The sequence below is a fragment of the Chionomys nivalis genome, chromosome 15 (assembly GCF_950005125.1).
Source record: "Chionomys nivalis chromosome 15, mChiNiv1.1, whole genome shotgun sequence".
In the NCBI taxonomy this organism is placed as follows: Eukaryota; Metazoa; Chordata; class Mammalia; order Rodentia; family Cricetidae; genus Chionomys; species Chionomys nivalis.
Genome location: NC_080100.1, coordinates 52,974,836 through 53,033,404, shown reverse-complemented (window position 1 = coordinate 53,033,404; position 58,569 = coordinate 52,974,836). Strand labels below are relative to the sequence as shown.

Here is a 58,569-nt window from a genome sequence, read left to right as displayed (position 1 = left end):
CTACAACTTACCTGTATAAGCATGGGAATAAAGTTGAATTTTGTTTCTACAGATGCAAAAAAAAAAAAAAAATACTTGCCCAAAGGCATTCATATGAAATAGAATATTAAGAACACAATTTTAAACTACCAAAAATCCTGGAGTGAAAAAAGTAAGAGAGAGTAATGGGGATAAATATTACCAAAGTACTTAATATGCATCCATGAAAATGTCACAACGAAATCTATTCTTTTTCTGGGTCTGGCCAAACACACCTGTAATTCCAGCACTTGGGAGGCTGAGATGGAGGGCAGCCTAAGCCACACAGCTAGACCTTGTCCTAAAAAGAAGCCAACCATTAATTTTTACAGTCAATATACATTAACAAAAATGTGGAAGACTAATGTATCAATTAAGTGGAAAAAGATAAATTAGATGGTAAGGCTTAGTGCCCAGCAAAAAAAAAATTCAAATAAAAATCTGCATGCAGGTGTGTAATAAAATTGTTATGATGAGAATACTAAGAACACAGACTAGATTTCTAAAGGATTTTTTGTTCCGTTCTGCAATTAAGATGTATTTAACGAGTCACTGAGTAAAAAGTGTTCTGACAGAAGCAACGAAGCCTTTACGGCCCTAGGTATAAAGCTACATAGCCCAGGGAACTGAGGTGCGAAAACTTAAAATGTGCTACATTTTATGTAAGAAAAGTCACTATGAAAAATGGTGTGCACAGCTCTGGTAAATTAAAAACTATGAGTCACTAATCTACTACTGGGCGTGTGTGTAAAGGAAGTGCCTGTCAAACAAGCAGCTGGACTGTGTGCTCACTGCAGTTTTATTAACAAAAACAAGACACAAAACCAACGTAAGGTCCACCAAGGGATGAATATGTGGCGTAGGCACACAATGAAGTCAGGTCCATACAGGAGATACCATCATTTTAACAAGGGTGAACTGACAGATGACAGGCAAAGACAGACCGGCACAGGACGACCAATGCTGCATGATTTCACTTCTGTGTGGAACGGAAGAATGCCGGACGCAGACAAAAAGCACAGATGGTGAGTGCTGGGGCTGAAGAGGCAGAGTCGGCAGAGGAAAGGAAGATGCTGGGGAGATGTTGGTCAGGACACAAAATTTCAGGTAGGTAAAATAAATTCAAGTGTTCTCTTGTACAACCACAATAACTACAAAAATTCCAATATATCGTGCACTTGAAGAAATAGAAAATAAGGCCATTAATGTTATGACTTCTGCGCCTTGGAATGGTACACAAGAAAAAATGACTGTCTGTTGAGAGGATGTGGTGGAAGAATGGGGAAATGTGCAGGTGGGAGGCAAGGTTAACACTTAAGTTTCATGTTTCTTTTTGCTGAGTTGTGCATATTGTATATATTGTCAAACATTATGAAGTCACTCAACAAAATATATAAAACCTAGAATGAGTCAGAAGTTTCTGTTTTATTCCAAGACAGTCTTTTGGAACTTGAATCACACTGTCAAAATTATTCTTCCTATTAAAAAACTTCTGTGCTTTATTTTATGAAACAATGCAGAAAGCTAAGCTGTCAGGAACCTACACAACCTCTGAGTAAGACTTATTATCAATTATAAGGTGCAATATTCAGTCTCTCTACAGCAATCTGGATGCTTCCGACTTCTAGCTCAAACACCCAGTATGCTGCAAGCTCCTCTTGAGGTAGACATGGCATCCTCCAGTCTGCTCCCTGCACCCACCCAAGAGTCATTTCTTCACTGCAGCAATGAAAACCTTCCTACATGTTAATTACCTGTTCCATATGTCTAGTTCCAAAAAAGAAATAACTTATTTTTCAAATGATGAAACCCGATATGGTATATTTTTATATGCAGCACACACAGGCACACAGCTTGTTCAAAAGATGCATAAAGCAAGATATTTTACTTCATGTTTCAAAATGCAGAGAGACTGAGTTGCAGTAAGTCTTAAGACCATAAAAAAATGCTATGGACTGACTACAAGGAGCCATCTGACTTAAGTGCCAATGTGAAGACTATGACCAAGAAGGTGGCAAATGCATTTAGAAAAATCCATCTCCAAATGCTGTAAAATGTGCCCCTAACATTTAGGTTAGAATTCCTATTTTCTCTAGTTGTAGACAGTTTGAAAACAAATTCAAAGTTACTTCAGCATAGAAGAGCTTTCCACTATTTGGTAAATTCAATATTCATAAATTGTGCAGTTACACTGCAAAGTAAATATATAATATACCGAAAATAAATGTATTATGTAAAGAAAACAAGATGAGCTTGACAAGCAGTCACTTTTATATTATCTTTATATCACATCATTTTAATAACTGTAGAGAGTTTTATGTTGACATTTTATTTACTACTTGTCACACGTCACATCATTTGTGGATATAATCCTCAAATGTCTTTGGCTGCTCCAAGTGTGATTCAGATGAAAGCTCTGGTCCTAAGACCTTCGCTCCTGAGTTACAGACATGACTGGATCTCTAGGTTGCAAAGCTTTATAAATATCCTTCTTAAAACAGGGTTATTTAGTGTGGTTTCTTTTTCTTTATATATACAGTGAGTGTTTTTGATACAAAAAATATATTCCACATAATAAAAAAGCATCAAAACAATGATTACATTTTATATAAGTTAAACGACACACTTTTCTTTCTCCTATTTGAATTAAACAGGAAAGCTCTATCACAACCTTTAACTTTATGTTAAATATCCCATTATAAAAATAACTGCCATAGAAAGAATTAAAAATATGCAAAAGTAACAAGTTTGTTAAAATTTATACTTCATACATTGGGGCCAATCAAGAAATACTCAAGGATTAACATGAAATAATAGAAACCTGTTTGAGGCTTCAGTTGTTGCTACACAATGACTACCTCATGGGTCATCTGGCCTGCTGTCCTCTGAAGAGTGTCAAATACAGTGGTGTGATTTTGTAAAGAAGGAGAAAGCGAAAGCACTGTGATACAAAAATATTATCTATGTATATTAGCAAAGATTTATAAAACACATTTCAAATCATATGTTGCTATGGAAACAACTGACTTAAATAGAGAAGCACAAAGTCCTGAAGCACCCACAATTATTTTAATCAGGAAAAATTATATATATATAATTTATGTGTGTATGTATATATATAATAATTTGGGAAGAAATAAAGGCAAAATTCTAGTTTAATCAGTTTATCTAACCATTCCATTTATACAAATAAGTTATCGGTTTTATTCAAAGAACTAGAAGTCTAGAGTCTTACTGGTCTTCACTACTGAAATACATTTAAAGACTCCAAACCATGTTCTCACTAGTGTACACACAAACCAGGTGTCCCTTCACAAATCATCCTTGGCAGAAAGAGGTATAACTAAGTGCAGATACTTTGGCTTAACATTTAAGTCACACAGTAAATACTATAAATTTTAAGTCAGAAGATCTATTTTTCTTCTTAGTTCTTAATTTAAACATAAAGCTATAAAAATGATGGATTCCTTAAATTTTTAGACATTTAAATATTGTGCTAATGATTTTGAAAAATCATTCCTGCCTAAAAAGCAAAATTATATATTTCAATCATCAAACATTTAGTGTTTGTAGCATTTAGTTTTAGTGCTGGGATTCATTTTAACAGGTCAGTTCGCAACACATAACACAGCACATCTTTCACTCGACAAGGTTCTCTAAAATGAAAAATGCCAGCTCTATCTCTACGGGCACACTAGAGTTGGAGGTCCCACCGTGGATCACAGGTATCAGTGCACTATCGAGCTCGTTCAGGTAGTGCTGAGGCAGAAGCTGGCCTTCACAGCCTGCCTGAAATTCAACCTGGAAAAAAGAAATCTTGATAAGGTAATCCTAGAAAATTAGCCCTCTTGTGTTGCTCAGTAGATGAATATACAGAATATTTGAGCATTCAGCTTAATGATGTTAATAAAATAATGTTAGTTTCAAAAGTATATTCTCCCATTTCTTTCATCTCTTTACTAAATAAATAACATGTATTAAATATTGTCACTGCTTTATACTTTAGATTCTTTCAATTGAATAAATAAGTAAAAAAAGTATGAAGCTTTTTTAATAATTAGCAATGTAACTTAAATTAAAAATTAACTGAAAAATCAATTTACCATGTTTCAAGCTGTTGTAATACTATGTTTTGTGTGAGATGTATGTGCACTGTGTCTGTGCGTACATGGGTGTGTACGCAGCTGTGCAGCTGCATTCATCTGTGTGTGTACAAGTCAAGTTCAGAGGTTGACTTGGGTATCTTCCACGACGGCTCTCCCCTTACTTATGCAGGGTCTCTCATTGTCTCAGCTAGACTGACTGAACAGCAAGCCCCAGGATCTTCTTGTTTCTGTCCCCATAGCACTAGGGTTATAGGCCTGTGCCATCAGACCCAGCTTTGATGCAGGTGCTGGGGGTCCAAACTCAGGTTGTCATGTTTGTACGGCATGTACTTTACCCATTGAGTCATCTCTCAGGCCCTGCAATATGACTTAAGATTTAATATTATTGATGAAATTTTTGTTATTTATATATATATATTTTTTTTTTTTAAATTTTTTTTTTATTTTTGAGACAGGGTTTCTCTGTAGCTTTTGGTTCCTGTCCTGGAACTAGCTCTTGTAGACCAGGTTGGCCTCGAACTCACAGAGATCCGCCTGCCTCTGCCTCCCGAGTGCTGGGATTAAAGGTGTGAGCCACCACCGCCTGGCTTGTTTTATATATTTAACTATAAAAGAAAACAGTGCTTGTTCACCCAGTACTCATCAGGAGCTTCCTTGAAAAGGGATCTTCCTATAAAGTAATGAAAACAAAACTACCCTTCCCACTAGGAAGCATGAGAAACACATCTTGCTGGAGAAGCAAACTAACCTATGAATGCTGTTTAGAAAGCCAGATTCTAGTGAAGAATCTGCCTTGAAATACTCTACTGAATGTTTTGGCAAGAGTTACAAAATAAATATACCCAACAGATATACACTAGTCACTCTGGGAAAACAAATGGCTTTTCCCATGTAAGAAGAGCACTAGTCACTGTCAGTAAAGATGTACACAGAGGCAACTCCGGGTCATACTGCACCTATCAAACTGTCAAAGTTCAAATGTCCAACTGGGCTTGAGGTACGGCAGACTAGCAGAGCACTTGCCTAGCATGTACAGCCTGGATTTGATCACACACTAAGTACAACGGTGTGAATAATAAACTGTCTCAGAATTGGCAGACAGTAGCGAGGCCTGGTGGAAACAGGCCTGTAATCCAGCTACTCGCGGAGACAAGAGGATCATAAGGGCTACAGGGTGAGGTCAAGGTCAGACTCTGCCTTCAAATAGAAAATGATGGGCTAGAAAAAGACAGCTCTAAGACGGAATATCTGCCTTGCATATATGGGACCTGGGTTCACCTTCTCAGTGCATATTTGGGGCAATATGTTGATATCATTGAATGTGTGCTTGGATATAGCCACTACATCTAGGAACTCATTTTAGATATATTTATGCAAATACAAAATACTGTCAAACTAAATTTCTATCAAAATATACCAAATAATATCTAATTAATCGTCATCCACTTATCTAATCAAATATGACTAATATACAACAATTAAAAAGAATATGTACTAGGGCTAAAGAGATGACTTAGTGGTTAAGAGCACTGGCTGCTCTTCCAGGGATCCTGAGTTCAATTCCTAGCAACCACATGGTGGCTCACAACCATCTCTACTGGGATCTGACGCCCTCTTCTGTCATAAAGACATAAATGTAGATAGAGCACTCATATGCAAAATAAAATAAGTCTTAAAAAGAATATGTACTAATATATAACAATCTCTATTAAAAAAGCATGTCAAAACATTTTGAAGAGGAGTGATTTTTTAAATTTTTGAGTCATGTAAATCTAATTAGACGAAATTTCAAAGCCTATCACATGGGACAATTAGAGATCAGCAGACTCTGGTCTGCAGGCCAGCATGTTCGCTGGATCAGAGCCACCCTCATTCAGTCACACTCGCAGCTTCGCACTGTGACAGGTGAAGTGTGGGAGGAACCCTACAGACTGCAGTGCCCAAAGCAGCCACCCTCTGACCTTTTACACAGAAGCCTGACTTCAGCTAGAGCTTATCAGAGGTGCTGCAGGTGAGGTGTGCAGCAGTTTCTGGCTCAGGGCTGGGAGGCGAGCTCAGTGGTAGAATGCTTGTCTAGTGGTGAGGCCTTGGGCTCCATTACCAGCACTAAAAACCAACAACAACAGCAACAAAAAAGTAACAACAAAAACAGAAGATTTTCTCAAAGGGCTAGATAAAAATCTTGGTATTTTAAGTATAAATTCTATCAATTTCAGGAGCAGCAAGTTGGCTCAAGGTGAGTAGAAGTGCTTGTGGACAAGCCTGAAATCTGAGCTTAGTCCCAAGGCCTCACATGCTAGGAGAGAGAACTGACTCCCAGGAGTTCCTTTTTTTTTTTTTTTTTTTTTTTTTTTTTCTTTTTTTTTTTGGTTTTTCGAGACAGGGTTTCTCTGTGGTTTTGGAGCCTGTCCTGGAACTGGCTCTTGTAGACCAGGCTGGCCTCGAACTCACAGAGATCCGCCTGCCTCTGCCTCCCGAGTGCTGGGATTAAAGGCGTGCGCCACCACCGCCCGGCCCAGGAGTTCTTTTTAACTTCTACATATGCACCCTGGCACACATGCCCCAAATATAGATATCTTTATATTCAGATAAATTCCAAAAGTATATCACAAAGATGTGTCTCACCATGTCAGTGTCGACGGAAACTCGGAGTCCAATTTTGTTCATCCTCTTACTCTTCAGCGTCCTCAGGTGAGGGCACAGGGTGGCACTACAAGCTGTGGCTATTTCTTTTGCAAACTGATAACTAGTTGATAAAACAGATATATCTTGGTTCTTTAGGAAGTAGAACACCTGAAAAATAAATTAAATTAAAAAGAAATCATGATTATGATTACAAAGGCAACAATTACTGCTTTCAAATCAACTTTAATAAAATTCCAACATTAGATCTTTGAAATCACTGGCGGAGAGCATTCTGTATCGATAGCCTAACCAAAGATCAGATTATGGGAATGGCTCAGCTATTTTTGCACTAAGTCGACTTGTATCAGTGAATTCCTTGTTAACTCAGTTCAGAGCCCATACTACAGAACCATCTGTATGGAATTAGCTCAGACAAAGAACAGTGCTCTGTGGTTGCTACATCCTCTACAATCTACTCATCTGCACAAGTGAGACCACCAAGATGACAGAGAACTTCCTGACTGACTGAAAAGAGGACATGGACTGCTGGGCTGGGACGCTGTGGCTCTGTAGCTTCACAGTTTCTTATTTTTAAAAGCGTAGATGTGCAAAATGGTTTTCACATGGGTGATGATTATAAGCTGGTGTTAATAAACTCTTTTATTGTAACATAAAATATAGTAAAATAATAGCATAAAAGGGTAATCTTTCAAAATGTAACTATTAGCTGTCAGGAAGTACTATCAAGATGAGGGCTTAAAATAAGTATATGCAAATTCAAATCTGGGGTGTGAGAGATTCTGAATGGGAATCTGTTTCAGTGTGGAAAGTGGAAGGCATAGTAAGTATACCTAAATATTCATAAGCTAAGTATGTAGTATTACCAAGTACACACACACAAAGACTATCCAAACACAGCATGTTAAGGAAAAAGACCTTTCTCCATACCTCGGTGCACTTCAAGGTCTGCTCTTCAGTTTCAAAGTCTGCTTCCAGTTTTATTTTTTCACTTGGAAATTCTTCTAATGATATTCCATCTACTGAACTGATAACACTATGCAATAAAGTAGAATACAATACGTTAGTATCACAGTGCTTTCTATGATTACTGAATTTGGAAAATGAGATGAGAAAACTCAAAGTTTTACATTTAAAGCAGCAACAAATATCATTTGTATATAAATAATCATTTATCACGATTCCTTCATTGTGCAACAAACTTTTGTTTAATAAATTATATCTCCTTTTTCATATATTCAATTTAGACACATGTTTCAAATACTTTAGTTTCTTAACAGAAAAGTTTATCACAAATTAAAAGAACCATTTTCTGGGGTTGGGGATGTAACTCACTTGATGGAAAGCCTGCCTTGCCTACAGGCGGCTCTGAGTCTGATCCCTAGCACTACACAGGCCTTTAACCCTAGCACTCAGGAAGCCAAAACAGGAGGATTTCAAGTCTAAAGCCATCCTGGGTCACATACTAAGTTCAAGTCCAGCCTGGTCTATATGGCAAGACCTTATTTCAAAAGTCTATTTTGGAATCCTTTCCTTTCTTTCTTCTAGACTGCTTAACCCATCCCCAGAAAAGAGAGGGGATGGACAAGTGACAAGTATGGCTAGCAGTGGTAACTGGTGGGGCCTCTAACATATACATCATTAAGTTTAGCTTATACTAACAGGGAATTAATAGAATTCAATAATCAAGAGGAAACCCTTATTTACTTAACAAAAATGTATACCAAAAATCAGAAAAGGCATTTTGCCCTTCCTTCCTTCCTTCCTTCCTTCCTTCCTTCCTTCCTTCCTTCCTTCCTTCCTTCCTTCCTTCCTTCCTTCCTTCCCAGCTGACTATTCATTATAGCTTCTTGCTCAAGGAAAACTTACAGTCTGGTTAGTTATATGTTTGAGAAAAATACTGTATTAATTAGGATAGAAACATTTAAATTAATGGCATAATTCTATATTCATTCAAAAATATTTCATTGTATTAAAGAGATGTTTTATACTCCCACTCCCCACCATCAAATCAAATGCATTTTAGTAACAAGAAATACCTACCCTTTATTCTTCTTTTCTTCTGAGTCCACCCAGCAGATGTCCACATACTCTCTCAGGTCTACTGCATCAGCTTTCCCACAAGGGATTTTAAAGTCCTTTTGCTCTCGTAAAGCCAGCCGTAAGCCATCCATGGTCTCTGGAGTTATTTGTACCATTAACCCATCTAGAAATCAGAGTTATACTTCATATTGAGTTTGCCAAATTTCAGTATGTGTGCCAAGTAACAGAATTTATTATTAAAGATACAAGTTTTAAATATTCTCCTGTTAATCATTTAAATGTTTAGTTTTCACTAGGAAAATTAAACCATTTTGTGTAATTAAGAATTACTTTTAAAGTTATGTAAAGACAATAAATTATGCTTCTTATAGCACAACAAAAGTATCATGCACCATAGTTAAATAGGATTCATCCTAGGATGGAAAGATGATTTGACATACGCAAATCAATAAACATCATGCCAACTGAAGTACAAAAATTATGCATCAATCATCTTGCAGAAGAAAACACTGGAAAAATTCAACAACTGTTCATGAAAAAACCTCAATAAATTAAGTTTAGAAGGAACATGCCTTAAAATAAAAAAGGCAATATAGGACAAACCCATGGCTAATATCACAATAAAAGGGGAAAAGCTGAGACCATTGCCTTTAAGACCAGGAACAAGACAAGGAACAAGCCTATTCTGAACACACTACTATAGCTCCCCAGACGCTGATCCGGACAGAAGCAAGAACGCGCATTCAAGCAGGGAAAAGGGAAGTAAAACTGCTCTTGTTTACAATTATATGAGTCTGGCAGAAATTGGTTAAAACTGAATATAAATCAAGACATAAAATAAGGAACAGGCTTATGTAGGTAACAAACATGCTTACAAAGAAATCAAGACAGCAATCTCTCTCATAACAACAACAAAAAGGAGTAAACTTAATGGAGGAAACCAGATGATTTCTACAGTGAACATGACAAAACCTCAATGAACGACTTGTGGACACACGCCATGTTCATGAATTAGAAGGACTAATATGGTCAAAACATTGATGCTATCCAGAACAATTACAAATTTAAAATAGGCTCAATCTAGATAACAAGGGCATTCTTCACAAAGGGAAACAAACAAATTCCCAATTCTAAAACTCTCAGGAAAGCACAAAACATCACCCCAGAGGAGGGAGGCTGAGGCATCTTACTACCTACACACTATAAAGCTATAGTAATTTGAACAGCACAATATGAACATTAACCACCACCACCACACACACACACACACACACACACACACACACACACACACACACCACAACCAAGAGCAGAAGAGAAAACCCAAAAATAAATTCACCCATTTAGGCTGCTTGATTTTCAACAAAGGGGTCAAAACATTAACTGTAGAAAAAAAAAGTCTCAATAACTGGTACTAGAAAATGATTATCCAGTCAGTACAAAGAAGAATGAACATTACATCCCTATCACCATGAACAAAATCTCCTCAAAATGAAACAAAGGCAAAATGCGTGACCTGAAAATATGGGCTGCAGAGATAGATGGCTGAGGTTAAGAGCACTTACTGTCCCTCCAGAGGTCCCGAGTTCAATTCCCAGCAACCACATGGTGGCTCACAACCATCTGTAATAAGATCTGATGCCCTCTTCTGGTCTGCAGGCAAACATGCAGGCAGAACACTATACATAATTAATAATTACTCTTAAAAAAAGACCTGAAAATACAAGCCTACGAAGAAAAAAACGCAGGAAAAGTATTTAAAATGTATGTATGGGCAGATCTTTCTCTCTTTTTGCATTTCTTATAAGAAATGAAAGCACAGATGGGTGTGGCCACTTATGCCTGTAATCCTAGGGGCAGAAAGGGAAAATAAATGTAAAAAGATGAACCCAAAGCATCTTTGGTTCAAAATGTACATCAAATTAAGCCTCTCCTATATCTCAAAGGAAAGAAGAGTGCAGACTGAAACATGAAGAACAGGAGAAAACATTTGTAAATAAATATTTTCCGACAAGGAGCAGATGGGAACTGAGAAATCTCAACAGTTTGAGACTGGGTTAGTTTGTTTAAAAACAAAAGCGAAAACAGTAACAACAACAAATCCAGCCCCTGATTATGGAAGCAATTAATCCCAGCATTCCGGAGGAAATATGGGGGGAATAACAAGTTTTAGGCTAGCCTGGACTACAGACTGAGATTTTGTCTCACAAAATCAAAATCTGGCTAATAAATTCACAGAAGTTCTCAAGACATTTCTTTAAAGAGGTTTTACAAATGTCCAAGAAACAGAATCACTACAGTGAAATGCAAATCTAAACCACCATATTTTTCTCATTCTAGTCAGAATGGCTGTAATAATAAAAAACACAGGGACCAGAGAGACATTTAGAGTACTGGCTGGTCTTCCAGAAGACCCAGGCTCAAATCCCAGCACCCACACGGCTGTTCACAACCCTCTGTAACTCCAGTTCCAGGGGACCCTATACCCTCTCTGGCCTCCATGGACATGCATGTCTGTGGTGGACAGACACTTGCAGGCAAAACATCGATATATATAAAAGTAAATAAATCTTAACTATATATTAAAATAAATGATATTAAGGAGGCAGAGAAATGGGAATTTGTCCTTTACTTATGTAACCATTCTATTTATTTATTCACTTACTCATTTACGTTGTGATGCTGGGAATGGGCCAGGGCTTCAGCACAAGCAAGCCAGTGCTCTAGCACTGAGCTACATTCCCAACCAGACAAAGGGAGACCTCTACACTGCTGACAGGAAAATAACTAGTGCAGTCATGATGGAAAACAGTACAGGAGTTCCTCAGTAAGCCAAAATTACGACTACTTTATGACCCAACTATTCACCTACTGGTTGTACCTCAAATGAAATTAAATAATTAATCAGAGATAAGCTAGGTATGACAGTTAAGGTCTGTGACCCAAGCACTCAGGAAGCACAGGCAGGAGAGTCGAGAATTTAAACTCAGCTAGAGCTACACAGTGAGCCCAAGGTAGCCTAAGATAGTAAGAATGTCCTCTGATGTTCCCCACCAAAAGAAATAATAAAAATAAAGAAAAAAGAGAGACTTCCACATCCTCCTATTGTAGCACTATTGCTAACAGCCACAATATTAAATCAAGAGGTGTTTATCAACAGAGGAATGAATTAAAATGTGGCATAAAGACATAATGGAATATTACTCAGCCAGATGAAAAACTGAAATCCTGTCTTTTACAGCAACATGGATGGAACTGGAGGTCAGACATTAGATTACGTGCACAATCACAGAAAGTCGAACACCACTTTGTTTCAGTCACATAAAAAAATAAAATAGTGGCTCCTGCAAGTTAGGGAGCATAAATGTAGGACAGAAAAAGAGACTGTATGATGGTTTCCATAACGCAGCTACATATCAAGAACGCTGCAAATTAAGAAAGGCAACTAAAACAATTTACGCTTTATAAAGAACATGCAGAGGAATTTGGAATTTGTCAACACAAAGAAATAACAAGGGTTTAAACAGAGGGAAATGGTAACTACCCTGATTTGTTCACTATACATTCTAAACAATTATTATTTGCTAAACACGAAGAAGGGGGAATCTATAATATACAACATAAAAACTACAAAGCAGTTTAAAATAAGACAACCAATAGAAAATAGGCAAAGGCTGTAAATGAGTATCTCACAAATAAAATAACGTGTTCTATGAATATGAAATAGGACATTCTATTCACTAATAAATAAGAAACAACTGAATGACCATATTCAGAAACAACTGAAAGATTAACAAAGATAAGTAGACTAATAACACCATGTGTGAAGAATATGTAGACTAGAGAGGAACTTAACAGCCTAATGGTAATAAGGATTGGTACAATCACTTTGCAAAACAATTTGGAAATATTCTGGCAAATATACATTTACCAATCTAATTGATTAAGGAATTCCAATCTTAGATACATATTAGCACTACTGGTTGTCATAATAGAAATAAGAATCTAGAAGTTCATAAATTATTACATATTCACAAAGTATTTAATAGCACTGAAGCTGAGCAAATTATAGTTGTCAATATGCATAAACCAGAAACAAACAGTGTGCATATGTATATATTATTCTTTTGCTTTATTTTCAAGACAGAGTTTCTCTGTAGCTTTGGAACCTGTCCTGAAACAAGTTCTTTAGACCAGGTTGGCCTCGAACTCAAAGAGATCCACCTGCCTCTGCCTCTGCCTCTGCCTCCTGAGTGCTAGGATTAAAGGTGTGCACCCCCACCGCCTAGCTGTAACTCTATTCTTAACAGCATAACTACGTAATATATTGTGTAACTATACTCTAAGACAATAATACTCACAGCAGTCAGTCTAGTAGCTAACTCTTGAGGAGAGGAGAAAGAAGAGAATACTGTCATGCTCTAGTACTTGGCTGGGGATTATTTTATTTAAGTTTGAGATACTGACTGTTCTTAATAACTTACACTATTTTTTTGTAAAAATAAAATATATTCTTTGGTTGTTTCGTTTTTTTGGTTGGTTGGTTTCTGTTTTGATTTTTTGAGATCTCACTATGTAGACCATGCTGCCCTCTAACTCTGAAATCCACCCACCTTTGCCTCCCAGGTGCAATATTTTGAAAATATATTTCTTAAAGGCAAAGGAAAAATAACTTTACATTAAAACAATCAAAGATAAAGTCATACCTTCAACTATGCTGGACTTGGCAAGAAATCCCGAAGATGTTTTCAGAGCACCGTTGAATACCACGAAACTTGCTCCTGTCACTGATAATGTATAATAAATTATATTTTAATCTGTTTATCTTATGCTATATTTATTACTCAAAATGTTGAGGTTGCACATTTTAAGTATTCAATAAATTTTATGCTCATAACACATCAGAAATATGATAAAAAACAAGATTAAAATATTGTATAAAATAGTATTTATAACTAATGATGTTTGTGCTTTTGTTAATGAGGATGCCATGAATCAAACTCACTGAAGGTGAACACACAGTGTGAAAGTCTCTGTGGAACCCCCACTTGACAAAGTTAAACCGAATGTAACCTTAGGGGCTGGGGGGAGTGTGAAGTGTTTTCCCATACAAATATCAGCGCCAACGCTAAGATCCCTGGGGCACATGTAAATCCGGGGTGTGAGTGTGGTGGCCTTCCTGGATGCCAGTCTGTGCAGGCATGAAGAGGTGGACTCTTCAGATCAAGCTGGCTGGCAAGACTAGCCATATCAACGAGCTCTGAGTTTTACTGAGAGACCCTGCCTCAAAGAGTAGTGGAACAGCAATGAAGCATGATTCCCAAAATCAAACTCAGGTCTCCACAAGCACAGCTACACATGTGCACCTCAAGACATGTAAAAACATATATGCACATAAACATCAACATGAGAAGAAAAAAGAAAAAACAAATACAACCTTTGACACTAATTTCACTTCTAGGAATAGAAACATGTATGTATATAAGGTTATTCATAATAGCATTTTTACAAATATCTGAGGAATAGAAGTCATTTATGACAATAGACAGTTAAATGATGAACAATTATAAAATTCTTTACTAATATAGAATAATCTCCAAAGAGTGTTAAAAACAAGGTGCACAATGAAACATGTTACAAGCTGGATCTGAAAAAGTGGGAGAAAGACAAGTCCTGAGTATATGCATACCCATTCACTTGCTTGATTACATACATTAAAACTAGTCTCTGGAGAGATACACAAGAAAGTAAACTGGTTTGTTGCTCTGTAAGAGGATGGCTAGATGGTTAAGAATACCTTTCACCACAATATGAGTACAAATAGTCTGAATCTTACCATATATATATGTCCCAATTAACAAATAAATACTTAAAAAAATACTTAAAACTCCATAATTTTTAGGGATCATGAAGATAGTTTACTCAGTGAAGTTCTTGCTGTATAGGAATGGGAACATGAGTTCAGGTTCCGCTGCCTTCAGGTAAAAGATGGGAATGTGGTGGCTGCGACAGTAATCCCAGCATTGTGGAAGTGGAGAAGGGATGATCCTGGGGCCTTGCTGCTCAGTAAGTGTTGTGAGATATTTGTACACTGTGTGAAGGTGCATTGCTGTGACTGATATAATAAAAAGCTGAACGTCCAACAGCTAGGCAGGAGGTAAAGGCAAGATTTCTGGGGAGAAGAGGAGGAAGGGAAGGAATCTAGGCACACAAAGGATGCCAGGAGACACGAGAGGAAACATGCAAGACGGAAGAGAGGCAGCCTACGAGAAACTAATGCTATATGTGATATCCAACATAAAGGTTTGAATATCCAAACATAGGGCCTGAGGAAGCTAAGAAAAGTTCTAAACAAGGAGTTGATGTGACTTGCTGGTCCACAGTCTCTTAGGTGGACTGATGCTTGAGCCAGCTGCCATTGCCATGTGCTAAACGGACTGTGCTGAGGACAGAAGGACTGCAAGACAGGTGATGGATACGCGGATCCCTCTGCTTGGGAACAGCTCTGAGATCAGATGAGGCGTGACTCATTATTACATGCCATCCTCTCACATGGCATGGATAGAGATTTATATTTCAGTTTGGTTAGGTAGCACAAACGGACTTATAAAGCTAGCAGATGCCTTTTACCTGCTCAAACACAAAACAAAATATCATCTTCAGTTGACTTGGACACACCACACATCCAATACCCGAGTTAATACTGACATGTTAACTTTAAAAGCTGGCGTGTTTTCAGAAAAAAAGGACTAGACACCAATAAAGTACCCTAAGGGATCCAGGCTCTCCAAGTGTCTCTGCTGCAGTTTCCTCAAAATTCTGCATCCAGAACAACTTCAAAGATGCTAGCTGAGATGGCCGGTCCAGTTTCACATACTACTCCAGCCAAGACTTCAGATAAGCTCTACACTTTCCCATCACACAGAGAATAAACAAACAAACAAACAAAAATACAGCTAGCTCTCCCAAGACATGACCATTATCCCAGTTATCTTAGGGTTCCCTAAAGATGTCATCACCTCCAAACAACAAGAAGCAGCTTATAGAATACAACACCCATAGAGGTAGGGTGAGTGGGTTTTGGTCACTCAGTGAGTTATAGATTTTTGTCATTGTTTAGGAGGGTTGGTTACAAGTTGTTACTGGTTATAGGAAGGGAAAAAAAGATGATATAGGAATGATAGGATAAAAGGGTAGATTATTGACTCTACTTTTAAACTAAAAAAAAAACAACTACTAGTCTTAAATATTTTACATTGGTATAGATTTTTGTATACTGATACAAATTTAAGGTTATTTTTGTTATACTGTATATATGTTCTACTTTTGTTTAAAGTGTTTATTATACCTAAACAGCTCATTTCAAGGTATAATGTAAAGTTCTAGTCCTTAGAGGCTATTATTACAAACTGTTTAGGATAATTATGAAATGTAGTTTAGTAGTTAATTCATGTAACAATCAAACTTGTAGTCATGTTAGGTATGTTTTCAAGATCAAACTGAGATATATTTTAAATAGATGGATGATCTTCAAACATGTCAAAGACCTACAGAATATGGCATTTAAAATGTTTTAATAACATAAGGCTTTTCATGACAGTGAGATGTGTCTGCTCATGGCATCACCAATCTACTTCAAAAAAGATGATGGGCATTGAAGAACTTCCAGTATGGAGTTTGCTTTCTTTATGTCAAAAGCTAGTCATCTGGGCAAGAAACTGCCCTTAGCTCGACTGCTGACAGCATATTGTCCAAACTGGACAAGCAGAACACACAAAAAAAGTAAGTGTCAAACTTTGTTAAGACAAGATAGGACAGTCTTTTAAAATTCCTGCTTCACAGAAAAACCTGTCAGATATTCTACTCATGCACGCAAAAGACAGATGTCCCGCAGTGACAGAGGACTCTTGGGTGACTGTCCAGGTAGCCAGTTGTCTCTGTCATTTCTATAGTTTTAGAAGTTGTTTGCTCTGCTCTTCCAGTTTAATCAGGTAATATTATATGCTCCTCAGATCTTTAATGGGGTTAAAGACTAGATAATTATAGTTACAGTTTTCCTTGATAACAAATTCAAAAAAGAAATTCACATGAGAGATGTGAGGTTTATTAACCCTTTAAGACATAAAAACTTAAGTTGTTTATCTAAGAAGACATTTTAGGATCTAAAATGATATTTTTATGATGGTAACACAAGTTATAATAAAAGAGGTTTAGGTATAAAACTATGGACTCACCAATATAGGACAGATAATAAAGTACTTTCTCCAAAATTGCCAAATACAAATGGACAGGACATTGTGAATGTAATTCTTACCTGATAATTGTTCTTACAATATATAGTTTTACTATGTTAAACTCTATTATATAGAATTAAAACCTTTCCTTTTTATTTAAACAAAAGAGGGAAATGTTATGGGATATTTGTACACTGTATGAAGGCGTATTGCTGTGATTGATGTAATAAAAAGCTGGAGAGCCATTAGCTAGGCAGGATGTAGAGGCACGATTTCTGGGGAAAGAAAGGAAGAGAAGGAGAAATCTAGGAGCACAGGAGTACCAGGAGACAAAGAGGAAACAGGAGGTACAAGATGGAAGAGAGGCTGGTGGCTAATGAGAAACCACTGCTATTACAGGTAAATCTAAGTGGCTCAGGCTCAGTGAGACCCTAGCTAGAAAACTAAGGTGGCAAGAGTTGAAAACATCTATGTCAACCTCTGCCCTCCACATGCATACATTCTTAAATTGCAATGACAAAAATGCCAGTTAATGTTAAGTAAAAAAGCAAAGTATAAAAGTATAAACATCAAGTATAAAACCATTCAACCTATGCATTAAGAAATAAAAAAATACAGTAAAATGTCAACGATGGCCTTATTTTGGGCTCTCTCTGTTTGAGTGTGTGTTTTTGCGTGTACATGTGTGTGTGTTATACGTGTGATGCAGATACCCTCAGAGTGCAGAAGACGGCATCACATAACCTGAAGCTGGAGTGATAGGCAGTTACAAGTGGCCTGACATGTGTACTGGTAACCAAACTGGCTCCTCTGCAAGAACAGTACACATTCTTAACTGATGAAGTCCCTTTCCAGCCCTAAAAGATTTATTCATATCTAATCAGGTATATATATGTGTGGCGGGGTATATGTGCACATGAATGTAGTTGCCCACAGAAGGAAAAGAAAGCATCAGATCCCCTGGAGTTGTAGTTACACATGATTATAAGCATGTGGGTGCTGAGAACCAAACTCAGTCCTCTATAAGAGCAATGCACATTCTTAACTACAAGCCCTTTCTCTCGCCCCCACTTTTTTCACTGCTTTTCAGAACATTATCATATGAGTAGTGAAAGCATCAGGCTATTTCAATGCTGCCTTGTGACAGTGTGTTAATCTCACGAACCACTTCACTTCCACTGGATTTCCGTCTGTCACCCTGTCACTGCAAGTCTAGCAATGGCAGCAGTCAGAGCTGACGATGTCACAGAGGCTGCCCAGTCCACCATCTTCATCTGTCCATTATCCTTCACCCTTGCCTACCTTGTACCCTCCTGAGTAACAGGAGCTGAGCAGAGACTGAACAAATGTAGAAACATCCCATTCAAAAAGAAACTATGGAAAATAAGTTTCTCACACTATGAGATACACTAAAGAATAGACTTCCAAATCTTTACATCTAATGTAGCCAGAAATAAAAACAAAATAAAGCAATATTTTCAATCTATTCTTTATAAAACAGAAATTCTAAGCATACCCTCGATCATTAATTCAGGAAATATGTTAAGGTATTTATTTCTTTCTGGAGGGATCTCTTAAGTGGGGTTTCATAAATTACCTTTTCTGGGCTGGCCAGTGGCACTATTGGCCTGAGTTTGATAAACTCCGTCACTCTGCACACACACCAGATGAGAGTCTGCTTCTGTACTAAAACTAGCTCCAATGCTGATGACGTGCTCGTTAGAAGAGTTTATCACCTTCATTACCTGAGGAAAAAACCCACCATATTTGTTAAGAAACATGTTCAACATTTGTATCTAGTCTAGAAGTCATATTATTGATCAGCTTCATAATTACCAAGCTTTGGTCTGAACAACTTCTTGGGAATGTGACAAACAATACAAAAGAAAAATCTCAATTAATAGATAAAACAATAAAGGGTTGAAATAACTGGATCAAGCAAATTCTCTATTAACAAACCAATTCTAAAAATGTAAAAACACTGTTATTATAAAATAAGCACCTTCATTCAAAACAACAACAAAAAGTCTAGTGTCAGGAAATGCGCTCTTCTACTATCTTGAGATATGGACTGAGCAAGCATACTTACATCGCTGTGCTTTTTCCGAGGTATTTTTATACAGCTTTTCCCCACTTCCATATGAATCAACAGCTGATCGACGTTATGCAATGTATACTGGTAATTTCGAAGATCCTACATAGAATGATGACAGCTCCATCAACATTTGCCCATCCACTAGACATTTTCATCCATAACTGTAGTTTAAGCCTTCTGACACAATTCTATCAAAATGCTACCCAGAAACAGTCCCAACTTGAAAAACAAAACACCCACCCATAAAAAAACCACAACTCAAAAGTAATAAAGAATATTCTCAGAAAGAGGGGCTACAGTGTTTGAAGAACATTCTCCTTTTCTTTCACAGTTCTTCCCAACAGCAGAAGTTATTTTTATAAGTGTTCTCAAGGGCTCATATGTTTAAAGGTTTGTTCCTATCTCGTGGTGAGGTCTAGGGCTCTGGAGGCATGCCTCTGCAGAGAATAGTAGGATTTAAGTCCCTTCTGTTTCTTTCTTTGCTGCCCAGGCACTATCAGACGAATGGCTTCCTCCATCAAGTACTCCTCGTGATGCCGCCACATGCCCAAAACAACAGAGCCAAGTGACCCGGGACTAAATCTTCTGAAGTCATAAGAAACAGTAAACTACTCTCTTTACAAAGATTATCTCCCATATTTTGAAAACGTAACAGAAAACTGAGAGCCTTCAAGCTAGAGATGGGAAATTAAAAGTAGGCTTGCTAACTACTTGAGCAAATATAAAATGACAAAGTTCTGGGTAGAAGGAGCCTCAGATGTCACCTTATCCAGGCTTTCCTACTACAAATGGAGACACCAAGGTGATAAACTGTTCACACTCACAATGCTGATTTACTTTTCTAACACTTCCCCTAAAGCTCCATCAATTTCAGAGGTGTGTGGAGACGTTTCCCATTGCCCCCAGTACATAAGAACAACAGCAGAGCTAAGCAAAGAGCACTCAGAGTTAGGGACCCATAGATCATGAGACACTGTATTCTAAAATGAAGCAGAGCTCATTGCTATTATGGGGACTTATTATAGTAAGTCTTCAAATACCAAATGCTCCAAATTAAAATGAACAAATAAAACTAGGTGAAATATACTAAATAAAAGTTTAAAGAAACAGTATTTAAAAACAACACAATAGTTCAGTTACTTACAACAAGTAAGTTCATAATAGTGTGTCCTATTTCTCCAAAAAGAGGCTTCCTGCCTCTGACACTTGTTAGAGGAGCAGGATATGCTGCACATAAAAAAGAATAATTGGTCACTATCAACAATTATTTATTTTTAATTTCAAACAAACAATATATATATAAATACCACTCAGTCAGTTATCAGAGAAAAGTAAAAGATGCCTGTGCATCTGCTAGATGCTACACTTACTGGTAACCTTTCATGGACTGCCTGACTCAAATCCTACAACAAGGGTGTTGACACCTACTTACAGATAAGAAAATTGAGACAAAGAAACATGCTCATTTAACTGTGGAAAAAGATTTGAAAGTATGCTTTTCTGATTCTGAGGCATTTAATGCTTTATTTCCATGAACTTTTCAATGGAAAAAAAGTACAATAATTGCTTTGACCTCTATAAAGTTTTTCTAATTTAATGAGAAATTGAAAAAACTTGGCATTTTGATGTTTTCTTCTGTAGTGTTGGGGACTGAATCCTGAGTCTTATACACACTAGGTCAGCACTACACCACTCAATTATAATCCTGGTGCCCAAATTAGAGACTTTAAAGATATTTACAGTCAATATTATTTTGTGGTAATTCAAAAAATGATCATATATTTTTATAGTTCTTAGGTCATGATGATAAAAGGAACATAAAGAGTAAAAAGATCCAAGGCAGAAGAGGGGAGCAAACAAAGGCCTTGTTGAATGTCTACTCTCTCATTAGGGCGCACACTATAAACACAGAACACTAAGAAGAAGACAACTCGCAGCCAACACAGAAGGACCCTGACGCTGACAAAAGGGGTAGACCTTTTCTATGACGACAAAGAACTGGCACATTTTTAACATTAAGCTCTCAGCTTTTGAGATAAGCAATTTAATATTTCTGATATCTACTATACAAACATTCTTCCTTCAACTTCTAAGAAACACTGCACATCTGGCACTACTTTATAACCTGGAGTCAGAGCACCACATCCTTGCTAGTACAAATATATTTTGTAATCTTAAAAAAAAAAAACCTCGGGGGCTGGAGAGATGGCTCAGCGGTTAAGAGCATTGCCTGCTCTTCCAAAGGTCCTGAGTTCAATTCCCAGCAACCACATGGTGGCTCACAACCATCTGTAAAGAGGTCTGGCGCCCTCTTCTGGCCTGCAGGCATACACGCAGACAGAATATTGTATACATAATAAATAAATAAATATAAAAAAAAAAAACCTCCAAAGTTATTTGGACAATAGAAGGTCTAGACTGGTAAAAACAGGGTTAGTTGTTAAAAGACATGACTAAGAGGAATGCTTGGATTTCACCTTATCTTTTCATCAATGAGGTGCAGCCTGTAATGATTAGAGGCCATTTTACTTGAGACACTGAATAGGTTATGGCTTAGAATGACATGGTATCAGTGTTAGTCTTACGACTAATGTTAAAACAGGTAGTCACTCATTAGAGAAAGCGATTTTCATCCTTAATCTTGGGATTTTAACTTTTGTTACTGAATTTCCCACATATATATTCCATTAAAAATTCCAAGTCAGATGTAAACAGGCATGTCAGTGTCAGTCTACCTAAGGTCCAGTACAACAGAACACATACAGGGCACTGTTGAGGCTAGCTCAACTCCACTGACGACTCTTCCCATCACTATCACACAGCTTTGAGTTTCAACACTGTGATCTTTTGAGAAGTTCCTCATGTTACCACACAATAAACATCACTATAGGGAAACTAGTCTTACCATTTTTAGGTGTTACTGTCCAAGCTACTGGCCAAGCCCACAGACTGATGATTAACTAGTGTATTGCCCTAATCTTCATAAAAGACAGCATTCAGATGCTTTGATCAGCAACAAAACATTGAACTGGATGAAGAAAACGCTGGCTCAGTAAAATGCTGCAAATTCTTGGAATTATACTCAAAACCTGAGATTAAAGCTAACTTTCTTCGTAACAGAATCAAATGCTTAACTCTTAAATAAATAATAAGAAATATCTATCATCAAAGTCAGAATTTAACAGTTTGTCAAACAGAGGATTAAAACAAATTATCTTTCAGAACTGCCCATTCTGAAATAGAAATAACTTTTATTTTTCTGAAAACAAAATTGTCTCCAATATTACTTACTAAATTATTTAAATCACATGCCTCGTAGTTAGTTATGATATGTTATAGATTAACAAAAATTACTTCTTTAGAAAATGCAGAAATAAAGAAACAAAGGAATGTTTAAAGTTTAACATTAGAAACAGTTTGGAAATTACAAAAATAACCACATACAAAAGTCTGTAGTTATTTCAAAAGCAGGCATGTAATACACACAAAAGCATGTATCTAAGTGATATATTCTATAGCACTTTTGAATAATTAGCTAACCATTACGAATATAAAAATCAAGAGAGGAATGTAAAACTTAGGGAAAAGGCAACTACCATCTCTAACCCACTATCTCTAAAACCTTTGACTACATCAGCAAGTATACAACAGTACTCCATCTAAGAAACACTGCTTGTATTGATGATGCAAGCGAGGGGGGGGGTGGCGTGGACAGACAACAACACACACATAATTTGCCTAATGCATAGATAAACTCTCAATAATATATGGTCCTAAGAAAACTTCAACAAAGGTAACAATGTAAAGAACTTTGCTTTCTTTTGAAATAGAAAAGTGCAATCAAGCATGCCGGTGTAGGCCTGTGGTCTCAGCACTTAGGAAGAGAAGCAGAAGGATCAGGAGTTCAAGAGCATTATCAGCTTCAAGCGGCCTAGAGTGGCCTCATCTAAATGAGACTGTCTCAAAAAAAAAAAAAAAAATAGATCTAAATTGTGAGCTAGGTTATATATAATTTATGAGCATCCTGAAAAAAATCTAAATTGTGAGCAAAGATATATATATAATTTATAAGCATCCTGGAAAAATTTAAATTGTGAGCTAAGTTATATATAATTTATGAGAGTCCTGAAAAACACCTATCTTATTATTCTCAAACTTACCTTTGTATTCTGCTCCCAGTCTCAACATTAAGCGCATAGGAAAAACCTTTGCCCACGGAATCTCCAGTTTCTGGATGAGAATGCCGCAGAGAAAAGGACTCCTTGGTACTGGGAGATCATCAAGTTTCTGAAAGGTAGGTGCAATAAACAGGAACCCTCCATGATCCTTACTATTGAGAAAACTCTCAGTAAAGGTCAGATTGTCCAAGTGTTCTATGTACTTTCCTGGAAATAATATTATTAATAAAAATATTTTAAGTTGTTAATTATTATTTTGATGAAACACTCTCAGACTGAATGTCCTAATATAAACCTTAAGGAAAAGCAATATGCTTTTGTTTTGTTTGTATTTTTACTCATAAAGCCTCTATTTGGACTGGGGTATAGCTCTTTGGTAGAAAGACTTACCTCAAGGCCCTAGAGATTTAATACATGGCACCATGAAACATTAAAAAGGAGTGGGAGGAAGAGAAGAACCTGGTGAACACTATGCACAGAGTTGAGCCACTCCTGGAGACTGGGTTGGGAACTGTAATTAAAAATTTGAAAATGTTTCCATTCCTAATTGTTTTTCTCTTTTGTGCATAGCAATAAGAAAAATCATCCCCTACATCTAGTGCAGATGATAAGAATATAGATACATTAAAAAAAATTCAAGGAGGCAAAGGTATTTCCATTTTTAAAATGAAAAAAAAACTATGTGGAGACATTAATCACATAAAAGTCTAGATTTAAGGAAATTAATGGGGGTTAAGCTCTTTAATTTCTTCACAAAATAAATCTTTAGTACAATTAGCATGGCTGAAATATAAATGCCTTTAACTACTTTCTTCATCCCCTAGTCTCAGCAGTTCAAAATAAAATAGTGTACCTTTTAAAGCATCCTTGTATATGGTGATGAACAGTCTAAAGATGTCCTTAGGAACTGTATCCTCATTTGGCAAACATAGCAACAGGATAATAATTTCTGCCTGTCCCAAGCCGTGCAATCCATTGGTTGAGAAGTACCAATATTTATCTGAGGCATCTTGAGGAAAAATGACATACGATTATAAACATCATATTTAAATTTAAAAATTAAACAGGTTTTGAAAAAATAAAATTTATCAAATTTAAAAAATTCTCTTGATAAAAACTTTAAGTGTTTAGGATCCATGTAAGAAAAGACCAAAGATTATTGTAGGAGTCAAATAATAACAGTAAGAAACTTTAACGTAAAAGATGCACTAAAATGCCAGAAGAATTGTATTTGTTTCAGAGGAAAAAATAGATTAATTCATGATTGAGTAGCAAAAATTATTTATTACTGAGGATAATTTATTTCCTTAACTTATTTTAATTAAGTCACATCATTAACTTTAAAAATGCCTTAAATGTGGTGGCCCAGCATTTGAGAGACAGAGGAAAGAAGGCTGCTTTTAAGTCCAAGGCCTCCCTGATCAATACAGTGAGTTCCAGGCCAGTCAGGGATGTGTATAGTCTCTGTGTCGAGAAAAGAAGAGGAAAAAGTCTTTATTGCTACCAAGCCATGATTCCATTTACCATAGTTGACTTTATTTAAGAGGATAACAGCCAACAGTAAACATCCAAATGCCCTTCAGCTAGACTGTGGAGGCAACAGAGCAGCAGAATGCTTAGCTCCCATACACAATGCCCTAGGCTGACTAACCATGGGAGATGGGGAGAGAGGGAAGGGAGAGAGCTTTAAAAGGGGAGAGAGGGAGAAGGAAATGAACAAAACAAATGCCTCGACTAAGCTGAGCATTCCTGTAATCCCGGCACTCCAGAGGTAGAGTCAGAAGAGCCTCAAGTTGGAGACCAAACATCGTTAGCTAAAATTATATATAGTCACATTTGGCTGGAAAAAATTCAATATATTTATTTTTCACTATCGTCAATAAAATGTAATATGAAAATATAATTACTTTAGATATCTTTACTGAAAAATAATCAGAAAACTGAATTTCTACTTACAAAATACCAACTTGACATTCACAAGTAGGTTAGCATTGAGAACAAATGTGGCAGGAGGAAATCCTTCACCTTCAAGAAGCAAAATGATCTGCTCATGAGATGGGTGTTCTTGTATCACAGGCACTAAATAGCAGATATATATTAATTAGGATAATTATCCTCTCAAATATTCATATTATGAAAAGTGTATAAATCTACAATATACACAATCTAATTAAACAAAACAAACATGTTTCTTGAAACCAATTACCACTCTGCCCTATAATTATATACTCATTTTACCTTCCTAACATATAACAAATAGCTATAACTCAGATATGTATGCATATACTTTTTGTGTACTTTTCTAGATGAAAAAACCACTTTTATCAAAACTGGATTCTAGGGCCTGCGAAAGTGCGTAGTAGGTTAAATTTCTTGGCTATGGAAATTTGATTCCCTAGAACCTTGGGCGGAGAAGACAGCCTCACCCCACCAAGTTGTCCTCAGACTCCACACACAAGCTGTGGCATACACTGGCACTCACACACATCACACATCACAGTGGATTCTAACTTCTGAAGAGTTACACTCGTGTTTCACATGCTGCTTGCTGCCATAGGCATGCTATCAGTGACAGGTAGCCATAGCTAAACAAAACGACAGCCAACCAGAAAACATGCACAATATTCCAAGAACAGAGCTTAAAACACTCTTGTCTCTGTAGAGGTAAGCTCACAGAATGTCTCTTACAGGCAACACAACACTAGCAAGCTTCATCTCTCCACATTAGCATGTGAACAACAACCCACAAGCTTATGTTTCAGATGTCATATAAAGATTGAGGCAACAGGCATCTCCCTAGGGAGCGACTCTGAGGTGGGAGTTAACCACAGGATCCTCAGCTCAGCTCATTTCTCTTCTTACAAGAAAAATGGAGACCCAATGAGACTAAATAACATGCTTAAAGTCATACGTGAAATAGGTAGCAAATGATGGCCTAAAATTCCTAATTTTGCCATTGAATTTAATGTTATTTCTTTGGAAACAATCCTTCTTAACCCACATACACAGACACACACAAGCCAGAGTTAAAACCCCAAATAGAAACATTTCTGATGAGTTTATCCATTGTATTAGATTTTAATTCATCCTAAGTCAGAGACCCATATGTAATAAATGACTCAAAAGTTCAAAAAGTATAAATAAGACTTTCTATAAACTAAAGTTATCACCCCTTTTATATATCATAACAAAAATGCTTTAAAATGCATTTCCTGTACTACAGACAAAACTAATATGTTTTTTGAGAAAGGTATTTCCCCTAGGATGGATATGGTAGCTCACTGTCCTCTCACAGGCCTGGGCTACACAACAAATTTCACAACAGCCACAGCTACGTAGACCTTTTCTTGACAAACCCAAACCAAGGATTCCTGTTCAATTTTAAGCAGCCACTATCCTACCTGATCCCTCTTCTCCAGATGTGGTCAGAAGGGGTGGCAGACCAACCTCGTCTTCAGGTAGAAGACTAATCTTGGTGCGGACGTGTGTGGCAATGCCACACAATAATCTGTAATCTGAGACACTAGCCACAGGCGAACCCGGGTGAGCAGGCACAACAGCAGAAGTAGACGGCTCCTCGCTGTCTACAAAAACATCGTCTTCCAGTGTGAAAGGGCCAGGCATAGGCAAGCCTTCAGTGCCTGTTCTCAGAGGCAGTTTTTCCATGGGTACATGAGAAACAGGGCTCTGGGTTATCTCAGTTCTCGTGAGATCTCCTATTTCATTGTTCGGCTTTTCCACCACAGAATGGGTATGATCCGCTTTATTTACAACCTGTAAAATAGGAGGGAAAAGAAATCAGTCCATAGTCTCTGTTCAAGAGTGAAAGGTTGACCTCTATAACCAAACATATTTTAATAAAAATAAACCCGCCGGGCAGTGGTGGTGCACGCCTTTAATCCCAGCACTCGGGAGGCAGAGGCAGGCGGATCTCTGTGAGTTCAAGGCCAGCCTGGTCTACAAAAGCTAGTTCCAGGACAGGAACCAAAAAAGCTATGGAGAAACCCTGTCTCGAAAATAAAAAAACAAAAACAAAACAAAACAAAAACCAATATAGGCTCCCAAATTCTTCTAAAGTTAAATTTCCATTTGACTTCCTTGATTGAGTTCAGGGGTATACCACATTAAGGAGTACAAGGGTTTAGCTAATGGCTGTACCCCCTTACGTAGTGACTAACAGCTCAGCTCAAGGCTTCCTCCCTCTTCTAACAGTTAAAACAGCCTGGAAGGACGGGAGAGGGCGCAGAGGAATGGCTGGAAGCAGAGTGATAGAGAGTCCACACTAGCAACCACTCAGAAAAAGCTGTCGGTCATCTCCACCAGAAGCTCTTCCTTTTTTAAACCTTGCAGAATAAGTATTAAGAGGCCATGGACTTGAGTGATATTTATAGTCTGTTTCAAACTTCCGTTTTGTTGGAACAAGATTGAGAATACAGCACCTTTGGTAACTAGTTGTGTCTGCTGAAGAACTGTTACTTGCAGGTGGTGTCTACCTTCTACTACATCTGGTACAGTGTGCAAATGGAAGCAGAACATCACCAACAAATACTTTCTTGTATGCACGGAAAGCATTAAATTAGTATCAATCTAAAATAAATTATGATTCTCAAAGTGCAGTCCAGGGACTGCTGAAGTCCACAACATCCTTCAGAGAGACAGAACCCAAGAGTGCACCACACTGCACTACACATGGAAGCAAACCGAAACAATGCCACTCTCTACTGAAGGGATGTGGCTTTTAAAATAGTCTTTTTCTTAAAATAGTACCTCCTATTGGCTTATATAGTAAATAATTTATAAATAGGTTTATTATGTTTAATTAATAAATATTTTAGTTTTCTCCATCTTAGTTTTAAAAACAATAATTATAAATACATATAACCTACATAACTTTATAATCTTGGAGGCTTACAAAGAGGTTCTGAGATTTTTGTTAAAAAACTGAGAATCACTGCCAAAACAATACTAAAAAGGGTAAAACCGGGGCTGGAGAAATGGCTAGCAGTTAAGAGAGCTTGGTTCTTGAGGAGGACCGGAGTTTGATTACTAGCACCCACACTGGGTGATTCAAAACCACCTGCAGCTCCAGCTCCGGGGAATCTGATAACCTCTTCTGGCCTCTCTGGGTGCCTGTACATACATGTACATACCCACACATACACACATACACATAAATTAAAACTAAAATAAATATTTCAAAGGGTAAAAAACTCTATTAACAACATTAATCCAAGCATATCTCAGATTTAGGGAATCCAGGTCCATAGTAAAGCAAGTCTGAGAACATAAAAATTATGTTTACACTGTAACATAGTTTACTAGGTATGCAATAACACGGTATCTAAAGAAAAGCATTAAAAACACTTTACGACTAAAAAATGCTAGTGACCACTTTGAGCTGTTGGATAAATGAGGCTGACAGGCCTGCTCCATCAACACTGCCCACAGTCTTCAGCTCATAAATAATGCCATTTGCAAAGTGCTATGAGGGAAGCACAACACAGCAAAACATGCATACACATATCTCTAGAAAGATTCACTAATAATCACAGGAGGAATCATCTACGAAATAAAATTTATGTAGCATAAGCTATTTAGATCCTTACTGTGGGTACATCAGGTAAGACAGGACTACAGTCATCAGGACATCTTTTACTCCCAGATGATAGTTTGGTTGTATCGGCAACCTCACCATTAGGCAGAATGCCATCTGCAAACCACACTCGCTTCTGTTCTCTGGAACACGGTCCTAAAATGAGTTGGAAAGATGAACTGTTTTAGTTTGGCAATACTGCAGTGACACGATTGCAGACAGGTCAGTTAATGTTTCCAGAACCCTTCTGCTATTCATGACAAGTCCTATATTCTCAGGGTTGCAGAATCCTACAAAAAATAGATATGGACCCTGAGCAAAGTCCATGCCTATCTAATTCACTCCAAGAAAGAGCCCTAGAACAGCTGTGCCCTGGGAGTCACCTGCTCTGGAAGGAAATGAGAAGTATTACACTTTACGGACAGCGGGACAGACATCAGCCCTCTATTAGTGAAGGGATGCATGGCGTAGCATTCTAACTCAGCTTTCCACTGAGAAAATGACGTAACGGGGAGTTTTCTGACTCATAGTTTCAAAGTTTTCGCTCAAGGTGGCTTAGCTCTGTTTCCATGGGCTTTTGACAAGGTAGGACACCACGGTGGAAAAGACGCAGCAGAGCAGAGCTGTTCCCTCATGGTGGCCAGGAAGCAGAGAAAGACACAAAACAAGGAAAGGACAAGATGCGGACTTCCCAGAGGTACCCCTAGTGCTCTGCTTCCTCCAGCGAAGCCCCACCTTCTAGTCCCACTCACTGATTAGCTCAGGAACCCTAGAACCCAATCACTTCCCTCATGCCTGACATCTGAACAATGTACTGGGGAACCAAGCCCTCAACACATCGTCTTTGGGGACATGTCACATCCATACCATAGCAAGCAGTGACTGGAGACAACTTAAGGGCTGAGTAAGGTGCAGGGATGAAAAGCAGGTATCAGAGCACAACAGATAAGCAAAGAAAATCATACAGATAACAAAAAGAAAAGCGAAGGAAAGGTAAGTGGACCACTTAGGTATTCAAGAGACTTTTTTTGTGTTTTCACTTAATATGCAAACAGTAACACTGTAGTTCTTAGAATATAGGCCAAAAGCCTTCCTAACACTCATCACTGCTTCTTCTCAAATCTGGGAGAAATGTCTATTATAAGCAGGAATACTGTTTTTGTTGTTGTTAGAAAGTATCCAGACAGAAGGGTTAAGAGAATTAAAGTCAGATGATTTTAGAACAATATAAAAACACAAGTAGTTTTATGTCTACTTTTCAAAATGGAGAAAACATGGAAAAAGTTGGAATTATGTATATGTATTTGCAACATGAGTGGGTGTATTAACAAGATACCTTTTTTGCATTTACAAAAGTTTGATAATTTAGGTTGCTGATTTGAGAACATACAAATAATTTTAAACACAAATTTATTATCTCTAGAGTTAAAATACACAATTTCATAACTACATCTCTGCTCAGATATGATTATAAATAGAAAATAGCAATTGAGTGATAATCTAACCTCCCCCAATACACACAATGCCAAAAGAATCAAATTTATCTTTAACTGATATTTCAGGCACTTTATAAAATGTCACAGCCTTTGCTTCCAGAACAAATGTCTGCAAATACATACTGGCCCTGTATAAGACTGAAAACGAACACAGCTAGAACAACAGCAGATAATTCAAAGGTTTTAAATATATTTTTGTGATAGTGCATGTCTGTAACCAATAACCTTGACACTAACTTGAGTCTTAAAAACTAAAGACAATAAATAGATAATAGCTTGCTATTGCCATAAGATAAGTTTTTAAAGAGCTATTTATTTGTTATCCCTAGACCCCAAGTCCCCCACACTACATTGAGCTCTTGGGTGCTATGCTTGGAAGTGTGGAAAGTACAAATCCTAGCCTTCTCGGTCTGCTTGCTAACTGGCTGGGATCACTGCCAGAGGTAGGGAGTGGTGGGAGAGGGAGAGCAAATGTGGGAAGGGAAGGGATTCTTTCTGTCCTGTTTCCTTGCTGCAGTATCCCTGCAGCAGCAGCAGAAGCAGCAGGAGGAGGAGAAAAAGAGGAATGCTGCATATCCCATAACTTTATCACTCTGAACATCAAATCTAGACTCTCTCTGTTGCTAGAGAACCAGTCATAAGAGACCCCCTTGATGCTTCCAGTATTTATCATATGGCATTTTCCCAGAGATCACAGCTTGTCACAAGGTGCTTTAACTCCCAACTCCCAGATCTGAGAGCTAAGCACCACCAGGCACCCCTTCTCTGAGGGCTACTACTGCCTTCTCCCCTTTTGTCCCCCCAGTTCTAGTGGTGGCAGCTGCTTCCTGTAGTTACTTGTCTGTTAAATTCCTGAGCAAGTTTCCAGCCTCCACCCGCACATGTTTAACCAATCCCCTGTATAAATCCCTCCTGATGCTGAGCTGGTTTCTCTTTCCTGTCTAGACCCTGACTGCTAGTGCATTTCCATTTGAATAACTTATCTTAGGTGTAAAGTACAGCAGTTCACTCTGGTTACCTTCAACATTTGGCTGTTTCAGTGCTGAGGTGGGCACAGTCGTTGGTGAAGGAATACTGGATGTGTGGGTCTCCTGAAGTGGCTGGGTGGTGGCACAATCATTAGAATGATTAGACTTAAGACAAGAACCAACTGGACTCATCATCCGTTCAAACGCCTGGGCTATAAAGGGGAAAGAAGAGTATTAAAAACTCATGTTTTTAAATTTCCAGGTAAGCTATAATAAATATTTGATTTTTTAAGTTGTAAGGAGAAAGTGTACTTGGCAAAGATGTCCGAGTGACTAGCACAGGCTCCTTAGGTAGCAGCACTCCAATAAGTAACAGACGAGGTATTTCAATGTTTTTAATTAGTGTATACTTGATATCTACTACTATGAGTGTCTCTGTATGAGTGGCCCTTTTACTCCCAGGCTCTACTAGCAACATACTCCAGAGTTATTTTTTAAGTCCTAAGTAATAATATTTCCTTAATACTCAGTTTAAATCCTTTATGGCTTTCTAATTGGAGTAAAACTTTAAGTTGTCTGCATGTCAGACCATGTGGGCTCTACATCCCTAGCCTCATCTCTCAGTACAACCCACTGACTCATCATGAGCCAGCGACCTGCGCCTCCTTGTTCTTCAGGGTAAGCAAGTCTATGCTGCCCTCCGCCTAGACTGTTCTCCCTACAGGTTCTCACACAGATCCAGTCTATTTCCTTCAAGTTCCCACTGAAGTCCCTATCATATTATCATAAAGCATTATTATGGCCACTGTCCTGTTTCTGTCTGTCTTGGTACATTTTAGCTTCCAGTTTAGGGTATTATTACCATCTGATGGCTTCTCTGTTTACTATTCCTTATCTCCACATTCAAAAATTCCACATCAACAGAACATCTATTTTGTTCTCTGCTGGAGCTCCAGAATACAGAATAGTGTCCGAATATCACTGAACACTTTTTCAGGCAATGATATCTTCAGCACTTCTGCAAACTGAATGCCCATAAGTGGTTATCACTACTACAGTCTTCTTAATATCACCAAATGACAGCACTCTTGGAAACTGCTTCTGCTAACCAGGAAAATCAGCACGTGCTTACTACATTCTAGATTCCAAATCTTCCTGACAGCATTCACACAATGCTGAAACTCACACAATCTCAGCAGCTTTCTAACAGTCTCTATTCAACCTATTCTTCCAGTCCTTCACTGGATTTATCTCACAGTCTGAGCCATCTTTTTATCTGATAACATTGCTTAAATGATTACTTCCATCATTTTCTAGCCTATAGTTGACATTTTCTTGTAATATATATAACCATTAATAGCTCCCTAACAAAACTACGTAAGATACTGAGACAGAATAAAAACAGGCATCTAAATAAATTCATCCCACAACACATTTGTGTGTGTGTGTTGATGAGAATTAAACTCATGGTCTCGTACATGTGAGGCAAAAACTCTAACATTGAGCTACATTTCTATCCTTCTACATTATATCTTTGATAGACCAAAATTTTATCTCAGTATTCTATTAAGTCTCTTTAATAAGCATATCTTTCTTTCTCTATAGTCTTTCCAAAATCTGACCTGTCAACTCAAATTTTCATGGCTTTTTAATTAGGAGCTTTTATGTGGGAACTTGCTCTAAATTTGAATTCTAGCAAACTACTTGGGCTAATAGCCCCGGCAGTTATCTTCTAGGCTATAGATACACTGCAAGAAGAAAAACAATTATAAGCATGTAGCTTCTTCATAAACAATAGTGATAACATAAAAATATTTTTAAATTATATTCTATTATCTTCCAGAGCATAGGTCAACAGCAGGGAGTAGAACAGCTTACCTCAGGCTAACAGACTCACATCAGAGCTTTTTGGAGAATTGCTGAAAAAATTTATCTTCATTCAAAAGAGAAAAACAAATTATTATCAGGTATTTATTCTCCTGGCTAATAGGAGCTAGTTCATTGGCCTGGTCAAAAAAGGGTCAGGTATTTTTGTTGGGAATGAAATGATCAACAAATCTTTGAAAATGAAGAACCACTCAAAAGAACAGACATGTATCTAGGGGTGAAAGCACAACATAACACACACACATATACACACATGCACACAAACAGACATACACACACAAAAAACCTGTGGGAACTCAAAGAAGACCACCAAGACCATTGCTGAAAATGGAAACTAGCTAGAGAGTCAAGAAACAATGGGAAACACACACATGTAACATTCTAAAACCAAGAATGGAAAAAGATGAGACCAAAATGTGCAAACAGAAAGGGGGTCCTATGAGTTTATAAAATCATATATAATACCTTATCTTTCACACTCATTTCAAGCGACTGTCTAAAGAATAAGAACTACTACCTTGCCTTATGACATTAATATATAGCACTGAGCACTACTTGTATGAAGGTCTCAACTAAGGTGATGAGGACGGCAGTGACAACGAGACAGCAGGCAGGTGAGATGAGGCGCTAAGGACTTGGTACCTGTTAAAAGGTAATGAATGCCACTCCAGAACCTGAACGCTTCCTTTCCAGACTGGTAGTGTTAATTGTGAGAATGGAACAAAAAGAGAAACCAAGCCTTGGGATGTCCCACCTAAGCCAGATAAGTCAACACTAGGTCCTTGCCTTAAGAAAATAAAGAAGTTTATCTTTGTCACAATTCAGTTACTCTTAATAATTCATTTAGTGGAAGACAACATGCCAGGTCAATACTCACCTTTATTGATAGTCTCATAGCAGATTACACACACTCTTGCTTCCTTTTCTAGATACTGAAGTTTACATTTCCTGTTACAACAGACACCACAAAATACCTATAAAATACAAAATACTAAATTTGTTTTTGTCTCAAGTATATTTTTTTTTGACTATTTGAGATTTTATTATAGTAAATGACAGGCTACTTCAAAAATACACTTTCTAAAATGTTCTAATTGAAGACAACTTGAATTTTTAATTTAGTATTTAAAAATCCTTTCTTCCTTTCTTTTTTTTAAAATTTATTTATTTATTTATTTTTTATTGAAAAAAAAAATTTTCCGCCTCCTCCTCACCTCCCATTTCCCTCCCCCTCCTCCCGCCCCTCTCCCCCTTTCTCCACTCCTCTTCTCCTCCCTCTCCAGTCCCAGGAGCAGTTCCCTGCCCTGTGGAAATTCCAAGGTCCTCCCCACTCCATCCAGGTCTAGGAAGGTGAACATCCAAACTGTATAGGCTCCCACAAAGCCAGAACCCTCCTGGCTATGGGAAATAGACAAGATTGCCGGGCAAAAAATTGGAATCTTGGGGGTAGGGTGGGATGGGGATAAGGGGAGATGGAGAGAGAAAAGTGTGAAGGAGAGGATGAGGGGAACTTGGGGAAACGGGATGATTGGGGATATAGGAAGGTTGGATAGAGGAGCAGGGAAACTCATATCTTAGTTAAGGGAGCCACCTAAGGGTTGGCAAGAGACTTGAACTTGGAGTGGCTGCCAGATGCCCAGGGCAATGTCCCCAGTTAGTTCCTTGGGCACCTGAGGATAGGGAACCTGAAATGAACCTATCCTATAGCCATACTGATGAATATCTTGCATATCACCATAGAACCTTCATCTAGCGATGGATGGAGATAGAGACAGAGACCCACACTGGAGCACCAGACTGAGCTCCCAAGGTCCTAATGAGGAGCAGAGGGAGGGAGAACATGTACAACGAAGTCAGGACCACGAGGGGTGCACCCACCCACTGAGACAGTGGGGCCGATCTATTGGGAGCTCACCAAGGCCAGCTGGACTGTGACTGAAAAAGCATGGGATAAAACCGGACTCTCTGAACATGGCGGACAATGAGAGCTGACGAGAGGCCAAGGACAATGGCACGGTGTCTCAAGTATATTTATTAGAAGTAGAGGGATAGGAGCTCAAAACCTAATAAGCCAAAACCTACTTTTTTATTATATGATTAATTTTCCTAATCCCCATAATCATAAATAGAATTATTTAATGTTCTTTAACTTAAAGGATAGTTAATCTTGACTGTCGCCATCAGGTGGAGTGAGAGACATCTAGGAGCTGTTGGTATGTCTGTGAGGGTGTTTCCAGACAGGATCAGCAAGTAGAATGATAACTCAGAGGGATAGACAAGCTCTGGATGTGAGCAGCACTGCCCGATAGACTTGAGGCCTGGCAAGCATAAGCGTGGAGAACAAGCTGCATTCCTCCTGAGTCTACGCTGCTGCCATCATTCGTGGACAACAGACTCCAACTTCTTCAGCCACACTGACGTCTCTCCAGAGACCCCAGGCCTTCACACCGCTTTTTCTCAGGGGCTTCTGGTGTCTTGAACGAGGCAGTGACTGTACTATCTGCCTCTATCCAACAGATAACCACTGTTGGACTAATGAGCCTCCTATCATCAAATCTAATAAATCCTTTTATAATTACACACATATATACATATTTATCCATAAATATATATAGATATAATTGTTTTTCTAAAGAACTCTAGTACAAAAAATACTTTATAATTTATAATCAAATTTCTGATATTTTTGAATCCATTATGTTAACTAAAAGGCAATAAAAACTTTAATAAATATGTCTATGATTTAAAAAGCTTCCTGCAGCAGTTAAATATATATCTTAGTGATAATGAGCTTGCCTACAATTTACACAGACCTGATTTTTATAACTAGGACATTATTTTGCTAAGATATAGTAGTTTGATCTGAACCCAACACATTACTGCAAAGTGTTAAATAAAAAGCACACTAGCGTTTAAAGACAGCTTCCTTGGAGTGTGCAGACAGCACCTTTATCATCAATAAGAACACAAACAAGGTCAGGTATGGCATTCTATACAAGCCAACTGGCTTTCCGGTGTTCTCCTAGGCAGTGATCAGGAAACTGGCTACATAATGGTCTTAAAATTAAGTATTTGAGGACAAAGGAGGATCTACTAAGCTTAGAGCACCTGATTTATAAATATTAGAGAGCATAGACACTTGAAGCAGCAGTTCTCAACTGTACAGTCATAACAGTAAGAAATTACAGCTATGAAGTAGCAATAAAATAATTTAGTGACTGGGGGTTACCACAGCATAAGGAACTGTATTGAAGGATCACAGCACTATGACGGTTGACTATGAATCATTGACTTAACAGGGCAGAGAAGTAACTCAGAATTTGCCTTATGTGAGAGGACCTAGTTTTAATCCACAGGACCATCAAAGAATAATAAAAAGCCAGCATTTTTATAACTTACTTTCCCACATGCTCGGCAGTGGTGTCGACGTTTTGTGAAAGTGAATTTGACTTGGCAATTCATACAGTTTGGAGCTTCTGAATCAGGAACCCAAGTAGGTTGTTTCTGGCCCAAAACCAAGCCTTCTTTGCAAATGTTTTCAGGCAGAGAATCCTTGTTTGCAGATACAAAGCTGGATCCACCTTCAAAATTACTTTCTATGTCAATGTAATTGGAATTGAAGCTAGCCTGGGAATCAGGTATATGGTCGACAGAGCAAACAGATGCAGCAACAGCATTTGCTATGCTTGCCTCACCTTCTGGAACATCTGGAACATCTGGCTTATTCAGTTCCTTTGAACTCCTTGGTCCTGGTGGAAGGCTAAGCAGCTGCTTAGGTCTGGCCCCTCCAACAGCTTGGGTGTTAATACTGGGCACTGGCAACTCATTCACTACGTCAGACTTACTGGTAGACATCCCTCTTTCAGTTGGAACTGTGCTTTCTCCTACAGAAAGACCACCATTTACTTCGGTGTTTTCTTTATCAATAGTTTCACAAATCTCAACACCTCCATTTTCGCCAGCAGCTCCTGCCTCAGCATTGAAACACGTATTGCCCACATTTTCATCCTTTAATCCTGTCACATCTATCTGGTTCAGCTGAGACTGTGGATCACTTACGCTTTCTTCAAAAGACATTGTGTTAGGGTTCTGAAGACACTGTTCATGCAGGAAAGCATCCAGTTCAGCATCACTAATCAGTGTGCCACTTCTCACGCTTCCATCAATATTAAAGTAATCTAACTCCTGCCCGTCCATGTCACTGCTGGCAAAGGGGAGGCCTTCACATCCGTCAGGAGACTCTGGAGCATTTGAAGCACAGAGTGCCATTTGAGACTCTGCAGCTGAGGAAGAGCTGGTATCCTCAGGGTATTCCAAAGATTCACCACTGATTACCATCTGCTCAGGTTCAAACTTTCCATCCACTTTCTTTTCAGTTACTTGCTGAAGAAATATGCTCTTACACTTTTCCTTTTTCAAAAGATCTGTCTCCCCGTCTAAAACAGCACTCTTCTGTATTTCTTCAGGTACAGTCATTACATCATCTTTCTGATCTTCAGACTCTTCAGGAGGTAAACAATCACCATGCACATCATTGTCAATTAACGGTTCACACAAAAACCCAGATGATGAGAGACAGGACAGGGAAGAGGGTGCACCTTCCTCTGAAACACGTGAAGATGGAGAGGAAACCTGGACTATATCATCATTATCTTTAAGGTCTACATTTCTTGAGTCTTCTTTTACAGACTGCTTCATGAATACAGCAGTCTTGTTTTCCAGAAAGGAAGGGCCAGGTAACTTGAAATTTTCATCTTTTGAATCTGTGTCACTTAGACATATCCCTTCATTTTTTGGAAGATTACAAGGCAAAGCAATTGTCTTACCTCCTTTTTCTGAACACTCTGTATTTATGACTGCCACACCTACTCCCTCTTCTGCTAAAGAGCCATCACCTTTTAAAGACTCACACGGTAGCCTCTTATACTGTGGGTTATCTTTGGCATTAGATGTTTCAGAATTTTGTTCAGTCAAAGCAAATGACATGTCAAAATCAATTGTTTCTAACTCATTAGGGATCTTTTCATCCTTTAAATTTTCTGTTCCACTATATTTACAAGAATCAGAAAGTGCTGTGTCTACTTTCACATCCAATTCTTTAATCCTACTAAAATCTCTGCTTTGTGGGCTGGAGTAATTCTGTTTTTCTCCAACAGCAACACTACCATGGTCGACTGAAGAAACAGTGAGAATATCTGAAACTGAAGACGAATCCAATGCGATTAAAGCATCTACACTGGACTTAGAATCATCTGACAATAACTTTTTAATGTCTTCTTCACTACTGGTGGCATGCACTAAGTTACCCATGTCACTTATCAGGTCACAGACAGGCTTACTACATCTTCTCATACATGAAGGCTGGATCTCGTCTGAAGCACTAGCATCTACAGAAGACAGAAGATCGAGTCCCGTCACATTTTTTTCATTCTGTCTAGAAGTTAACCCCTCGCGCGCCTTCTCATTTGTTTCACAGCGCGTTTCTGGTGAGATACAACCACCAACACATCTTTGGTCCTTTGGCAAGAGGAAAGTTAACTGTGGAGAAGCCAACTCTGAAGAAACTGAACAGTGGTTAGAAACATATACATTCTGTGCATCTTGGAGATAATCTTGTTTATCTAGTGAAAAATAGAAACACAAAGTTATTCAGAAGACCCAAATCAAGTAAAGATTACAAAAATATGCTTTCTAGAACTTTTAATCAACTTTTTATTTGCCCTTAACTATTCTAGTTTTTACTTAATACAGTCGTAAGATGACAGAAATGTACTGGGCGATGGTGGCGCACGCCTTTAATCCCAGCATTTGAGAGGCAGAGGCAGGCGGATCTCTGTGAGTTTGAGGCCAGCCTGGTCTACAGAGTAAGTTCCAGGACAGGCTCTAAAGCTACACAGAAAAATCCTGTCTCGGGAAAAAGAAAATGGCAGAAATGCTGTCAATAACTTAGCTACATTATAAACCAAACCGAAAAGGCTGATAAGCTATCTTATCTTTAGCTACTTTTGTTCTGTCATTGTCCTGATTGGCTTTTTGTGAACTTGGCACCAGCCAGAGTCATCTGGGAAGAGGAACCTCAATTAAGAAAATGCCTCCACCATATGGCCTATAGGCTAGTCTGTGGAGCATTGCCTTGATTAATGGGTACATGTGAGAGGGTTCAGCCCACTGTGGTGGGGCGACTCCTGGCCAGGTGGTTCTGGGCTAAGGAACAAGTCACTTGGCGGCACTCCTCCACGGGCTCTGCTTCAGTTCCTGCCTTGAGTTCCTACCCTGACTTCCCTTCATGGTGGACTGACTATATACTGTAAGGTGAAGCAAACCCTTTCCTCCTCAAGTCACTTTTGGTCATGGTATTTATCAAAGCAACAGAAATCTGGCTAGTATAGCTCTCCCGTTTCCTAACTTCATTCTGAGAAAATATCTCTTACAGTAATGACATCATAACTTAAAGAGTTCTACCAAATTGCTTTGATCTTCCTTATAGAGATTTTCTTCTAAGTTTGTATCTACACAATAACTTTTATTTCTGGCTATTAATCCTACTGGTATAAGAATAAACTAATATGTTATAATGAAATAGACAAACTTTTTAAAGAATACAACAATGTGACCAAGATTGAAATAAAATTTTGTTAAAGGGACATTTTAGATTCTAGTGGCAAAGTAGAAAAACCAACAAACCTGGGTTCTGTTCAAAATCATCAAGAAGTTTGTCCAGGTCACTGACAGCTGCTTTGAAGTAACTGTCCATTCTACCTGTAGGCTCACTCAGAATTTAATTCCTGTATGTCTAGAAAAGAAAAAGTACAATATTATATTTAATTTTCTACCAGGCAAATATTATGCTATCTATTCTGTGCCAATATAACTATCCAAGTAGAAACAAAAAATAAAGTTAAAGCTGAGCGCTATGGCTCACACCTTTAATCCTAGCACTCAGAAGGTGGAGGCAGGCAGATCTCTGTTTGAAGCCAGCCTGGTCTACAAAGTGTGTTCCAGGACAGCCAAGAGTGTTATACAGAGAAATCCTGCCTTGAAAAACCTAATTAATTAATTAATTAAAAATAAGTAAAATTAAATTACTTTAATTTTAAAATAATTAATTTACTAAAATTAAATGAAATTACTTCTTTTCCATAACACAGTTAGGAAATGCTCTCTTCATGAGAGTGACAAGAAAGCCAACTTCTAAACACAACCTCGGCACACAAGCTACTGCGTGAGAGTGTCCTGCATGCACATAAGTGTGCAAGTGAAGACCAGAGGGACAGGGCACATCTTCCTCTGTCACGCTCTAGTCATTGCCTTAAGACAGGGTCTCTCGCTGACTAGAAGCCCATCATTTCAGCCAAGTGGGCTGGCCAGCGAGCTCTGAGGAGCTACCTGTCCCACAATGTTGGGGTCACAGGTATACACAGCCATGTCTGGCTTTACTATGGCTTCAATAACTTCAAACTCATGTCCTAACCCTGCATGACATGCAGTCTTTCTCACTGACTGGACTTCTCTCCAATCCAGTATTATGAACTTTAAAACACTTATCTAAATAATTCACAAGTCAAAGAATAATTAACAATGAAATGTTACAAATACTTAAATGTTAAAAGTCAAGTAATATATACTATATACAAACAAAAACAGCACAGAAAACTAAAATGAGCTTTATGAAAAGATCTGTGAGTAGCTAATGCAGAAACCAAATGAGCTGAAAACATGGCAAGACTCTACAGTGACCAACATCAGAAGGAAAGAACCCAAGCTAAGGGGTTCTTCCTCACTGAAATGGGATGAGTGAACATCAAAACAATGAAGAATACACAGAACTGAAAACAAATCAAATAAAACTTAAAAACCAAGCAATCACAACATTATGTTAAGCTCAAAACCAAAGAACCCCACCTACGGGAGGGCTGCTAGGGTAATAGTAATCTGAAAATTAATGAATTAAGGAAAATTAGCAGAGAATTAATCCTTAACTTATTTACAGAATACACTTCCAGGTAATACATAGTTACCAAGAGAACACTCTTTATGTAAGAATTCCAGTAAAAATATGCAGAAGGATTTAAACTTTTAAGAAAATCTTTTCATAGCTCCTAGCACAATAAGTGGACTGAGCAATTGTTACCAACAAATGTTAAAACTTTAGAGGAAAAGTCTGCCGGGAACTCATGAGGCTAGGACTGGTGAGCAACTGCAATGCAGTCATCAGTTTTACCATCAGTCACGTGGAAGAACACCAGCACACAGAACATGGGCCTGAACCTAATCAAACCTGAACACTAACTGTCTGCAGGAAATCCAATCATCTAAAGACAGCTAAATGACATTTTTAAAAAGTAACTATGTAAATCAACTCAGAAAGTAGAAGACTATGTTCTTCAAGCTGTCTATCGTGTATGACTAGTTTGTTTTTAAAAAAAACTTCCAAAGTGTTGCCAACTATCATTTTGTAGAGCAAAGTAAAGCTTTGCAAATTTTGTAAGAATACATATAAACAAAGGTATAGGATAATTAAAAACATTCAAATCTTGCCTGGAATAGAGAATGAACAGGAGTGAGATAAAGTTGTTTTGAGAACTGGTTATGACTGAAAGACATAAACTGAGGCTCAGATGACTCAGAAGTGCAGAGCGCAATGAGAGATTTCGCCTAAACAAAGCACAGAGAAACGAGGAGCAGATGAATATAAAACAGAAGCTCAGAAATCCAACAACAGAGTGAGAATAGAGTTCCACAGGGGAAAGCAGTATGGGAACATTTCCTTTGAAGGCAAATGCCAGGAATTTTTTTCAGAGTTCATGAAAAATCGAACAAATAAAAAATGATACTTCATATCACAATAAAACAGAAATTTACACTTTTAAGTACATTACAGAGAAAAAACAAAAATGCAAACAGAAATGGTCATTTCAGAGTTTTAAGTATCCTCACAACAAGCTTAAACAAAGGTACACTTCAGAAGTATTTTCAATAAACATATGAGCTGGGCGGTGGTGGCGCACGCCTTTAATCCCAGCACTCGGGAGGCAGAGGCAGGCAGATCTCTGTGAGTTCGAGGCCAGCCTGGTCTACAAGAGCTAGTTCCAGGACAGGCACCAAAAGCTACAGAGAAACCTTGTCTCAAAAAAAAAAAAAAAAAACCAAACAAACAAAAAACCCAAACATATGACACATCCCAATTCAATAAAGCCTGTTAGCTCTTGTTTCCAACATGCACAGAAATGTACACTAAAACACAGATATTAAGCCAATGAAAGGGAGTAGGGGGGAGAAACAATGCAGGAACTAAGAAAACAGCAAAGCATATTCTGAGAGAAAGAAGCATCCACGCAACTGTGAAACAGGAAAACAAAACCATAAGGAAGGAACATAAGGGGAACAACAGCTGATCATAAGTCAACGGCAGAAATCTTAGGGGCTGGAGGGACCCAGTAAAAACAGCTCTTTCATCAGATACAGTAACAGGATTAACTGAATTTATTAAAAAGAAAGCAAACTTGAAATCAACAGTTTAAACTTCCAATTTGGGAAACTATATTGGAAAACCAGCTTACCCTAAATGAGAAGAAAAATGAAAACTAAAGAGTGCTGGGTCTATAGGTATAGACCACCTTACCTGCACTCACGTGTGCATTGTGGTGTACTCACAGTGCTTTGCTCTTTCTGAAAATTGTTTATATTTTTTTAGATTTTTGACAGGGTCTCATCTAGCCCAGCATGCCTTTAACATTCTAGATAGATAGATAGATAGATAGATAGATAGATAGATAGATAGATACATACATACATACATACATACATACATACATACATACATAGACATAGATATATATCCCCAAGGATGACCTTGAACTCCTGACCCTCTTGCCGCCACTTCTCCAATGCTTCTGCTACAGGTATACATCACCATTTGGAAGAGAATGCATTGAGTGACTTCATTCACAATTACCAAAAAAGCAACAACCATGTGTCTTTGATTGCCACACGAATGATATTAATATTAATAATATTAATGAAATGTGCTAACCAAGCCACAAAAGCATAGGAATTATCTCTAAACGCATACTGCTAAATAGAAAAATCTATACTCACTCTATGATCCCATCACATATCATTCTGGGAAAGTAAGACTATAGAGATAATGAACATGCCAGTGATTGCCAATGGTCTGGAGGGTTAGAGAGGGCTGGATCCAGTAGATGTTTCATGGGAATGAAGCTATTGTGTGATACTGCAATGGCTAACCCAGCGAAAAGGCGCTGGACATACCCATAGAACTTTACACTACAAAGAACACACCACAATGTACACAATGACATTTACTAGCCAGGAATTGTGGCTCACGCCTATAATCCTAGCACTAGGGACTGAATTATAGCAGCAGGATTGCAGCATATTCAAGGTCTGGCTAGGCTGCACAGTAAGTTCTAGGCCAGGGCTATAGAGTAAGACCTGACAAAAACCAAAAGATCTTTAAGGTAAGGGATCCCAGAATGAAATGCTGATGCCACTACTGGAACGGAGGGAAAGGGGAAAGGTACTGCCTTTTGGAAGTGCTTAACAGCAAAAGGAACACAAGCACAGGACTCTTCCATTTCCTATAGCAACTACTCACTTTATGTCCTCGTAGGGTATTATAGAAGTTACCTCATTTATTGTTTAAACACCCAAAGGACAGGGCCTGGTACTTTGTTCACTCATATATTCAGTGTCTTTTTTCACATTTTTTTGTTATTTTACATGTATAGGTGATTTGCCTATGAGTATGTCTGTGTACCACATGAATAATTGAAGCGGTATCAGATCCCCTGGAATTGGAGTTATAGGCAGTTGTGAGCCACACATGTGCTGGGAATTGAGCCCAGGTCCTCTTAAATAGTATCCAACACTCTTAACTGATGAGACATCTCTCTAAACCTGATATTCAGTGTCCTTATCAGTACCCATCACATAAAGTGTGTTGTTGAGTAAATATAAAGGTTTCTAGAGAGAAGTAGCAGAACTGGTTATCATTCCAGCATTATACTTCTCAACAGTAACACCAGAACAAAGAACACTGGAGCCATGCCTCTAAAATTCTAGAAGTAACAACTGATGCTATCAACCAAGTGTGATGGTTGGAATATCGACTAGATATACCTAAACGTGTGGTCTACAAATATGATGGAGACTCCAAGAAAGATAAAAACTTGAGCCTAGGAAACAAACTATTCCATGAGAGAGAGACAAATGGAATTCATATGAGATATAAAACAGTAGCCCAGGAAAACTGCTATATTGCAGGACCAGAGACAGAAGCTAGGCACCACACATCTGATGAGAGAGACTGCAAAGTAAAGACATTATTGTATACATTTGAACCTACTCATACGTGAATATCATATCTTGTCTGAGCGGTTAAAATCCCAAAGAATATAAACTACACATTAAAAATATAATGCATGGTGGCACACACTTTTAGTTCCAGCACTCAGGAAGCAGAGGCAGGTAGAGCTCGGAATTCAAAGCCAGACTGATCAACAGAGTGAGTTCCAGGACAGTCAGGGTTACACAAGGGTTAAAGTGTATATAAAATACATTCATAAAGATGCATGAGAGGATGAGAGGTAGATACAAAAAAAAATAAGGTCACTTGTAACTCTAGGAAAGCAGTAATTATATAATGATATAAACACAAAGTAGCTCAAAGTTAACAAGTAACTAGCTAGAGAATACCAGGGAAAGAATGTGCATTGCAGTGGTCAAAGAGAGGAGTGGAAGCAGCAAATCTAACTCTTATAAACTATGACACAAAATGGTTCCCAAACTAGAACAGGGTGGGAGTGAGGAGGGTAGATAACTAGATAGCTAAATATGCTACTTAAATATCTGGCAGCTAAAAAAAATCTGAAGTCACTGGCAGTCAAGCAGCCTGTCGCGGTTTTGTGAGAGAATTGGTCTTTACTGCCCTACAGTATCTACATCTAGTAACAAATTAACTCCATTCGTGGGCATGTAAAGTATTATTATTATTTGTATTATCCATGGAAGGATTGGGAAATAGTTGCTGAAACCATTTTCTATGGTCTATGACTCACGGAGGGAGCCTAGACTAAGATGGTTTCTCTGGAGAGTAGAATTCTGAGTAAGAACAACAAGAAAGGGTAACTGGGCTTTTCATTATACATCTTTAGTATCATTTAAACAAAAGAGTAAAGGAACTCTGAATACAGAATGTATTAAAACAAACAAACAAACAAAAAACTACTACCAGCTGGGTGGTGGTGGCGGCACACACCTAGCACTTAAGAGGCATAGGCAGGGAATCTGAGTTTGAGGTCAGCCTGGTCTACAGCGTGAGTCCAGGACAGCCAGGGCTACTCAGAGAAACCCTGTCTCAAAAATCAAAACCAAACAAACAAATTAAAAACTATCACCAAAAGTTCTAAAAACAGATTCTCATTAGTAAAATCTAGAGGGTTTTTTTTTAAAAAAACAAACAAACAAACAAACCAAAGACTGCATTAAAGAACATCTATTTACAGAGCATCTCAACATAGTAACACACTGCTAAGCATTATATTATTTGAAGTGGAAAAAGTACAGGAAACTATAATTCAACAATTTGTAAAAGGTATGACAATGCAAATACTTTACATTGATACTTTTTAACACGAAGTACTACTAAGGTGTGGATTTACTCATTTCAACGAAATAGAAAGTACTTTTGGTCTAGCAATCTAATATAAATAGAAGAAACAAACAAAATGTACAATATACTCTATATTTTAAAGTTTATGTGAAGCACTGACAAGACTGTTTTTAAATCTCCTGTACATGAGAATGAGCTGCTTGTTTACTTTCATTTATTTATCTGTGTGGGTGTGGAGGTCAGCTGAAAACTTTCAGAAGTGGAATAATTCTGTCCTTCCATCATGTGTCCTGGAAGCAAACGCCTCAGGCTGTCAGACTGTGGCTGCACGAACCTTTACCCACCATTTTGCCCATCCAACGAAGACTCGAGATATTTTCATTAACTTAGCCATTTATATACTCTCAGATTTCCAAAAAATTTTTTTATAATACTCACTTTAAAAAATGGTTTTAAAAGTCTCTTCACGGTTTTAAAAAATTGGTAGTAACAGGGAAGAGTAATAAGAAAAAAGTAATACTAAAATTGCTAAGGTGAGATACGATGAGGACATGAGGATGAGAAGAAACAAAAAGCAGTTAAAGGATCTGAACTTTTGGAGACTGACGCAAAGGAGAAGGCTGGAACTAACAAGAGGCGCCCACTGTGGGTGACCGGCTAGACCAATGGAGATGCACTGACTATCACAGGTAATTCAAGACGAGCAGGAAGAAGCGAGACACTTTGAACTCCACGTCAAGTACCTGGAGACCATCCTGGGGGAGATGTCCAAGAGGCTGTTGAATGTAAGGACCTGGAATGCAGAGAAGAGTCTGAGACAGAGATTTGAAAACTGGCAAATATAGCTGTTAAAGGAAGTGACCTAGGAAAAGAATACAAGAGTATAGGAGTCTATTAGACAACTAATGATCCCCCAAACCTACTGGGATAAAACTATGCCCTGGGTTACACAGGCTTCTGTAGAAAATATCCAATATGCAGTGTTGAAGGAAAGAAAATTACAAAACTCTGCACAATATAAAACTATTCTCTACAAATAAGTTAAGATATTATTAGCAAGGGGAAATATGGAGAAATAAACACCAAACAAAATCTAGCACAGGTATTTATGTGAGTCTTTCAGAGATAAAGAGTTTTTAAAAAGAAAAAGGCATACACTTTTGTAAACAAGGTAGAAAAGGATAAAATTTATTTTCCTTAAAAGTGATATAATGCAGCCTTACACTATAAAACATCTGTTAGAAGGCACTTGGACACAAGACTGTAAGTGGGTAAAACAAATTATATGGAAAAACAATAATATGATCATTAAAAAGTTTAATGTACATTAAATAATTAAGATTTAAAAACACCATGGGTTGCTTACTAAGTTTAAACAAAGTTTCTTTAATATAATAAAGCACTTGATGTTGGCGAGGTGTGAGGTTTAAGAAAGAATCTCAACTACTACTGACAGAAAGTGATATTGCCTCTCAGGCAATAGATGCAACAATATGTAGAAACGGTCTGGGGGAGATTCCAATTCTCTCTTTAAATTCATGAAAATAACTCAAAACTACTGAAAAATATGCAGACACTTTGTCAATCATTAGGTGAAATAAATTCAAATAAATGACATGGGAACACAACAGAAAATTATGAAAATCATCCAAATTAATTACTATGTCTATCACAATACAAAGGGGTGGGGGGCGGGGAGTCTATGACCTAGCCATTCAACCTGCAGAAAAACACCAGCACCTGTGCCCCGGAACACAAACTTTGAATGCTGCAAAGTTTGCAAGTGAGAAGCACAAGATAATAGGTTATTTAATAGAAGAAATATTAAATCAGTTTTGTCATGCTTCCAGACCATCACTTTTCTAATCATGTAACTACGCGAAGACAGATTTTCTTCCTGTACCTTAATCTAAACAAGTCAGCGCACCAGGACAAACTAAGAAATACAAGAATTCAGCTGTCTTCTATGACTCCAGATATTAAAGTAACTTGCCTCCAGGTAAAACGATACCACCTGGCCCCTAAATTTAATTTTGGAAAGATAGTTGATTTTTAATCGAGATACTTAGCAAGTACAGTAATGTTCTTCTATCTAGCTTTATTTTGGGGATAGTAATTTACTGTGTACACCAGGATAGTCTGTAGTTCAATCCTCCTGCCTCTCTACAGTTACTTGCTGGGATTATAGTCATGATCCACCATGCTTCATTATAATACTATTTTCAGGTGAATACATGAAAAAAAGAATTTTCTGAGTTTTAATTTCCGAAATGAACAATTATTTTTTTCCTCAACATTTTTCAACTGTCATTGTTCTCAATCATAGGGGTACTATGTGTAACACAGTATTATGACTGGGGATAAAAGAAGTTTAGTTTTATCTGCGAGGTAGCTACTTCAAAAGATGCTTTTGCTTATATGTGTATAGTAAAAGGATGATCGGTATATGTGTAATGCTTTTAAAAACATGGGAAGGCCAAGCAACCTGATCCTTAAGTTTAAAATGCTACGAGGGCAAAAAGGACAAAGAAAAATGTCAAAATGTTCAGCGGCTGGTTACTTTTGCATGCTAGAACGCTATTATTCCTTATTCCTTGCTGTAATTTTAAAACAGCTTACCACTAAATATGTAGTTTAATACCCAAGAGAGAGAGTGAGAGAAAAAGAAGTTAGGTGAAAAATCAGAGTTCTACTGAATCAAACCACTAAACTTTTGCCAACTCAAGAAACGCCAAACTCAGATAAGTAAACGACTGAACCGGATGACATGACATCACTAAATTATTCACTGAACAAAAAGATGAACGTAATGTTAAATTCACGGGCCGGCTTTCTGACCTGTCCAACCAAGAACATGGGTCTAAAGTGTAGTCATTTGCAATCACGGTCGTACAAACAGGCTAACGGCTAAAAGTCAGGCCATCTCTTCAGAGGCACTAAAGAAAAGGCAGCGGGAGAGGACACTGGTGCATCCCTGCGACGGAGGCCACGGAGGCGGCGGCGGCGACAAGCGGCGGCGGACTCGCGGGGGCCAGTGCACTCCGGGCCGGGCCTCCGGTGGGGTCGGGTATCCCGGCTGCACAGCGCCCAGGGCGGCCGGCGGGTCCCCGAGGAAGGCAAGGCCCGGCCGTCAAAGCCCGGTGAGCCCGCGGCCACCCCGCCCCTCCGCCTGCAGGACGCTGAGGAGAGGCCGGCGGCGGCTCCGGGGCGCTTACCTCCCCACACCCTGCCGTGTTCTCGGGGACTCGTCGCGACGCCGCAGTGAGGCGTGAAGAGAGACCCGATCACGACACCCGGGGCTGCGCGACGCCGACCCAGTGCCCGTCCCCTGCCGACCCAGCAGAGCGGCGCGCAGGCGCAGAGAGGGTTCCCAGCTGCCACGCCCCCTCCGGGAGGCTAGGCGTCTGCGCATGCGCGCTGCTCGGGTCCGAGCTGGCGCGCCGGAAGTGCCTGAGTGGCTCTGCTGCAGGTTTGAATGTTGTCTATGCGTCGTGGTCCACAGGACTGTGTGCCCCTGGGCTCGCGGGGAGACTCGAGCCGCAGCGTAGCTCCGGTTTACACCGCCACACCAGCGGCTCACACCGTGTCTCGCCCCCGGCAGCTCCCAGAAGTCGTCCCCGCGACCGAGCGGACCCGGCCGGCGCCTCTGACCGCGCCCTGCCCTTTGGCTGTACTTCTGCATCGCCATCCGGTTGTGGCCTTTAGAGCTGCTGCTGTCTAAAAAACAGAAGCCAGCTGACATCTCCGAAGGAGAAGCGGACACTACTGCCTGCTTCGGCCTTCGTTATTTTCACCCCAAGTTTTCTAAAGTTCAAAGTGGAAGAAGAGAAAACTGGGATCTGGACCTACTCGGGGACAGCTGGCGAGCCTCTGCTTTCAAGATTGCGTTATCGCTGTGATTTGCTTTCAGAGACTTTACATCCTCAATCGGCAATTTGCAGCTGTAGTCTTTGATCCTTCAGAGATTTTGATTCTCCAGTTTTCGTTTTCCTAAACTCTTGAGATGGAATTGTATGATTTTAGCTCAAGTAAATCTTTTGGTTGCGTGATAAGATTTATATGTTCTATGACTGATAATGCATAAGAGATGTCTTGCTTACATTACCTAATTAATTTTAAGAATAATTCCACAAAATACAGTGTGTTCTGTCTCTTTAAGAGATATGCCACGCCCACTCCCTCCCCGTTCAACTGAGGCAGGCAGATCTTCCTACCTGCTTGCTACCTGAGTCTCATCCCCCTTTTCCATCTCTCTCTCCCTCCTTCTCTCCTTCCCCTCTTCCCCCCTCCCTCCTCCTCCCATGGTCTCATGGCCTACCTATTACCCCACTGCCTGCCGCCGCTCGGGAGACCTGTAGCGTTTCTGCAGTATTTTAATTAATCCATTTCAGTATGACTTTTCTCTAATTCTCTACTTTGAACACTGTTCACTGATAAAATGGGTCCCTCGCCTTTTCGGAACCTCAATTCAGAATCAGGAACCCATTTATACAAATTCATATTAGGGGCAAAGTATAAAGTATAGCATAAAGACCAAAAAGAGACATTTAAAAATAAATAAAACATCAGGACTTAATAGTGTATGCACATCAATTCACAAAATTGCATTAATTACTACCACATTTTATTCATATTCAAACTCAAATTAACAAAGACAGAAGTAGTGTATTCTCTATAAACCCGATTTACCAATTTGCTTAACTTATGGATGAATGCCATTAATGAAAATGATGCAGATACTCTCATACGCTGGTTTGGATATAAGTTAAGAAAAATTTCGCATATAAAGTAGATCTTTTGAAAGTTGTCAAATCCTATCAAGGACCTTACAAATTTTATATGACCTAATTAAATGATTTCCCATTTGAAAATATCTAAAGATGTACTTTAGAACAGAGATATTTGTATGCAAAAATACTTAGCATAGCTTTTTAATTGACAAGATGAGATGACTTAAGTGTTTGCCATGCAAGTCTGAGACCTAAGTTTGAATCCTCAGACCCGGCTTAGTAGCCAGGTGCAGTGGCACAGGTTTAATCCTTACACCTGTAAGGGGAAGGGAGGTGAAGACAGGAGAACTTGAGACGCTCATAGGCCAGGATGCTTTCCCTCCCCGGCCCCCACCATTTTTCCTATCTTTCTCTCCGGCCTCACTCTCATGAGCAGGAGTGTGTTCTTCATCACGGAAACTAAGAATCCAGGCCCCTATTCCCTCCTCCCCTTTTCACTGCCTGAATTTGAATTCTAGTCTATCACTTATTAGCTGTGTGACAGAAATTGCTAGGCTTAAACACTCTCTTAGTCAGACTGTGATAGAAATAATGCATAGCATGAAATATCCACGTAGCACAATTAAAATGGGGAACTCAAGTGGATCATCACTGTTCCTGGTGGCTTTGTTCCTTCTGTGAGTTGTTGGATTCTAGTCATGCCCTAAGACCATGGCACATCGACGTCTTCAAACAGATTTCAAAACTGACTTTCTGGGACTGGAGAGATGGCTCATCAGTTAGCAACACTGTCAGCTCTTTCAGAGGACCCAAATTCAATGTCCAGCACTCATGTGGCAGCCCATACCAGTTCTGGGGGTGGGGCAGCACCTTGGGCACACGAGTGGTGCACAGACATATATATGGGCAACATAGACATAAAAGAAAATGAATGTTCAAAACACTGACTCTCCTAACCAAGAACAAGTCTTAACAGAGAATATATGTGACTGCCACCTCGGAAAGACCTGGGTTTCTTGTTTTGTTTTGGTTCTCTTTGTTGTTGCTGTTTTTCAAGGCCTGATCTAAAATATTTATAGTGCCAGGGTTGATTTAACCAGCTAGTTTAAAACCAATATTTCCAATTTCTGGTCAACAGTCCCTTTTTCTCTGGTGACTACAAGCACAGATCTGAGTTCAGAGAGTCTCTTCACCAAGGCAGACTAAACTTTGTACCAGGCAGCGATAAGCAAGCAGTTAAGGAGAGAGAAGTCTACAGCAGCTGTTTACAGAGCACACAGAGGGACTTTCACACCTATGGCTTCATCCCAGGAGGCAGAACACAGTCACTTATCAGGAATGCTTTACAAATAGGCGCCATTTATTGTACCGACTGCTCTATAGTCCTCACATACTGAGTGAGACAGCATTCCCTAGGGTAAACAGTTTGGCTCATCAGTGAAATAGCCTAGAGTTATAGAATCCTCCATGGTGTTGGAAATGCTCAGCTATGCACAGCAAACTCACCTGCAGAGGCCTTTATCTTTTCAACCTCACTGAAGCCCCCCACCCCCACCCCGGCCCTGATAACAATCTGTCTTTCTTTACACAAGTGCATTAACTATTGGGAAAATAGCTTTTCAATTCTTTTTTTTTTTTTTTTTTTTTTTTTTGGTTTTTCGAGACAGGGTTTCTCTGTGGTTTTGGAGCCTGTCCTGGAACTAGCTCTTGTAGACCAGGCTGGTCTCGAACTCATAGAGATCCGCCTGCCTCTGCCTCCCGAGTGCTGGGATTAAAGGCGTGCGCCACCACTGCCCGGCAAGCTTTTCAATTCTTGAGGGGAAGCTATAATTATTACACCTACAAGACAATTCAAACATCCAAAATTTCTTTTGCATGTGCTTTGAAATCAATGACAAAGAAATGAGTAAGGATAACATGAAGATTTGCTGATGAACAAAAACATCTGTACTTTTGACATCAACACAAATGCTTGTATGCCGTAATTACACTATATTTCCTATCAATGACAGACTCATTAGAAAATCCTTCAGTGCTGTTGTTATCTATTTATTGACTGAACAATTTGTTTATGTTTTGACAGGGCCAGCACTATGTAGTCTAGACTAACTATACTTCTGTCTCAGCCTCCCAGATGCTATGAAATATTAGTTGAAGGTGTGCTACATTTTGTTTCTCTTACAGAATATCTAATGATGCGAAAATGTGCTGCATTCTTTATGTTTCATTTGTTTAACTCTGTGAAGCTGTATCACGGTGCCTGTCTAAAACACCTGATGGTCTAATAAAGAGCAGGACGACTAGTATCTAGGCAGGAAAATGGTTAGGCAGGACTGGCATACAGAGAGAATAAAATAGAGGAGAAGCGATCGAAGGGAGTGGGATCTCCAGGAATCAGTCACCCAGCTACACAGCAAGCCACAGAGTAAGAAGTAAAGAAAGGTACATAGAAAGGCAAAAGCCCAAAGGCAAAAGATAGATGGGATAATTTAAGAAAAGGTGGCTAGAAATAAGCCAAGCTAAGACCAGGCATTCATAAGTAAGAATAAGACTCTGTATTTATTTGGGAGCTGGGAGGCAAGCTCACATAGAGCAAAGAGTAAAAAAGAACCAAATACATGTATGTACCACCACACCCAACTTTTGTAGTGCTTTTTAAATGACAAAGGAAAAGAAACTTGTATGGGTTTCTTTAGATTTTGTCGTGTTTTATTATACTAAAGTGATTTCTTTAACTAGTTTATTAAATGGCAGTTTATTTAGATAACTTAGTCGCCTCAGTTCCTACATATGTACTAAGGAAACTAAAACAAATGATTAGACATATACCTTAGGTTTTTTGTTTTTTGTTTTTTTTTAAGTAGTGATTTGGGGCCCAGAACGATTTACTTAAATAAAACAAAGATATTTTATAATAGATTGTCTTACTTTGTTAATGGCAAAGTTTTAAAGAAGACCATAGCAATGGTACTTTGTGGCTTCAGTTGTTATGTAACATGTGGCTCTGTTTTTGTTTGCCTAGTCATAGTGTTCTATAACATTTAGGTCAAAATTGACAGCTTTGTTAACTTGTGACTTCCAGGATAATAAGGAAAACACACATGCTATTAAAAACTTAAAGGCCTTTCCCATACAAGTGCAGTTGTACTTTGTATCACTTTCATTTGCCCTTAGGAGTTTTCTCTGTGTGATACATTATTATAGGAGTTATGAGAATTACAAACATGACTGATGATGACTTTAACACGGAAGAAGATCACAATCTACTCTGCCATGCTTTTACTTACCAGCATAAATCATTTGGGAGACAAACAGAAACTCTAATGGAGTAGAGCAGGGAGAGCAACATTCTACATTAATATTACTGCCAATGGCATTCCTTTTTTTTCCTGAGACAGGATTTCTCTCTGTAGCTCTGACTGTCCTGAACTCATGATGTAGATCAGGTTGGTTTCGAATTCAGAGATCAGCCTGCCTCTGCCTCTCAAGTGCTGAAATTAAAGGTGTGTCCCACCAACACCCATCATTTATTTTTCTTTTTTTAATGAACCATAAAACCTAGTATTTTATTTGTTAGTTTTAGAATGCTTTATTAACAGTTCCTAATTTTTGTGATATTAATTTTGTCTTTATTCTTGAGAATCTCATACATGTATACATGAAACATGATCAAATCCATTCCCAACTTTCTCTAGTCAACTCTTCTCAACCCAGCCTCCTACATGGCCCTCCCATCTCCATATTCTCTTTTAGAAAATAATACTCTGGGTGGGAGTGATGCACACTTTTAATCCCAGCACTTAAGAGGCAGAGGCAGGCAAACTGTGAGTTTGAGGCCAGCCTGGTCTACAAAGTGAGTTCCAGGACAGCCAGAGCTATTACACAGAGAAACCTTGTGACAAGAAGAAGAAGAAGAAGAAGAAGAAGAAGAAGAAGAAGAAGAAGAAGAAGAGGAAGAGGAAGAGGAAGAGGAAGAGGAAGAGGAAGAGGAAGAGGAAGAGGAAGAGGAAGAGGAAGAGGAAGAGTGGTGTGGGACAGTTTTATATTCTGTCAATTATATTTTAAATAAAAGCCGATTGGCCAGTAGCCAGACAGGAAGTGGAGATGGGACAATGAGAACAGGAGTATTCTGGGAAGAAGGAAGCTCTTTCGGCAATCCTGCCCAGACCACCAAAGAAGCAGGATGTGACCTGCCCTGCTAAAAAAGGTATTGAGCCATGTGGCTAACATATACTAGAATAATGGGTTATTATAAGTTACAAGAGCTAATAAAAAGCCAGAGCTAATGGGCCAATCAGTTAATAATCTTATGGAGACCTCTGTGTGATTTTCTTTGGGGGCTTACTGGCTGTGGCAACTGGACAGGACATAAACCCCAATAAGGAGGCCCTAATGTTACAGAAGAGGAAGGAAGGAAGGAAGGAAGGAAGGAAGGAAGGAAGGAAGGAAGGAAGGAAGGAAGGAAGGAAGGAAGGAAGGAAGGAAGGAAAGAAAGAAAGAAAGAAAGAAAGAAAGAAAGAAAGAAAGAAAGAAAGAAAGAAAGAAAGAAAGAAAGAAAGAAAGAAAGACATTGTGTCCAATTAGTGTTGCCAGGATGGGCATGGGTACAGGGCCACCCACTGGAATTGGGAAATCTACCCAGGGCCACACTTTCAAACATGCATGATTCTCCCTCCCGAAGCAGATCCCAGCTACCAATACCTCCTCAGTACGAGACAGGGCTGGGCAACACCTCTGAAGTCCATGCCAGAAGTCTGGTTGGATTGATCATCTGCTGGTCTTGCACAGGTAGTCACAGCTGCTGTGAGATCACAAAAAGTCTATCAGCTATTCAAGGCCTGTGGGCTGAAAATGGATACCCTAATGTTACAGAGGAACCTTGAGTGACTGTCTAGGCAGCCAGCTCTTTGTCATTTCTTAGTTTTGAAAGTTGTTTGCCCTGCTTTTTTCGTTTACTCGGGAAATATTATAACCTCCTCATGTCTCTGATGGAGTCGAAGACTAGATAGTTATAGTTATTGTTTTCCTCGTCAAAAAAAATTCAGAAAAACAACTCACAAAAGAGGTTTTTAGTGTATAAGGTTAAGAGACAAAAAAAGATCATTTGGGCTTGGTAATACAAGTTTGGATAAAGAATGAATTAGGTACTACACTTTGGACTCACCAAGGTAGGATAGATAATGGAGTATTTTCTCTGCATTTGTCAAATGCAAATGAACTGGGCATTGTTAATGTAATTCTTGCCAGTATATATTTATATATAGTTATTGTACTCATTGTATATAGGTTTTCTATGTTAGTTAAGCCTTTACTTTTTATTTAGACAAAAAGGGGGAAACATTGAGTGATATTTTGGTTGTGTCATGAAATAAAGCTTGTTTGAAGTCAGAGGGCAGAGTTAGCCACTAGCTAACCATAGAGGTCTGGAGGTCTGTACAGAGAGGAGACAGGAAGTGACAAGGTGAGGCAGAGACAGGATCTCGCCCTTTCGGATGGAGGAATGGAAGAGGTAGGCAGTTCCTGGTGGTTGCTCTGCTGCTTCTCTGATTCTAATTAGATTTATATTTCAGTATGTAATATTTCTCTTTCTGAATCTGGCTTTTTTTGAGCTTAACATGTTAATTTGTAGTTCCGTGATTTTTTTCTGAAAGTGGCATAATTTTGTTCTTTTTTCACGACTGACTAAAATTCCCATTTTGTCAAGGTACCACATTTTCTACACATCATTTTCCTCTAAAATTTTTATTATGCTTATTTATTTTATATATTTTTGTATATGTGTTGATGTGGGAGTGACTTTTTTTTAATCTGTTGCTTTCATTGGTTAATTAATAAAGAAACTGCTTGGTCTCTGATAGGACAGAAAATTAGGTAGGCAGAGTAGACAGAACAGAATGCTGGGAGAAAGAAGCCAAGTCAGGCAGTCGCCATGATTCTCCTGCCAGACACAGACGCAGGTTAAGATCCTCCCTGGTAAGCCACCAGCTCGTGGTGCTACACAGATTATTAAAAATGGGTTAATCAAAGATGTAAAAATTAGCCAATAAGAGGCTATAACTAATGGGCCAAACAGTGTTTAAAAGAATACAGTGTCCGTGTGATTATTTCGGGTATAAAGCTAGCCGTGTGGGCAGCCGGGTGCCAGGAACATAGCCCACCACCCATATCACAACAGAGTGGAGCCCGGGACGCAGCACAGCCCACTGCTCTCATTAGCCACTCCTTCAACAATGTGTAAGCATGTGTGTCATGGCGGGCATGTTAGAGGACATGCATGTCAGAGGACAACTTGTGCACTCAACTCTCTGCTTCTCCCATGGGGATTCCATGGATTGAACTCGAGTTATCAGCCTTGGTGGAAGATGCTTTCATTTTCTGAACTATCTCTATGTATCTATTTTCTATATATCTATTCATCTGTTGATAGGTACTGTGTACATAAGTATGGCAAAAGTGTGTGCGTGTGTGTTATAATTTAGTAATAGTATTAAAAAGTAGGAGTGTCACAATATTATTAAGTCATGAAGACAGACCTCATGGGTAAAGTTAGCCTGCACACATACATTGCTTTTAATGCTTGAGTTCATTCTCTTCTTCCTTCTGCCATCTAAGCACATCAAGAGAGCATCACTTCTGAGAAGTCCTTCACCAAGACCTGAACCTGCTAGCATCTCGTCTTTAGGCAGCCTCTCCCTATGGTCAGTCAAATTTTTTGTGACTCCCTTCATTAATTAAAATGAAAAAGAAGCCTGACACATGAAATGCAGTATTAAATAAAACATCAATGGAAAAAAATTTATTATAAGTTTGGGTTTGAACTATGGTTGTGAAACTGGTTCTCACTGTGGGATCTAGGCATGTCTTGAACTTGTGATCCTCCTGCCTCAGTCTCCCAAGTGATGGAATTACAGGTATGCACTACTGCACCCCACTGAGAAAATAAATTTCTGTTATTTATAAATTATCCAGTCTCTAGGCACTTTGTCATAATAGCTCCAAAGGAGTAAGATAGTGTTACAACCTGGAAGACATTTTCCAAAGTCAAGACCTCAGAAGAAAACTTTCTCCTTCTGACTTTCTCCTTCAGTCTCTCATATCTCTTCTTCCCCAGGAGTGGATCCTTGTATTGCTTTGAATGGAAATGTCCCCCAGTTTCTGTTGGAGGAAAGGTCACCTGGTCGTTCCCAGCTGCTCAGCCTGAAATAATCACACAGAAACCATATTATTTAAATCACTGCTTGTCCCATTAGCTCTAGCTTCTTATTGGCCAACTCTTACATATTAATTTAACCCATCTCCATTAATCTATGTATTGCCACATGGTTGTGGCTTATCGGCTAAAGTTCTGGTGTCTGTCTCCGGTGGGGCTACATGGCTTCTCCTCTGACTCCACCTTTTTCTACCAGCATTCAGTTTAGCTTTCCCCACCTAGGTTTTGCCCTATCAACAGGTCAAAGCAGTTTCTTTACTCGCCAATGGTATTCACAGCATACAGAGGGGAATCCCACATCCCTTCCCCTTTTCTGTTTAAATGAAAAGGAAGGTTTATTAAAATTACATATAACAAGGCAGGTATCAAGGAAGAATTATAGTTACTTTCTACTTTATCTTTTAATCATAACTAAGGAAAACTATAACTATCAATTCTTCAACTCCATCAAGGACCACAGAAGGATATAATATTACCTAAGTAAACAGAAAGTGCATTGTAAGCAACTTCCAAAACTCTAGAACTGACAGAGACATTTCACTACCTGGACAGGTCACCCAAAGTTCTGTATCATTGGGGCATCTGTCTTCAGCCTACAGGCACATAGCATCCAGCAGACTTATCCATGAAGCAGGAAACTTTAAAGACAGTTCCACCTATATTGGCAGTTTGTCAGTCACTTTCTTCTGTGTCTTCCAGAATGTCTGGCAGACTCTTTCATAAAGCAGGAA

General features: G+C 38.6%; 1 protein-coding gene across 3 annotated transcripts; it reads right to left on the bottom strand.

The window, feature by feature from the left end:
• Positions 1-861: 861 nt before the first annotated feature.
• Zfyve16 (zinc finger FYVE-type containing 16) lies at positions 862-49,238 on the bottom strand. 3 transcript variants are annotated; one of them, XM_057789565.1, is made up of 19 exons: positions 49,114-49,238; positions 46,642-46,691; positions 39,946-40,054; positions 36,661-38,882; positions 34,139-34,235; positions 31,425-31,586; positions 28,924-29,066; positions 26,719-27,091; positions 25,274-25,396; positions 24,171-24,326; positions 23,300-23,524; positions 20,284-20,366; positions 19,134-19,238; positions 18,642-18,789; positions 13,517-13,597; positions 8,811-8,973; positions 7,698-7,803; positions 6,750-6,917; positions 862-3,819 (listed from the first exon to the last, which is right to left on the bottom strand). In XM_057789565.1, the coding sequence occupies exons 3-19, from the start codon at positions 40,013-40,015 to the stop codon at positions 3,658-3,660; spliced, it is 4,587 nt and encodes a 1,528-aa protein (XP_057645548.1). In that variant the 5' UTR covers positions 40,016-40,054; positions 46,642-46,691; positions 49,114-49,238; the 3' UTR covers positions 862-3,657. The 3 variants fall into 3 exon arrangements, with proteins under 3 accessions (XP_057645548.1, XP_057645549.1, XP_057645550.1); XM_057789566.1 differs by lacking the exon at positions 46,642-46,691 and having other exon boundaries at positions 49,114-49,226; XM_057789567.1 differs by lacking the exon at positions 49,114-49,238 and having other exon boundaries at positions 46,530-46,654.
• Between the last annotated feature and the right edge of the window lie 9,331 nt (positions 49,239-58,569).

Coding starts and splice junctions, on each gene's coding strand:
- Zfyve16 (XM_057789565.1), bottom strand. CDS start 40,015: ATGGACAGTTACTTCAAAGCAGCTGTCAGTGACCTGGACAAACTTCTT. Junction 19,239..20,283: donor CTATTATGAACTTACTTGTT/GTAAGTAACTGA, acceptor CATTCTATGTAG/GATCTTCGAAATTACCAGTA. Junction 3,820..6,749: donor TTTCCGTCGACACTGACATG/GTGAGACACATC, acceptor TCTTTTTTCCAG/GTTGAATTTCAGGCAGGCTG.